The sequence below is a fragment of the Girardinichthys multiradiatus genome, chromosome 1 (genome assembly GCF_021462225.1).
Source record: "Girardinichthys multiradiatus isolate DD_20200921_A chromosome 1, DD_fGirMul_XY1, whole genome shotgun sequence".
Lineage (NCBI taxonomy): Eukaryota > Metazoa > Chordata > Actinopteri > Cyprinodontiformes > Goodeidae > Girardinichthys > Girardinichthys multiradiatus.
The window spans coordinates 22599272-22651637 of NC_061794.1; the positions used below are offsets into that span (position 1 = coordinate 22599272).

At 38.6% G+C, this 52366-nt stretch overlaps 4 protein-coding genes across 5 annotated transcripts; 2 read left to right on the top strand and 2 right to left on the bottom strand.

Moving 5' to 3' along the window:
• The first annotated feature begins 1456 nt into the window (after positions 1 to 1456).
• Positions 1457 to 13208, top strand: atp5pb (ATP synthase peripheral stalk-membrane subunit b). Its single transcript, XM_047362740.1, has 7 exons — positions 1457 to 1625; positions 2287 to 2323; positions 5235 to 5380; positions 7865 to 8028; positions 9964 to 10089; positions 10664 to 10843; positions 12957 to 13208. The coding sequence occupies exons 1-7, from the start codon at positions 1466 to 1468 to the stop codon at positions 13032 to 13034; spliced, it is 891 nt and encodes a 296-aa protein (XP_047218696.1). The 5' UTR covers positions 1457 to 1465; the 3' UTR covers positions 13035 to 13208.
• A 212-nt stretch (positions 13209 to 13420) lies between these two features.
• On the top strand, positions 13421 to 32189 carry eps8l3b (EPS8-like 3b). Of its 2 annotated transcripts, none has more exons than XM_047362722.1 (20): positions 13421 to 13632; positions 15806 to 15926; positions 16677 to 16789; positions 16881 to 16945; positions 17034 to 17192; positions 19899 to 20048; positions 20181 to 20266; positions 20363 to 20472; positions 22043 to 22152; positions 22301 to 22427; positions 22508 to 22587; positions 22695 to 22769; positions 22858 to 23003; positions 25160 to 25367; positions 25624 to 25661; positions 25785 to 25878; positions 26395 to 26511; positions 26599 to 26687; positions 26790 to 26922; positions 31798 to 32189. In XM_047362722.1, exons 2-20 carry the CDS (start codon positions 15883 to 15885, stop codon positions 31837 to 31839), a joined length of 1986 nt encoding a protein of 661 aa, XP_047218678.1. In that variant the 5' UTR covers positions 13421 to 13632; positions 15806 to 15882; the 3' UTR covers positions 31840 to 32189. The 2 variants fall into 2 exon arrangements, with proteins under 2 accessions (XP_047218678.1, XP_047218688.1); XM_047362732.1 differs by having other exon boundaries at positions 13421 to 13595.
• Positions 32179 to 39254, bottom strand: LOC124866800 (glutathione S-transferase Mu 3-like). Its single transcript, XM_047362750.1, has 8 exons — positions 39097 to 39254; positions 36658 to 36733; positions 36493 to 36557; positions 36326 to 36407; positions 36125 to 36222; positions 35952 to 36047; positions 32848 to 32958; positions 32179 to 32637 (listed from the first exon to the last, which is right to left on the bottom strand). Exons 1-8 carry the CDS (start codon positions 39130 to 39132, stop codon positions 32542 to 32544), a joined length of 660 nt encoding a protein of 219 aa, XP_047218706.1. The 5' UTR covers positions 39133 to 39254; the 3' UTR covers positions 32179 to 32541.
• Positions 39255 to 42762: 3508 nt separating this feature from the next.
• LOC124884942 (glutathione S-transferase Mu 1-like) lies at positions 42763 to 46990 on the bottom strand. The gene is made up of 8 exons (XM_047393043.1): positions 46824 to 46990; positions 45407 to 45482; positions 45263 to 45327; positions 45079 to 45160; positions 44832 to 44929; positions 44645 to 44740; positions 43407 to 43517; positions 42763 to 43123 (listed from the first exon to the last, which is right to left on the bottom strand). Exons 1-8 carry the CDS (start codon positions 46857 to 46859, stop codon positions 43025 to 43027), a joined length of 663 nt encoding a protein of 220 aa, XP_047248999.1. The 5' UTR covers positions 46860 to 46990; the 3' UTR covers positions 42763 to 43024.
• Positions 46991 to 52366: the final 5376 nt, after the last annotated feature.

Sequence of the window (52366 nt, forward strand, 5' to 3'; positions counted from 1 at the left end):
GGACGAACCACATCCAACAGGATTAACTGTGGATGCAAGAGGAAGCTGTCTGAAAGGGATGTTCGGGTGCTAACCCAGATTGTATCCAAAAAACAAAACCACGGCTGCCCAAATCACGGCAGAATTAAATGTGCACCTCAACTCTCCTGTTTCCACCAGAACTGTCCGTCGGGAGCTCCACAGGGTCAATATACACGGCCGGGCTGCTATAGCCAAACCTTTGGTCACTCATGCCAATGCCAAACGTCGGTTTCAATGGTGCAAGGAGCACAAATCTTGGGCTGTGGACAATGTGAAACATGTATTGTTCCACCTTTACTGTTTCCCCCACATCCGGGAGAGTTACGGTGTGGAGAAGCCCCAAAGAAGCGTACCACCCAGACTGTTGCATGCCCAGAGTGAAGCATGGGGGTGGATCAGTGATGGTTTGGGCTGCCATATCATGGCATTCCCTTGGCCCAATACTTGTGCTAGATGGGCGCGTCACTGCCAAGGACTACCGAACCATTCTTGAGGACCATGTGCATCCAATGGTTCAAACATTGTATCCTGAAGGCGGTGCCGTGTATCAGGATGACAATGCACCAATACACACAGCAAGACTGGTGAAAGATTGGTTTGATGAACATGAAAGTGAAGTTGAACATCTCCCATGGCCTGCACAGTCACCAGATCTAAATATTATTGAGCCACTTTGGGGTGTTTTGGAGGAGCAAGTCAGGAAACGTTTTCTTCCACCAGTATCACGTAGTGACCTGGCCACTATCCTGCAAGAAGAATGGCTTAAAATCCCTCTGACCACTGTGCAGGACTTGTATATGTCATTCCCAAGACGAACTGACGCTGTATTGGCCGCAAAAGGAGGCCCTACACCATACTAATAAATTATTGTGGTCTAAAACCAGGTGTTTCAGTTTCATTGTCCAACCCCTGTACATACCCACAGGGCTACAAGTGGAGGTCATACAGGGATTGTAAATCTTAAACATGTTTTCTTTTTTAAAATTAATGAGATGGAGAATCCCTGAAAACTAATGAAAATATAACTTAGAAAATAGTTGTGAATGCAACCAATGTTTTTTATTTTGACTATGTTAAATGTTGTGATTATTATAGGTTGATAAATGTTTTTCTTAAACTGAAAATAATAAATGTTTTTGCAAGGGATCCATCAGAATTGACCGAAAGTGCATGAAATTTTTATAAGTAAACTAGTGTCTGCTCTTTAGCAGCTATTCGTGTGTGTCTTGTTTATTTACTCTTACTGCTTATGTTGTGTTATAAAACACTTTGGTAATGGCCTATTTTGTCAAATGTTGTCATTCATAGCACTTACATAGAATTGTTCCCATCACTGCCGTTTAATACTAAGTAGACCTCAATATTTCTGCATCTGGACGCTTAAAGCTGTATATGTGCGTGCAGCGCCATCTGGTGGTTGATGAGTTTAGCACGTTTAGGAAACATGAACAAGAGCTGTTCTGTAATCTCGCGATCTTTCCCGAGTCTCCGTCATCCTTGTGGCTTTGCAGAAGGGCACAGAGAGGCCGAAACAAGGTGCCCGGCGAAGTACAAATCGGCACTTCATTCTTCAAACATGCTATCCAGACTTGTTTTTCTTTCAGGTCTGTGTTGAGCAACTTTTGTCATATTGCGGTACTAAATGGTTATTTTTGAGGAGAGTCTCCGCTTAGAGTAATTAAATTTTAAAATGACTGAATGTGAAGGGTAAACTGTAGGCCGCGCACTCAATGATACATGCTATTGCTAACTGGCTAATGATGAAGCTAATAACATTTGTGGGTTTGAAGTTCTTGCTAATAATTCAGCGAATACTTGCTTGTTTAACTAGATGCAATCTAACACTGCAGAGATATTAGTCATTACTTTGGTTTCTTTTTATTTGACTAACCTGAAGCTACATTAGCTAGCGGTAACTGCACGCCTGCTAATGTCAGTGTTTTTTAAGGATTTTAGACCCTAAAACTTGTTATGAAGCTATTCTTCTATCTGTCCACAACCTGTTAATGTGATATTTAGCAAATATTTTCTGACGTTGTCGTATCTTGTGTTAAAAGCCCAAAGATGGTTTATATTTGTGTAATTTTGCCCTTTAATTCAATATTTTAAATTGGCATCGGGTAGGTTGAGGTGAAATCGTGCAGTTGTGAAAACTGATTTAAACAACAGTTTGTTGTACAATAATGCAATTATGACGTTGTTAATATAATGTAAAGCTAACATTATTTTAACCTTGGACTAATTTGTCGTTTTCCCTGTTTGCAGCCGGCTCTCTGAAAGGCAGTGGCCCCATTGGAGCTGGGTTTGTATCTTAATATTTCTTCCTATGTTTTTCCCGTTTTTATCTTCCTCTATATCATGCTGGTCCCACAGCAGAGGAGCGTCAGATCCAGCAAGTTTGCTGCATGTTACGTTACAGTCAGAACTCTGACTTTTTATATTGTGGACACATTTTAAAGTTGTTTTTTGGGGTGTTGTCCTCTTCCAACTGTTGTGAACTGGGTATGGCATGGAGTTGCAAGAACCTGCAACAGTCTTCCTCCCTCACTCACGATCATTTCCACTTTATTCAAATCTTATATTTTGCCATGTCCAAAGCCCAGCCCATTAAGCTGTCTCCACCATGCTTGAAAGATGGTTAAAAGGCCTCACTTAATTTGTTCTGCATCTCACAAATGTTCTTCCGTTTGACCTGAAAACCTGAGTCTTGGGCCTGTCTGTCAGCAGCGCCTGGTTCCAGTCTTCCAGAATCCATTTTGTGCTCTCTTATCTCAGTCCTTTATTTTACTGGTACGTCTAAAATGCCTTTTCTCTGGCTATTTTTATGTGAAGTCCAACATCATGAACTCACCTCTTCAGTGTTGATGCTAAAACTGGTGTTTGAAAAATTATTATTATTATTTTTTTTGCTAGAGCTGTGAGTGTGTCCTTTTGGACAGTTCTTTCACCCCTCTTCCCTGTCCTTTTTAAAGCCAGTTTGTGCTGTACTCTAAATGGAGTATTCTTTTTAGCATGGTGAGAGATATTTAATGTTAAATAACCTTATTTTCTTATAGGCAACTCTCCTAAGGACTTTCTTTCTTCTTTTCCCATTTTGTGCCTTGTATGAACAAACAGCTGAAGATGCTTCAGATACAAAACTAACCTAAATAATGCTCCCCTGTATGTGAAATTAATATTCAAGCCTGCAGAACAAACAAAGGTTTTCAGATCATTTAACCTGATAAAATGATCAAGCTAAATTAACAGCCACAGCAGGAGATTGATGCAGTGGATGGACAGTTTTACTTGATAAAATAGTTTGTAATATGCAAAAAAAAAAATTTCTTTTAAGAAAATGATTTGCCAGGGATCCCAAACATTGGAGTGGCAGTGTCCATGCATTGCAAAAGAGGAGAGGCCTCTTGAAATCAGTGCTTCAGTAATCTGCGCTAAAACAAAATGAGAAACATTTTGCAACCTCGATAGTTTCATGCCATCTCTCTGTGGATGCACAAACAAAACAGTGTAGGTGTCTGTTGAATACAAGCGGAGATGAGATGAATCGGGTTAAACGCGTACTGATTCATCTACTGATGATAAATCCAGCAGAAACTTCTCATTTAGTTGTAATTTGTCTAAAAACAGACTAGTAACTGAGTCCAAATTAGATCTGCATCATTATGGACAAAAAATTATTTTGGTCATATTAAAACACCAATATTTAACAGAAGTAGTCACGGTATATTAGTAAGTATTTTGCATTTAATGCATTTTAGAACAGAATAGAAGTGCAGTTGCAAAGCAGAATGCAGTAAAATGTCAGATTTTTATTTTCTGATCATTTGTAATTCAAATCAGAATTGAAATACAAGTAAAAGTACCGTATTTTCCGCACTATAAGGCGCACCGGATTATAAGGCGCATAGAATAGAAGCTACTGCAGTCAAACGTTTGACTGGGGTTGCGTTATGCATCCACTAGATGGAGCTGTGCTAAAGACAATGTCAACAAAACAGTCAGTCAAACTTTATTAATACACTACAAACCAGCGTTCTGATAACTCCATTCACTCTCATGGTAAGGTCTCCTCTACATAGAAATCTATTGAATAGAGCCAACCGCACGTTAGGAATGCATTGGAGTCTATGAAGTTGAAGTTGAAATCAAACGTTAGTTAAAACGTGAAAGGGAACTTTTCCCTGATTCAGTAAACACGTAAAAGAAACAGTTTGATGCACTAAATCAAACGTTAGTACTGTTAACCTTTCCTGTTTCTGTCCCCTGACCGTAGTCTGATGACACAGGGGAGACGCTTTCTCCAGGGCCGAAGTTACTAGTTTCCTCTGGGTTAACTCCCTCACTCATACGTTGCTGAGTTGAGCATGAAGAAACAGCATCAAAACACTGAGTTGTTGACGAGATTCGGGGTTCTTTTTAATGACTTTGCAGCACGTAAAAACACAGGGCTTACAGACTCATACACCGCTGCTCCGGTCGCCGTCTCTACCCACCCCACACGCACAATAATACCGACGTCACTCCTTCACTCTTGATTCTCAGCTACGGCAGCACACAGCGCCACCTCTGTCCGGAGGAGTAATGTCAACATCTTCCATACACACACACGAAACATACACCCCACACACTGAGCTTCTAATCACATATAGTTCAGGCAATTCCTGCAACAGTACATTCAAACGTTATACACACACAAGTGGTGTTGGACTAGGAATAAGCACAGTACAGATGTTTACCGCTATTACTTCGGCGACGCCCCTGACTACGGTAGCCGTAATGCTGCAAGCGGTGCGGCTTTGTAGTTTACCAGTCGTACTGAAACATTTTGACAGAGCGCCGTGTACAACCAGTATGGATCAACCAATTAACCAATTGATCCATATATAAGGCGCTCCGGATTACAAGGCGCACTGTCATTTTTTGAAAAAATTCAAGGTTTTTAAGTGCGCCTTATAGTGTGGAAAATACGGTAACTGTACAACTGAATCCCATTTTTAGAATATTATTTCATTGTTTTCAAAAAACACCTAAATCTGTTATTGTAACAGCAGTTATGAAAACCAGGAAAGGTCAGAGAAAGAGAAGTCAGCAGGAGCATGATCAGAAGCAGCCTGCTGCCCTTTCTGTAATAACATATAATGTTATGTAATAGTTATTAAAAATATTAAGCACATAATGTCTGTCGTAGTTACTAATCTTTCTGTTCCTTCCAGTCTGGTCCAGGCGTCTCGTTCCCTCCAAACATCCTCCCAGAGTCTGGCCCCCGTACCCCCGTTGCCAGAGAAGGGAGGTAAAGTCCGCTATGGCCTCATCCCAGAGGAGCTTTTCCAGCTCTTGTATCCCAAAACTGGGGTTACAGGTGGGTATTTGTATTACGCTTTCAGGTTTTTGTTTTTTTTACTCATTTCATCTCCTTCTCTGGTCAAAACCATAGAGTCCTGAACTCAGCTGCCTGGGTCATCACCAAAACCCCCTTCTACAATCACATCTCTCCTGTCCTGAAGCTGCTTCACTTGCTCCCGGTCAAATCTTGTATTATTTTCAAAATTCTTCTTCTCACTTTCAAGCCCATCCACAATCTCACCTCTCTGTTGTGATTATTAATCTGAGAATATTATTTAATATCAATATTTTAATATTTTATAAAATAATATTTCGGTCTGTTAAGGGTTGTCCTGTAAATACCAGCCCAGTAAGGCGATGGTATTAGGACAAAATAGAAAGATGTGAGACGAGCTCTGACATTATTGATCAGCATAAACTCTGCACATATATGGAATGAATTCACACAATTTCTTAAAATACAAGAATTTATTAACAAAAATAAGTCAACTCAAAGTCAAACATATTTCAATCAACAAACTCTTTACTATGCTAAAATAATCCAACTAAACTACCAAGCAGAACTAAAGAATAACGAAGACTAATGAGTTATGTACAATATAAACAAGTTGATTAAAGATGATTGAAAACCATGACCAAAGGAGTGATGCAACATTACCATACAATGTTTATGTTTGAGAACCAAGGATTATCTTGAAGAATCTGGAAATGAAGTTAAGTTTTGGAACTAACTTAGGAAATAATCAGCAACCTTTAGACAAACATTCATACTGCAAGATCAGATAAAATATTATTTTAATAAAATAATGTTTTAAATAATGATCTGCTGAATAAAACCAACCTTCTGGATGACTAATTCTCAACGGTGTCTCATTAGCTGCCTTTATTAAAATAATATTCAAAGAAATATTATTAAGGGTATATTTTGGAAAAGAGCCAAATCTTTCTGGAGAAATGGGGCTTAATGGTGTTTACTTAGTTATCAACTCTAGCAAATGATGTTAGGGACACATTATTTATTGGATTGAAAACTAAACCTTTCTGGGTAAATATTATTTAGTAGCAAGCACGTGTCCTTACCTATTAGCAGTTGAAGCTAACAAAAGAAGCTGATAGCTTAGCACCAGATTCAAACACATACCTTTAAAATACCAGGGTCAATAAAAGGGTTAAAATGCATATACGGACGGCGCGTTATGATCAATCTTCTGTTTAAAATCACCCTTCAAGTAAAGTTTGTCTTAACTTTAAAAACACACAAACACAGAACACTTGCTAGCACCAAGATAGCTGAGTTCAACCCAAACAAAACCAAACTTCATAAAAAGAAAAACGTTTAGATCATTTCAATCTAAATCTTTCTATTATCGTTCTGCCCAAAACACTTAACCTCATGAACTGTGGTGAGGAATGTTGTCCAAGCGACGATGAAGTTTGAAGAAGGTATCCCCAGTGAACAATGGTTAGCTTCCCGCTAACCTCCAGCTGTGGATGAAAAACTGCTCGTTGTGTCCGCCAACCACGCTGCACGTTAACACGGTGATGCGGCCTCTGCTGTCTTCCTTCCAGACTGGGAGACCGCTCCGCTTGGCTTCATAGAGACCGCGCGTCTCTGTAGGGAACTTTTCTGGGACAATTTGCTTCTGCAGGCCTCAGAGAAAAAGTAAGCAACTCTTACACCTTAATTTCCCCGTTCATGAATGAAAATACCGGATACACAGACAGTATTTCATTCGTACTTATCTTTGCATATGATCGATGATCGTATGACATCCTTGGATCCAGTTGAAGAGTTTATGTCTGTTTGACAGCAAAGAGACATCAGCGTGCTTGTCTCCCCTATCTGGTCCCTTTCGAAGGCCGTGTGGAAGAGGGCGGATGTAGCAACAGCTGTGCTTTTATTTGGGTAGTGGCGTCACAGGAAGTCCGCAGTTATCCCGTTTCCTGGCTGTGCCGGAAGAAGGTTAATGCACTTTATTTTGAAAAGTTCCAGAAAAGTCTGTACCGGAGCTTAATGTTTTATCCGTGGCTGTGGGTCCCAACACCTCCATATCTGTCTGACCTCCTACACGTTTCCATCCCCTCCCGCTCCAGCAGATCAGCCCCCTCCCTCCTTCCCTCTGTACCATCTGCTCGCCTCACCACCATGGCGTGCAGTGCTTTCAGTAGCTCTGCCCCTCGACTTTGGGAACTCTTTGACCCCCGACCTACGAACGGTCGCCCCTCTGTCATTGCTCAAAACTGGTTTGAAACCCATCTTTTTAGCTTAGCCCATCTTTCTTAACTCTACTCACTTGTATTTTCTTTTTTTTTTTTTTTTTTCCTTTATTAATGTTTGATTTTATTGACTGTTGGCCCATTTTTGTAAAGTGTTGAGTGTCCTAAAAGGCACATATTTAAAAAAAAAAAAGCGTTATTTTTATTATTATTATAAACGTTTCACAAACCAAGTTTGTGTTACTAGTTCAGTTAATTAACTAATGTTTTCTTCTTTCACCAGGACCATACATGCTAGGCACTGGGCTTCTCGTCTACCTGCTTTCCAAGGAGATCTATGTCATCAACCATGAGACCTTTGCTGCTGCCTCCATTGGTGCCGTTATCATTTATGGTGTCAAGAAATTCGGTCCAAGCGTTGCAGCATTTGCCGACAAACTAAATGAGGTGCGTACATATTTGGCTTTTGGTCAATAAATAATTCCATATTTGCCTATAATGTTGATGCAGAGGCTTGTGAGCATCTGGTGTTTGTGGTTTCAGTGGGCAGTCTGCTCTATTTAACATGGTCTATGTTTTTTCCCAGTTGGTCTGTATTTGGTTAGTCAGTAAAGCTAAATACACTGCTCAAAAAACTAAAGGGAACACTCAAATAACACATCCTAGATCTGAATGAATGAAATATTCTCATTGAATACTTTGTTCTGTACAAAGTTGAATGTGCTGACAACAAAATTACACAAAAATCATCCGATCATCTTGTGAAAAGAGGGATGGTTAAAGATCCCTTTATAATGAAATACCACCCACACCATTACTGACCCACTGCCAAACCGGTCATGCTGAAAGATGTTGCAGGCAGCAGATCGCTCTCCACGGTGTCTCCAGACTCTGTCACGTCTGTCACATGTGCTCAGTGTGAACCTGCTTTCATCTGTGAAGAGCACAGGGCACCAGTGGTGAATCCTGGTTTTCTCTGGCAAATGCCAAGCGTCCTGCATGGTGTTGGGCTGTGAGCACAACCCCTATTTGTGGACGTCGGGCCCTCATACCATCCTCATGGAGTCGGTTTCTAAACGTTTTTGCAGACACATGCACATTTGTGGCCTGCTGGAGGTCATTTTGCAGGGCTCTGGCAGTGCTCCTCCTGTTCCTTGTTGCACAAAGGTGGAGGTAGCGGTCCTGCTGCTGGGTTGTTGCCCTCCTACGGCCTCCTCCACGTCTCCTGGTGTACTGGCCTGTCTCATGGTAGCGCCTCCAGGCTCTGGACACTACGCTGACAGACACAGCAAACCTTCTTGCCACAGCTCGCATTGATGTGCCATCCTGGATGAGCTGCACTACCTGAGCCACTTGTGTGGGTTGTAGAGTCCGTCTCATGCTACCACGAGTGTGAAAGCACCACCAACATTCAAAAGTGACCAAAACATCATCCAGAAAGCATAGGTAGTAAGAAGTGGTCTGTGGTCCCCACCTGCAGAACCACTCCTTTATTGAGTATCTTGCTAATTGCCAAAGATTTTCCCCTGTTGTCTTTTCCATTTGAACAACAGCTGTGAAATTAATTGTCAATCAGTGTTGCTTCCTAAGTGGACAGTTTGATTTCACAGAAGTTTGATTCACTTGGAGTTATATTATGTTGTTTAAGTGTTCCCTTTATTTTTTTGAGCAGTGTATATACTACAAGACTTTCAGATTTCTCAGAAGACTCGGAGGAAACTGTAAAGGATTGGTTACTGTCTAAATCCTTAAAACCAGAGAGGCGGGTAGATTCAAAGGGTTAACTGGGATGCCCTTGCTTTGGGGGTGTCTGATTCAACAAGACTAAAATAAACATGATTTAAAAGATCTTATTCTGTCTTGTTTCATCATGAAACCGCTGCAGGATGTGTCTCAGATATATTCTGCAGCGGTGTAATGTTGCTGTGCACAATAGTAATACTGCAAAGAATTGTTTGGAATGCAGTATTTGTTGCCAATTATTTTTTAAAGTGTCTTTAATTCATTTCTAGCTTGTCGGGTACATATCCAACCTGTTGGATGGAGTTTCCTTTCATTAGTACCCACACCTGGCTTAGATGCTGGTGCACAACAGGTTAAAGGTCACAGAGTGTTTGAAGTCTTGCAAGAACAAAGAGAGGCGAGAGGAAACTGTGGATTTATCGCAATTGATATCATCATTGTATTAACTAACAATTATTTGTAGTGTGCTTTGCCCAGTTGTTAACAAGCATCCATTCTTTCATCTCTAGGTCATCTATTACCATATAAATGATGCTTAATATTTAATATTTGTTTCTCGTTGGCAACAGCTCTGTTTTAGTATTTTTCGTCAAGCCTTTATGAGCTCGACAATCATTTCTCTGGTTCTGCTCCTCTCAGGAAAAAGTATCCAAGGCCCAGGAGGTGAAGGACCTCGCCATGTCGAGCCTGGCTCAGGCTGTTGAGGATGAGAAGAAGGAACAGTGGAGAGTTGAGGGAAGATCGATGCTGTTTGACGCCAAGAGGGTAGGCGCCACTGACTTTTGACCTGTGGATCGTGAGATTGTCACACTTTTACAGGAACTTTGGGTCGTATCTGGGATTTATGGAGAGCTACAAGAATTTTAAAGAGATTTTACTGACCTGGTAACAAATGAAACCTCTAAGAACACATTAAATGAATTCATAATATGCATCTAGATAGTGAGGACACATTTCTATATCGTACCGCGAGCTTCACTGCAGTGTTAAGTTAAGCTTTTTAAAAGTATTAACTTTAATGTCAGAGAATAGACTGTGGACAGGCTAATCAGGTCCTACTTGTTCCAGGTATCCCAAATTCAACCTGTGGGCAGTTTGTTACACAAAACTTTATTAGGAAAAATAAATAAATAAATGCACAATTTGTTTTCTGTTTTTTATGACCTTACATTTTTATGTAATCCTAACTGAAAGGACTCCTGTGTTTGTCAGGGAAGATGATTGTTTTAGCTCCAGATGAATGTTTGAGGGTGGGGTTTGTAACGCCACAATTTTAACAGACAAATCTCTTTATCCTGAATTATAAATGTATCTAAATTTTGATTTTCCTGCTTCTCAGAACAACGTGGCCATGCTACTGGAGACCAACTACAGAGAGAGGCTACACATGGTGACCAACGAGGTAAAGAGGCGCTTGGATTATCAGATTGCCCTTCAGAACCTGCACCGCCGCATGGAGCAGGAACACATGATCAACTGGGTGGAGAAGAGCGTCATCGGCAGCATCACTCCTCAGCAGGTCAGTCCTTTTTTTATCTAAGGGCTGGAGCTGGATGACAACCTGGAGCGTTGCTGTTGTGAAAAGAGACCCCCTCCCGTAGCCTCATTGGAAAAGTATTCTGTGCAATAAAGATAAGTGCCTTTTTATGGCTGAGTTGCTCTAGTGTTGTTTTTTTTACTGTATTGACTGGGATACAAGATAACTGGGATTGAAATGTAATCCAGTGTATCTCCCTTTGTTTCATTTTTGATGAAATAATATTTTGAAATTTGTTTTGAAATATTCCAACTGGTTATTATGTGTTAACGACACATTTTACATTCTGTCCTTATTTATGTAACTGAGACGAGCCTAAATTGCAAAAAGAGTTCTGCCGTTATAGGAGCTCAGTGAGTGGCAGACTAATGATTTACTGAATCTTTCATAAGGATCAGTTAATGTGAGAATATCTCTAAAAATGTCAGGTTTGTTTTCTACAGAAAAAGTAAAGAATTGATAATCATTCTTCAACATTAAATACATTCAGAAAAGTTTTTGTTTCAACACTTTTTTCCTCATTTTATAAACTAAAAGATTAAAATCTGAGACATGACCAGTGAAGCGTCTATAAATAGATGATTATGTCCTTTTTATCTTTAATTTCATGCCTCACACTTGAATTTCTGTCCAACTCACTGATCATTTTGGTTTTTTAAATCAAGCCAGTATATTTATGTAGCACAATAGGACCTTATAGATTAAGAATGGGATGTCATCAAAATATATGTAAAAGTAGACGGAGAAATACTTTTGGCAACATAGTGTAGTATAACACACAATTAGAATAAAAAGAAATCCTTTAAATCCTTGAATGCAGAACACAGGAAGGAAAGCCGCAGAGAAATGTACTCTTAATGAAATTTCCTGTTTTATATTTTTCATGAATCTTCCTGGACTGTAGGACAATTATTTCTGTGTTACATAAGCAGTGGTGACCGTCGAGGACTGGACTCTTTGCTGAACGTTATTACTCCAAGTGTATACTTAATAAACATTAATAAACTGATAGTAAATATAGTTTTTATTTTCCTCTGATAACAGTAGACATCAGAACTGACCCATCATGAAGAAGGTTGAAACTTCATATTAACAGAAAACAATTGGCTTTTACAAAAACAGATTAAAAAAATTATAATGGCGTACTGCTAGGGAACCGTGTTAGGGTGAATATGTTGCAACTGAATTCAGGAAACAATCCATATGGAAGCTAGTTTTTCAAAATAAAAGCATTTTGTTTTTTTTGATTTGTGGGATAAATTAACACTATATGCATGTTTCTATTTACAGTTTTTATGCAGGCCAGATGAGGATCTAGAAATGTTCAGGAGGCCACAATGCTGGACCTGTTGTTCCAGAACTTGGTCTGGTTTAGATAAAAAACAAAGCATTAAGTTTTCTTTGTTTATCGTTACAAACAAATTAATAACGGATTACAAGCTTTGCTTTAAATAATCAGTATTTTAGTAAAGAAAACTCCAATCCAGGTTTTATATAATTTTATATTAAAACAAATCTGATCCTGGTTGACCCAGTCTAGCAGTTTTATAAAGCTGAAAACCAATTTATGCGTTCTGTTATGATGATTTGTGAAACATGCCGATCGATAAAGATAAATGTGCTTTGCTCACATGGACAGAATATTCTAGAAACTTCTGAAAAAGAAATCATGAAATTTAAGTCTGGAAATAAATTAATTTTTTCAAATGGAAGGTTTTTAGAAACCCTGTTGTGGAAATGGCAGGAACCTAAGACCTGGATCTCAACATCAACAGACCTCATTCAGCATGTTCAGGTTTATAGCAGAGCAGTGAAGAAGAGACTCAACCAGCATGTTTGTTGGGAAAGATTGCCTTCTCTCCAAGAAAGACATGCACAACTATAAAACCATTAGTTTTAGTTTTTCATTTTTGTTTGAAGCTGCGCTTCCATCTGGACAGATGGAAAACATGATGTCCTCATTTCCTAAATTTTATGATGGTGTCTTCTCTGCCATCTGGCCATCAGGTCTGCTAACCTGACACTGGACCTCTATTCTTGCAGGTTTCTTATCCGTACTAGTTCTCATCTTCTGTTTTTTTTTTTTTTCCCCCAGGAAAAGGAGAGCATCGCCAAGTGCATCGCAGACTTAAAGGCGCTGGCCAAGACCACCCAGGCCAAAGCTACGTTGTAAACCTCCCTGATCCTGAAGACTACTCGGACCCTCAGCTCATAGTTCCAAGACGAGACGTTGTTTCTTTACAGAATTAACTGTTTCTCTTCAACAGTTGTCTCTGTCAACATTATGGGTGTGTACAGTATTTACACGTCAACAGATGGTAAAATAAATAACTCTTATTCAACCAAACCCTTCTTGTTTCTTTTTTTCCAATATTCTGATTGAACTTTGTCCTGTTTGCTATTATAAAACATTCTTGAGCTGCATTATTGCATAAATGGAGAACTTGGCAAGCCTTTATATCTGAAGACCGCTATATAAAGCTGCGCCTACCCTTTGGAACCATAATGAGTCACAGCGTATCTGCCCTTAAGATGACAAGTCAGGCTGCCGCTCTCAATCTGTCACTCCTGTAAGAACATTGCACTTTGATCCTTGAGCATTTAGGCGGAAGTCATGAAAAATGTTCTGACTTCCCTGATCGTCTTAAGATGTTTTCTGCCATGAGACGAGTCGGAGGAATAGAATTTTGAAAAGAACGGAGCGATGACTCCAGAGCGGAGCTGATAGTCAAAGGTGAGGACTGGATGGAGAAAGTCTGCCAAGTTTTACAGTAAGTAGGTGTAATAGGGGGACGAGTATAACCTTTACTGGTGGCACTATTGCTTCCTGTTACTGAGATTGAAAATGTGTTTGCTTTTGCATTATCAGGAAAAGTCATTTTGTATCTTACATTAGGTCCAGGGGCTATGTGTTGAATTGATAGTTAGGATACTGGGCTTGATTTAGTTTTTTTTTTTTTTGGTCAAATGTTCTGATAAAAAGCTCTAAATTTACATTTTTGCCTTAAGGCAAAAACCTTGGCTCAAAACAATCTCAAAGCAAACCCACTGCTGTTGGTCTTTGCAGTCATGGGATAAAGTCTTGAGCATAGTTTGATCATTATTCAACCTTTTTGTTAATTTAAACCCTGAATTTATCACAGATCCTGTAACTTATTAACTTGGCATTGCCCTTTTAGTGTCAACCACCTCTGGATTTCATTTTCATGCTGCCTTTTAGCTTAACATGGTCATTATTGGACAATAATGTTCTGTTCTAGCAGAAGTAGAAAGTAAACACTGGTAGATCTTTGCTAAAGAGGCTCATGTTGGCAAATATAAAAAGGGTCTTTATTTAAACTACAGCAGCGTTTTAAAATGAGAAACATCAAACCGCTGATTTAACTACAGTAAATATCAAAATCAGAAGCTGTTGTATTTTTATGAATGTGGAAATTGACTGAGCATGCCAACTACAAACATTTATCTGTTTCAAACCATAGATGAGTGTAGATTATGAAAATAGTTTTGCAGCAATAAAACTTGTGTAATTTAAAGAAATGACAAATCCACAAAAATCCTTAATCCTTCAAAAAACAACGTTAAGCGAATTATCAAGTCAAAGTGTAAAATAGCTTTGAAATAACACCTCAATCTGATATGTAAAAAAGATACAAAGATAAACAGGTTTGCATAGCAGTTCGCAAAGCTTAGGAAGATAAAAGCAGTAATGCAAAACTAATCACACCTGTAAAACCACCGTGCAAAAAAAATTCAACCTTTGAAAAAACCAGAACAAAACAAATTCAGATCAATAATCTCTTTCAAGAATGTCCTGGAAAAGACAGACCTACAGCTTAAAACTGGACAAATCACCACAATCAAACCCTAATGAACACATACATAATTAGCGTTTTTATATAAATCAAAAAAGGGATGCATCTACAGCCAGATGATTCTACTTTTAATGAGAAAACTTTTAAAAATGTTGCAGGAGACCGTATCAGGTCTGCTGACAGAAAGACCTGAACCTTTGGTATAAACTGCGAAAGAACATCCTGGGACTGAAGGCTGTAATCTTCTGAATGTTTTACCTCAATATAGATCTGGAGATATGAGGGCAGCTGGTCCACAATACAGCTCAGACTGAAATTATTCATACCACTCGCAGATTTACATTTAAAGTGATCTTTTATTTTAACTAAGTTTTTCTCTGACTGAAAGGAATATTACAAGCGGTCCAGTCAGTGAATCTGATAAAGAATCTGTGGAGGGAGCTAAAGGTAAGTGTGATGGCAAGGAGGCCTTCCAACCTCAGACTTTTCCATTATAAGAAGAGCATAAATACTTTTTGACATTTATTAAAATAAAAAAAACAAACAAAAAAATTTTAATCCTAAATTTGGTACACATATTTTTGGGTTTAACTGTAGTCTTGTATATTAAAAATATACCTATGCTTCAGTCTGCAAGTGGATAAGTCAGACCATCCAACACAGGCATTCAACAATCGATGGTTTGTAAGCCTTTTACAAATTGGCAATGAATCTAAAAGCTCTTTCACAAAAGGTAAACAAGGCATGTTTTCTTTGAGACGATGCAAATAATATGTATTAAAATCACAGTATTATAATCTAGTAGAGACAGAAATGTAGCAGCAACAAAAGACAAGGTGGATAAAAAAAAACAGTGAACTTTTTCGCCAACATTTGAATCTAAGATATGAACATAAGAGTTGTCAAATAGAATTGCAGTTATTAAAAAAAAAAAAAAACAATACTGTCAAAAATAGTGATCTAGAGGATAGTTGGGGGGGAGGGCTTCAGACTGACCCCTGAAGGATACCGTTTGCTAAAGTAAGTGGTAAAACCAGCTACCTGTACCCATGGGGGATCATGTGGCCAATTACAATTTGTTCTCTAGAGCCTGAGAAGTTTTAATCTGAGCATTTTGTTGTCCTGACAGAGATCCTTTTTACGCTGGTTGGAGTCAATTCCCAGTTAGCCCTGCCATCCTGAAATCTGAGCCACAGTAGATCCATAATGCTTAGAAACGGCCCACAACGACCTTTCTCCTACTCCCCAAGGTATGTTTAACTAGCAGTCATGTTTGAATTCACTAAGGCCCTCTTATAAGCTTTCCAACACTTAAGTCCTCACCCTTGCTAAGAGATGCCAGTTATTCTCAACCAATATTTATTCAGGCTTGATGAAAATCTGACATGTTCTTTGGACTTTGGATGTCCAGTCTTGACCACTTTCAGAGAAATGTTTTTGTTTGTTAAGCCACTTTTGTCAGACCTAGGCATCATTCAGATATATAAGGGCTCCTTGTTTTTTAGTTTGCAGTCTGTCACACAGAAATTTATTGTCTCAATTTGTTCAGCTTAATCTACAAAATGAAAAACGTGTTACACAGCAGATGCTTGATGGAAAAAACTAAGCTCTGTGTCTGGTGTTTGCTGGATTTATCTCCATTTCTTAAGGATATGACTTTGAGACACTGTTAATTGGCTGTAAATGGTGTATTAGGGTTGGAAACATGTCTTTCCTTCACATTCCTACTCTCCTCAGATTTTATCCAACTGCAGAGTATGTTGTAAGGGTAACGTACAAGAACTAGACAGAAAATAAGTGAAAAAGTCCAAATAGAACAATGCAAACTTTGGTAAAGATAGCTTAGTTGAAAAATGTCTGGCTCCTTGGAAGTAAAATAAAGAAACTATCAGTGCTTGTTTGTATGTTACGATATTGAATATTAATACGATTTTTTTAATTGGCATGTTATGCTGATTTCAAAACATTATTTCATTTTTTTGTGTCTACTTCCTGTTAAGGGGTTTCTCTCCGGATGACTTCCCTCAGAGGCGAGCTTTTCAACAAGATGAGCCCAAAGAATCGCTGCTGCATAGAAACAGCATGTCGAGACCCAGTGGAAGATTCATATACAGTATGTCCAGAAATAAACACACACATCCTCTTTAAATGTGTACAATGATGTTCTTGGTAAAAACATTATATTTAGGCATTATTTTCATCAGTGCAGAGAAAGGAATATACCGAGTCGCTTAACAGAAATCCAGAGAGCTTTCAAGTCAGAGCGGAGGTAGGAAATCTGCTCCTGCGTTGGGACATGCTCCTTAGCACAGTCTTAGTCCTAACTCCTCTTTATAAAACTCCTCTCCTCTCCACAGCATCTGTTCACCTGTGAGCTGGATGGTCACGATGTGAAGACAGAAGACGACTGTGTGGCTAAGCTCAAGCGGCTGGATGGCAAAGGTCGACTGTGGCCTCAAGAGATGATCTTAGAGATAAAGGGAGCCTATCTTCTGCTCTGTGACATTGAGACCAAGGTTGGTAGTGATCGGCAGATTAATAATAAATTAAATACTTTGGAAAACAGAAATGGATGAATGTTTTAGAAGTAAAAGTGACTCTTGAGACATGGCCTAAATGCGACTGTTCCACAGTTATTAGCTTTCAGTAAGACCTTTAAAAAAAATCAATAGTCTGATAAGATTAAGACTCTTCTGTACATTGACTTGGTAAAACGTTTGACTGGAAATTTATTTAAAAAAAACATAGGCAGGGTTTGGTTCAGAAAGAAGGTGGAGGCACACTACTGACTCACTACTGAGTCAAGACTGTGAAGCTACAGAATCTGGAATTAAGAGTCTGATCTAAAGGAACAGCAAAGCAATTGTAGAGTCGTAGATGATGTTTTAATTTTTGTTGGCACAGTCCTGGGAAAAACAAAGTAGACAAACGGTAATCCCACCAGTTTAAAGAAGTAAAGTTAGAAGCCAGTTGCTGCTAATCAGATTAACTAATCAGCACCAAGTTTGACCAGTTCTATTACAGCAGGACTTTTGTGAGTTTGCTGGGGAAATAAATCAGCAAATACCTTAGAAAACCAGTTGTTGCTGCCTGTGTGTTAAGGGTTATACGGCTATTTCCAAACAATCCGAGGTTCATCATTCTACCTTGAGAAGGATTGTTCATACGTGGTTTACATTTAAGACAGTTGCCACTATTCTCAGAAGTGGATCTCCCAACAATTTTACCCAAAATCCGACAAAATGTCGCCAACCATATGAAAATCTGAAAACAACAGAAAGTGTTATACTGTTTAGTGAAAAATGGAAACAGCTACAAACATATAACAAAGACCAGATGACAATACAACTTTTCCATGGAGACAGAACCCACATACAAGACAAAATAAAAACAAATAAATGTAATTCATGTTTCTGATGAAGGATTTTGCACAAAGGACGCATCTGTAGGGGACCCAAAATGGGTCTAGTCTAGAACGCAGTGCAACTGAATCTAATTAATCTGGTGGAAGCATTTGGAAGTTGTTTGTATCTTCAGCTCAGACAGTTTTTCAATTAAGACAAGGTAAATATAAACAATAACCAATCAAGTTAGCATTTGGTTGTTTTAAGAAAAATGTTGTAAGAATTGTATAGTTACAAAGGAAGTTGTTTATATTTTTCCAATTAGAAGCAAAAAGGTCCTGGGTTCAAATCGTGAGCAGGGCCTTTCTGTGTGTGTGGAGTTTGCATGTTTTCCTTGTGCATGTGTTGGTTTTTTGTAATTGAGGTTTCACCCCCAGTGCAGAAACATGCATGTTAGGCTAAATGGTCACTCTAAATTGTCCTTACATGTAAATATGTATGGACGGCCATGTGTCTGTGTTGCCTTGTAATGCATTGGCGACCTGTTGGGTGTGCCTCGCTCCTCGAACATTGACCTCTGTAGATAGGCAGCAGCCCTCCAAAGAACCTGCAAGGAATAAGAGTGTGAAGAAAATTATTGAATACTCTTGAAAGCTGTGTTTTAATCACAACAACAATAAAGATATATGGTACACAGTTAATAAGAAATGATCGAGTTGTCTACTTTACCTCAAGCAAAACAAGGCCAGAGAAATATTAAGGGTCAAAAAAGATTTTAAACCTAAACATTTTAGATACAAGATCATAAAGTCTGTATTGATAAGGTTTGATAGAATAAAGTTAAGTTTGGCTTTTTATTACCATAGCCACAATGCTGTAAGGTTAGTTTGAAGTTTAGCAAAGAACATGGCTTTGTTAAGTGTCAACAAACTAACTGTCTAGGCTTAGTGGCATACCCTGATTTAATGGAACATAATTTTATTTTCTCTGTTTTTAATTTGTTTTAAGGGATGGAGTTGGAAATTTTACAAAGATGTACACATAGTCATTGCAGCAACATTATCAAGAGCTAGAGAGGACAAAAATAGATTCAAATTTAATGGGGAGAGCTCAAGGTAGAGCCACTGCTTCTCCTCATTGAAAGGAGTTAGCTGAGGTGGTTCTGGCATTTAATTAGCAGGTCTCCTGAGCGCCTCCCTTTGGAAGGTTTCTCGGGCACGTCCCACTGGGAGGAGACCCTGGTTACACCCAGAACTTGCCCTAAGAGCGCCTCATGGTCCCCTAGAATGAGCTGGAGGATGTCGCCCGGGGAGCAGGATATCTGGGATTTCCTCCTGGACTTCCCCTTTTTGTTGTTTTCGCAAATTAAGGTTTCCTAAATCTCTAATTGCCAAATGCAGTCTGTTCTTCTTTAAAAAAAAAAACAATTAAAGAAATCTTTTTAATTTAGAAGCAAACAATAAAATGTTCAGATACCAAATTCAGCATCATCCGCCTCCTATGGTGTAAAGCCATAGCGCTGACTCTGTGCACACTAAATGAGGGAGCTCATTATCATTGACAGGACATGCACATAAACAAAAGGCAATGCTTTTACTATGAAGCTCGTCTTGTGGGGTTCCTCTGTGTGACGCCCTGGGCAAAAAGCCATATCGCCCACAGATAAAATTGCCACTTTTTCACCTTGTTCAGTTAAGCTGTCTGTTTACTGTGTCTTAATATTCAATCCAATATTTCTGAAACTGTTTGATAAGCAAAATATGATAGTTTTAAAAGTTCATAAAAACATTTTTCCTCCCATTTTCTAACAAATGATTTTTGACAAGGCTCTGTATACACCAGTTGATTAATTTGTAGCGACTCATTCGGATCATATAGGCAGAGTTGGATTCAATGCCTCTGATGAGCATCATGGAAACCCGTGCAGTGCTGGACAGCTGCGCCTACGACTCTCTGCTGACAGTAACTGTGCAGGACCCCAGCAAGCGTGTCCCCCAGGTCTTCATGTTCCAGTGTGAGGAGACTGGGGTGAGGTTTGCATTTCACAACAACCCTTTACTTTGAGCTTCTGGACACTCGAAAGAAAAACAAAAAATATGCTGCCATTATCTGTACATTCTGTTGGGGTATGATTAAAGCCAGGTCTTGTTGTTTTATCAGGCAGAGAACATTAAAGCTGATCTGGACAAGGCACTGCAGAGAGGCGGCAATGACATGAACCCACGCAGAGTGACACCTGACATCAGGTACATGGCTCAAAAATATGAATTACAAAGGTAGAAGACAAGCAGTGACATCTTTGTGTTAATGTTGTTAAGAAATAATCTTGAAAATATCCTTAGTCGGCAGAACTCAGGAAGCTTCCGGCAGAATGGGCTCCGTCCTATGCAGCAGGAGAGGAACCTGCCCCCCCCGGACTATGTGGCCCCACAGTGGAACAACCAACAGCCAGGTACGCTCAAAGCAAGTGGGTAAAATAATGTACCGGTATATACAGTGCCCTGCAGAAGGATTCATAGCCCTTGAATTTTTAAACACTTAGTTTTTGTGACATGTATTTGAATTAAACCCCTCTATTTAGATTCCCCTAAATAAAGTCCAGTCCAACGAGTTGCTTTCAGGAGTCATAATATTAAATATAGTAAATGTTTTGTTTTTAAAGAACATCAGAGAACAAAAAGCCACACGGAGAAACACAGCAAGCCGATCATGGGTAAAGTTGTGGAGAGGTTTGAAGCATTTTTGGCTTATAAGACAATGTCACAAGCTTTGATCTCACAGAGCACTGTTAAAAGAAAGCATTATCTAGAAAAGCAACCAAGAGGCCCATGGTAACAGTGGATGAGCTGCAGAGATCCACGGCTCAGGTTAGAGAAGCGGTTAACCATTAGTCATACATTACACAAATCAGGCATTTACAGAAAAAACAGCAAGAAGGAATCTGTTATGGACTGAAAACCAGAAAAAGTCCTCTTTGAAATTTGACACAAACCATGTTGGGGACACCATAACCTTGTGGAAGAAGGTTTGCTGGTCAGATAAGACCAAGTTAATATTTTGGGTTAACAGGAAACTGCTTTGTGAGGCAGAAAGCTCACCACATCCCCCTGAACTCTGAAACATGGTGATGGCTGCATCATGCTGTGGACATGCTTTTCATTGGCAGGGAAACTGGGAGATGATAGAAAGATGGATGGAGCCAAATACAGAATAATCCTGAAAGAAAAGCTTTTAAAGGCTGCAAAAAAGTTCAGACTTGGGGTAGAGGTTCACCAAACCTAAACATAAAGCCAGAGATACAATGACATGGGCTAGATTAAAGCATTGTCTTTACATTAGAATGTCCCAGTCAAAGTCCATACCTAAGTTGAATTAACAATCTATGGCAAGACTTGAAAAAAAAAAAGGATCTATACAGATCCTTTCCATCCAGTCTTGAACTGTTTTGGAAAGAAACATGGGCAACAATATTTAGCGTCTAAATGTTTGAAACTGCTGCCCGTAGACTGCTGGAGATCTGCACCAGCCCCCCAGTGACACACTATGGAATAAGCGTATAGAAGATGAAGGAATGAATGTTTGGCACTTGTAGAGACAGACCCTAACAGACTGCCAGCTGTAACTGCAGTGAAAGTGGGTTCAACAGAGTAATGAGTCCAGAGGCCTGAATACATAAATATGGCACATTTTTCAGATTTTTATTTGTACACCATTTTAGAAAACAGCTTTTTCCTTTAATTTCATACTTATCTGGTACATAGTGTTGGTTTAAGACATAAAATCCCAGTGAAGTACATTGAAGGTTGTTATTATAACATGATAATATGTGAAAGGGTTCACGGTCTAATAAATACTTTAGGTCAGAACTGTAAGTCAACAATAAGGAGAAACTCTAATCAAATTACCTTATCTATATTTTTTTCAAATCTCCTCTAAGAAATGTTTTAGGTCATTACATACCAAGCAACAAACTCAAATGACTGTCACTGTTCTCTTTAATTTTTCACTTTATTTCCATTTAGATTTTATGCCTGACCCACGTCCCTATTCTCCCGAAGAAGAAATGTCAAATTATTCAGATCTTCATGATTCAGAAATGCCCTTTCAGGGCGCAGAGATAGACAGGAGCACGGTGAGTGCTGCAACAACTCTCCTCACATGCATCACTTTGTTCAAAATTATCACTATAAATTCTGAAGTTGTCTCTGTGTTCCCAAGGCAAAGATTACCTAGCTTTGTGCTTCTGTTGCTTCAATTTATGTTTTTATTCCTTTCCTCAGGAAATTTTTAACCACGTTTTAAATGATGTGGAGATCTTCGTGGACAGAGTAGTACAAGCTGCAAATACATCTCCGGCGAATGAAGGCAAGAACAAGAAGAAGGCCTCTAAGAAGAAAAAACAAAAAGGTAACATTTCTCAGAGATCAGGTGCTGATCAGAAGATGCTTGGACTTAGACAGGTTTATGATGTGACTGTGTTTCTGCAGCACCATCAATGACCAATCTGCCACACTGGGATGATTATAGCTCATATCTTCAAAAAGTTAAATATGGATTCAATCTGCTGGTAAATACTAGTTCGTTCCCTACATTTCGCAGATGATTCAGAAAGAGATTGGCTGAGCAGTAATCTGTAACTGCAGTTGAAAAACAAAACTTTTCTCAACATTACAGGGCCAGCTGAATGGATTTCTGACCAACCCCAGCGCTGATGAGTATGTGCATTTCCTCTTCACCTGTCTGGGCAATGTAAGCTCTTAACACTCCATTTATTTCCACTGTTTGGCTCATATTTCTCTGTCTCAGTTGTGACAGTACTTGTTTAATTTTTCCACAGACAGTTCCTCTATATCCCCTTGATCTGCCTCAGACAATCATCTCTCCCCTGCTGACTCTGGAGGCAGTGAAGCTGCTCAATGACACGGTGGTCCCAGATGAGAAACGCTTATGGGGGACTCTGGGAGATTGCTGGGCCATCCCCAGGTAGACCAGCTTTTACAGGGATCTGGTTCTTTTTAATTTCAGAAAGCCCGTAAAAGCTCCCCAGATAAAACCCACTCACGCAAGTTCTTGACCTGCCACGCCCAGCACTTGGGCGTAGGCATCCAGCACCATATAAACACAGGTCAGAGTTTTAGTTGATTCTCTAACATGAGGAAAAATGGCAGAAAGGCGTGTTATAGCATGAGTCACTACTGGAAAAATAAAACTAATCAATAATATCAGTGGATTTGTTGTTTTAGGTCATTGAACTAGAGGTCTCTCCTATCAACAGCTTCTTTTAGGCTCTTATGTTAGAAAATTCATATCTAATTTAAGTGAATGTAGTAAAAACATTCATTCATGATCCTTGATCTCTTTTATAGTTTCTGGTGTTACAAACACAAGTTTCTATGTATTTTATTTTGGTTTTATGTGATAGACCAATACAAAGCAGCACATTATTATAAAGTTCAAGGAAAAAAAGGTGTTTTTTTTTGTAGTATCTTATTTTGCTGAGGTTACATCTGCAAGTCTTTGTCAGTTTGCAAATCTACAAACTTTTTAGCCATAATTCTTTGTAAAGAAGCTCATGCACAGTTAGATTAGGAGACCCTCTGTGAACATAAATCTTGTAACAAAATGTTACAAATTCTAAATCAAATTTATGTCTGGACTTTGACTGGACTACTGTAACACATGATGAATATACTGCATTGCTCTGGCTATACGTCTAAGGTTGTTGCCCTGCTGGAAGGTGGACCTCTGCCCCTGTCTCAGATTTGTTGCAGCTTCTAACAGGTTTTCCTCCAGGATTGTCCTGAATTTAGCTCTGTCTAGCTTTCCTGTCTGTGCTTAAGAAAAGCATCTCACAGCATGATGCTGCCACCCACATGTTTCACCTTGGGGTTAGTGTGTTTAGCGTGATGTTTGGTGTTGATTGTCTGCTACACATAAATTGCTGTGAAAAATATTTCACCCTTTAGATCTTTTCTGGTTTTGCTTTTTTGTCACACTTAAAATATTTTAGATAATCAATCAAATTTTACTATGACACAAAAATAACATGAGTGAATAGAAAAGTACTCAGGTCAAAAAAGTTACTCAAACTGACCTGTTAAAATATAACTACCCTGTAAATGTAATAACTAGTGATACCATCCTTGCCCAGAACTACTGCCATCAAGTTTTTGCAGTAGCTGGCAAGAGTTTTTTGACTTCGCTGTGGAGGAATTTTTGTCATTTTGTTCAGTCTCGTTCCTATTGTTGAATCACGAGTACTGCCCTTAAATGAGGCAGGTGAGGCCTGCAGAGCTCTATTAAATGTTGTTCTGGGTTTAAAAAAACCCAGAACAACATGGGTTCTGGATGAGTCCTTGATTTGTTCTCTCCATTTGTGGACCAAGGATCTCACTGGGATACACGGGAGTCCCAAAGCCTTACAAATGGCTTAGTTACCCTGTCTAGACACATAGATCTCAGTGCCTTTGTTTAAGCTCTCATCTGTTCTTGAATTTCTTTAGATCAAGAGATGATGCCTTTATGTTTGAGATCTTTTAGCCAACTTCATGTTGTCAGACAGGTTCTAGTCCAGTGATTTCTTGATTCTACAGGTCTAGCTGTAATCTGGCGTGGGTGTCTCAAGTGAAATTGAATTGGATAGGTTTTTTTCCCTAATAAATCATATAATTTAAAAATAGTTTTTTGTATTTACTTCGGTTATCTTAGTCTATTAATTCAATTTGTTTAATCTGAAATAAATGTCACAAAAAACAAAAGTAAAAACAGTTGAAATCTGTGTGGGGGCAAATACCTTTTCCACAGCATTGTGGTAGTTTGCATGTAGGCAAAAAGGCTTTATTTTTGGTCATGTCAGAGTACAACAAATTTGTCTATTAAACCCTTGAAATACCAATATTTATCTATAAACATAAATATAAGCTATCCAGCTTCTAGCTTTGCCTTTTTTAGCATCAACAGTAACCATGTCAAATAATTTCTTAAACTTTCTTGAGAAAGGCTCGCCTGACAAAAAAGACAAATCCATTCAAAAAAATACATCGTTTTACTTTTCTGCAGGAATGCTGACACATCTGGAAACAAAAAAACAGTTTGATTTTCTTGAACTAATTTGAAGCTACCCTTCTTCTTGCTCCCAGGTCTGCCTGGCCGGATGATGATGTCAGACCTTACATCCCTGTGTTTTATGACGGCTGGCAGCCTCCTGCACCCGTTCACCAACCTCCTGAACTTCCTCGGAACCGTCCGTTGAACAGAAGCCAGCGATTTCCACCTGGCGGACCTGGAGGAGAAATGAGCCACGGCCAGAATCACTCACCCAGGGCTGTGCTTCGGCAGGCTGACGAGGTTGAATATGTTGTGCTTTAGAAGACGTTATTCACCTGTTAACACAACACATTAAGTTCTGTATGTACCTGTATATGACAGATAAGAGTGCAAACCTTTAAGTTGACAGTAGTTGAAATTATTACCTCTAAAAAAAATTAGCTTTGACAATCAGCATCTGTTATCCTGCTGTTCTACAAAGCACCAGGTAAACATGTTTCGTCTGAGGAAACAGTCGATATGGTTCTTATCATGATGTACCTTGTGCCTTTTACAGCCCGTGTCTAATGGTCGAATGAGCTCACCCCATCAACAGTGAGTTTTATCAACAACATCTGCAGGGTCGCACGCAGCTAACATTTCCTCATTTCTCTCATTGAGTTCTTCTCAATTATTATGTAATACTTGAACAAAATGTGTTGTCTGTCCCGGTTCCAGCCCGAGCGAGCCACCGCTCTACATGCGTGTCATGTACAGCTTTTCGGCAAGGAACAACCAGGAGCTGACCGTCATGCAGGGAGAGGTGGTTCGGGTAAGAAGACTAACTTGATGAAAAAGTATACCTAGCGAGAGAATTTGTATTCACCTCTCAAGAGGCCATTTGTGGAGGAGCTGTAGAGATCAACAGCTTAGGTGGGAGGATATGTCGACAGTGCGGTCTGACTAATTTGGTAGAGTAGCAAGAGGAAAGCCATTGTTGAGAAAAAAACACCATTACTTTGTGAATAATGCATAATTTTCCTCATCATTTTCTTCCATAAATCCCCAGTGTTGTCTCAAAGTCTCTTGGATCTGGAACATTTTTAGTCCCATCATCTAATTAAGCAAATTGTTAAAAAACACTTCCCTGAGAGTTCGAACAAGTTTGGCCTTGTTGGAACTGCAAAGAACCAAAATCCAGACTTAATAATCTTTAATCTTCAAAAGTCAGTTCAATTAAATTTCTCTGTTTAATCAAGCTTGTTTTTTATTCTTGCAGAGAATCACAGCAATAAGGATATCAGGGTATTTTTTTTAAAGTTTCAGGATCTGTTTTCCTCCTTCACAGGTGGTTCAGAAATTAAAGCCATGGTGGCTTGTTCAAAACTCCCATAACGAGGAAGGCAGCGTTCCTCCAAACATTTTGGAGCCAGTTGAGAGAGACGGCTCCATGGCAGAGCAGCGGGTGAGCCAAGAGGACTGTGGTGCTATTGATATACAAAACTAACAGATTTCACATGTAAGAGCTCATTCTCTTCACTCTGCTTCCCAGTGGGACTCACGTGGCCCCATTACTCTCGACTTCAACTCCAGTCCTGCAGAAGTGAAGGCATGGCTTGAGTACAAAGGTTTCTTGAGACTGTGAGGACTAGTCTTTAACTTTAAGATGTTTATTCTGTAAATAAGGAATGCTTTACAAAGAATACATGGGCAATGATGGGTTCTCCAACTTCTCTTGGACAGCACAATCTCCTCCCTTGGTGTCTTGACTGGAAGACAGCTTCTGGAAATGTCCAAAGAGAATCTCAGGACTGTGTGCCCAGAGGAAGCTGGAAAAGTTTTCTTCCAGCTTCAATCTGTTAAGTCATCACTTGCAGTAAGTAATGTTCCCTCATTTAAAGATGCAGCGACTGCAGTTTTGTACCATGTTACCAATGTTTAAGCTGCCAATGTTGATTTTAGCTCATTCTAATAATTCAGGGAAAATTAACAGCATTGCAGTTTTAATGTAATCTTAACATTGGGGTGCATTGATAAGTAAAATCCAACTCATTCTTCTGTTTTGATTGGTCAGTTTGAGTTCAAATCTGTACATATAAAAGGCAGATGCAGAGGGTAACTGAGCTCTACAGTTCTGTGTTGTATTTGTAATCAGATGAACAGCTGCACAAAACCCAAACAAAATAATCATTTCTACTAAAGCACATTCTTAATTTCTCATGAAACTTTAATTGTTTCCCCACTAAAAGCAATGTATCCTATTAAAGGTCAGACTTTGTTTTACTGTTCAGTAAGATTATGCTGCAGCAATAGATATGTTTTACTGAGGATGCCAAATTCTCAATTCAATTCAATTCAGTTATTTATATAGCGCAACACATGTTGTCTCAAGGCACTTCACAACAGTCAGGTACATACTGGTCCTTCTCAAAATATTAGCATATTGTGATGAAGTTCATTATTTTCCATAATGTCATGATGAAAATTTAACATTCATATATTTTAGATTCATTGCACACTAACTGAAATATTTCAGGTCTTTTATTGTCTTAATACAGATGATTTTGGCATACAGCTCATGAAAACCCAAAATTCCTATCTCACAAAATTAGCATATCATTAAAAGGGTCTCTAAACGAGCTATGAACCTAATCATCTGAATCAACGAGTTAACTCTAAACACCTGCAAAAGATTCCTGAGGCCTTTAAAACTCCCAGCCTGGTTCATCACTCAAAACCCCAATTATGGGTAAGACTGCCGACCTGACTGCTGTCCAGAAGGCCACTATTGACACCCTCAAGCAAGAGGGTAAGACACAGAAAGAAATTTCTGAACGAATAGGCTGTTCCCAGAGTGCTGTATCAAGGCACCTCAGTGGGAAGTCTGTGGGAAGGAAAAAGTGTGGCAGAAAACGCTGCACAACGAGAAGAGGTGACCGGACCCTGAGGAAGATTGTGGAGAAGGGCCGATTCCAGACCTTGGGGGACCTGCGGAAGCAGTGGACTGAGTCTGGAGTAGAAACATCCAGAGCCACCGTGCACAGGTGTGTGCAGGAAATGGGCTACAGGTGCCGCATTCCCCAGACCTGGGCTACAGAGAAGAAGCACTGGACTGTTGCTCAGTGGTCCAAAGTACTTTTTTCAGATGAAAGCAAATTCTGCATGTCATTCGGAAATCAAGGTGCCAGAGTCTGGAGGAAGACTGGGGAGAAGGAAATGCCAAAATGCCAGAAGTCCAGTGTCAAGTACCCACAGTCAGTGATGGTCTGGGGTGCCGTGTCAGCTGCTGGTGTTGGTCCACTGTGTTTTATCAAGGGCAGGGTCAATGCAGCTAGCTATCAGGAGATTTTGGAGCACTTCATGCTTCCATCTGCTGAAAAGCTTTATGGAGATGAAGATTTCATTTTTCAGCACGACCTGGCACCTGCTCACAGTGCCAAAACCACTGGTAAATGGTTTACTGACCATGGTATCACTGTGCTCAATTGGCCTGCCAACTCTCCTGACCTGAACCCCATAGAGAATCTGTGGGATATTGTGAAGAGAACGTTGAGAGACTCAAGACCCAACATTCTGGATGAGCTAAAGGCCGCTATCAAAGCATCCTTGGCCTCCATAAGACCTCAGCAGTGCCACAGGCTGATTGCCTCCATGCCACGCCGCATTGAAGCAGTCATTTCTGCAAAAGGATTCCCGACCAAGTATTGAGTGCATAACTGTACATGATTATTTGAAGGTTGACGTTTTTTGTATTAAAAACACTTTTCTTTTATTGGTCGGATGAAATATGCTAATTTTGTGAGATAGGAATTTTGGGTTTTCATGAGCTGTATGCCAAAATCATCCGTATTAATACAATAAAAGACCTGAAATATTTCAGTTAGTGTGCAATGAATCTAAAATATATGAATGTTAAATTTTTATCATGACATTATGGCAAATAATTAACTTTATCACAATATGCTAACATTCCAATTAGTCCTAACAATTGACCATTGCAGTCAGATTCAGTTATTTATTCAAATTGGATAAAACATTTTTCTGTCTAAGGAAACCCAGCAGTTTGCATCCAGTCAGTGACTTGCAGCATTCCCTCCTCCTGGATGAGCATGTAGAGACTATGGACAGTGACTGGCGTTGACTTTGCAGCAATCCCTCATACTGAGCATGCATGTAGCGACAGTGGAGAGGAAAAACTCCCTTTTAACAGGAAGAAACCTCCAGCAGAACCAGGCTCAGTGTGAGCGGCCATCTGCCACGACCGACTGGGGGTTTTAGAGAACAGAGCAGAGACACAAAGAGAACAAAGAAGCACTGATCCAGGAGTACTTTCTATGGGAAGGATAAGTAAATGTTAATGGATGTAGCTCCTTTAGTCGTTTCACCTAGAAAGAAAGAACAGATAAACTCTGAGCCAGTTTTCAAGGTTAGAGTCTGAAAAAGAGCACATAGAGTTAATTACAGTAAAGCTCAGTCAATCGCCATGTCTAGGAGAGAGAAAGGGTTAAACACTGAAAGACAGGGCCATGTGGATCATCGGTAGAGGGTGAGCATTAAGTTGTTGCCAGCAGAAGCTTGGATGATGCCCCCCTCCAGAAAGGTGTCACAGGTAGACACAGAGTCAGGCCAGGTGTTGCTTCTAGGAAGAGAAAAGAGAGAGTACATAAAGTTAAAAACTGAAATAACAGCAAATAATGCAAAATTGGAGAGTAGTGTGAGAATGTAGCGAAGAGGGTGAAAGTGGTCATTGTGTCCTCCAGCAGCCTAAGCCTATAGCAGCATAACTACACAGAGATAGCTCAGGATAACCTAAGCCACTCTAACTATAAGCTTTATCAAAAAGGAAAGTTTTAAGCCTAGCCTTAAAAGTAGACAGGGTGTCTGCCTCACGGAATAAAACTGGGAGCTGGTTCCACAAGAGAGGAGCCTGATAACTAAAGGATCTGCCTCCCATTCTACTTTTAGAGACTCTAGGAACCACCAGTAAACCTGCAGTCTGAGAACGAAGTGCTCTGTTAGGAACACATGGAACAATCAGATCTCTGATGTATGATGGAGCTGGATCATTAAGGGCTTTATATTTGAGGAGGAGAATTTTAAATTCTATTCTGGATTTAACAGGGAGCCAATGAAGGGAAGCTAAAATAGGAGAAATATGATCTCTCTTTTTAATTTTCATCAGAACTCTTGCTGCAGCATTTTGAATCACCTCAAGGCTTTTAACTGCATTTTGTGGACATCCTGATAGTAAAGAATTACAATAGTCCAGCCTTGAAGTAACAAATGCATGGACTAGTTTTTCAGCGTCATTCCTGGATAGGATATTTCTAATTTTGGCAATGTTCCGGAGGTGAAAGAAGGAAATCCTTGAAACCTGTTTAATATGGGATTTAAATGACATGTCCTGGTCAAAAATAACACCAAGGTTTTTTACTTTATTACTGGAGGTCAATTTAATGCCATCCAGGTTAAGTGATTGACTAAGCAGTTTCTTTTTTAAAGACTCCGGTCCAAAGACGACAACTTCTGTCTTGTCTAAATTTCGAAGCAAAAAGTCATCCAAGTTTTTATATCTTCAAGACATGCTTGTAGTCTATCGAACTGGTTGGGCTCATCAGGATTTATGGATATGTAAAGCTGAGTATCATCAGCGTAACAGTGAAAATATATCCCATGCTGCCTGATAATTTGACCTATTGGAAGCATATATATAGTAAAGAGAATTGGCCCAACTACTGAACCCTGTGGTACTCCACAATTAACCCTGGAGTTTAAAGATGATTTATCATTTACATGAACAAACTGGAATCTGTCAGACAAATAAGATTTAAACCAGCCTAGCGCTGTTCCCCTGATCCCTACAGCATATTCTAGCCTTTTTAAGAGAATATTATGGTCAACTGTATCAAATGCAGCACTGAGATCTAACAGAACCAGTACAGACACAAGTCCATTATCTGAGGCCATAAGAATATCATTAGTGACTTTCAGCAGAGCTGTTTCAGTGCTATGATGAGCTCTGAAGCCTGACTGAAACTCTTCAAACAGGTCATTGCTGTTTAAATGCTCACATATTTGATTAGCAACTATTTTCTCAAGAATTTTAGATAAGAATGGAAGATTGGATATAGGTCTGTAATGTTTCAGGTCATCTCGATCAAGCGAAGGTTTCTTAAGTAAAGGTTTAATTACAGCTAACTTAAAAGCTTGTGGTACATATCCATTTACTAAAGATAGATTAATCATATCTAAAATGGGGCTGGTAATCAGAGGGAACACTTCCTTAAATAATTTGGTTGGGATTGGGTCTAACATACAAGTTGAAGGTTTAGATGAAGCTAATATTTCTGATAACTCAGGAAGCTTCACAGGATCAAAACAGTCCAAACACAAATCCAGGTTCTACAGTTACTTTGGCTAGCACTGTAGTTTATTTATAACAGGGCCGTCTGACATGAATAAGCTAAACTTTACACATGAAAATATCCCTGCAGCTGCTATGGTCTCAAATACTTAGTTTTAAAATAAACTAGATTTTACACATTTAAGGAGCAGCCAAGACAGTACAAGGAAAGCTTTATTAACTAGTAGGGAGTAAATCTGGTTGACCAACTACTGCTTCCTCTGACTTTAGTTATCACAATGAGCTACCTTTAAGCAATTTGTACAACCCCCTATTTCCATCAGATTACATCTCGGCATGTATAAAACATCTGTCAATCAGTAATGCTTCCTTTTTTTTGTCCTGCAGCTCTCCAGTGAGCCGTCACAAATGTACAACGGCCGCTACTGACAGCAGCTGTGATACTAAAACATCTCGATTCAATGGTAGTTCTAGTCCCAGCATCATCTAATTCAGTATGTTTATTTTCCAGAAAGATTGGTCTGATTTTTTGTATAGCATATAAAATAGTAATCAGTCATTTGAAGTAGTAATTCTACATGTTAATTACTAACCTTTGTATTAAGCCAATCCGCACTATTGCCTCTAATTATATCTTGAGTCAACCACACATATATAAATATATAAAGTGTAATACTTTCTGCTGCAATAAGTTATTGTGTTTTTCTTGATGAATGATTATCACATGTGATTTATTGTAGAAAGTTTGATGTTAAAAATAAAAACAAATTGAAATGAAATTGTTTATTCTGTCAATAACACATGGGTTACAAAACTAAGTGCTTTGACTGAAATTAAAGTTTTCACTTGCACATTTTCATAAACAACAGTATAAAGTTGCTTTTTTAATCCAAACTATTACAAAACAACGGGTCATAGACTGCTGGAGATAGGCACCAGCTTCTCCGTGACCCACTATGAAATAAGCGGTAGAAAATGACTGACTGATCTTTGGAAAGACTGATTAAAGGACACAAAACCTTAATGAACTACAAACAAAGATGGTAAATTTACTCCTGAATTAAAGTTTCTCCAGTAAGTTGCACTTGGGGAAAGCACTTTGTATTTCTAAGGCAAAGGCAAGTTTAGTCTTCACTCCTTCTTGTTTCCCCATTTGGCCATCCTGTTGTTGACAGGAGTCTTCATGAATCTGTCGGACTTCATGTAGGCAGCAATTTTCTCCAGAGCCTACAATGATGGGATAAGTGATAAGTCAAGGGGAGAAGAAAGGAGCTCCTCTGGCTCTGATAAGTGTTAAAATCATTTCAGCACAAAGCAATCAGATATTTGACCACATATTTACTCATGTCCCAAAGATGGTATCACACAAACCAAAAAGAGTAGGAGCATCTATGCACTTTTTGCAATTGTTAGCATCAGATAGTAGAGTGTTCTCACCTCAAAACGATCCATAAGATCTCTGAGGTTCTTGTAGTCATCCAAGCATGTAGGAAGAAACATCCTGTGTTGATCTAGAAGCTCATACATGATGAAGTCCACAAAGGTGATCTATTGGGAGCGGAAATCATTAACAGTATTTAAATGCATCTCTAAAAGTAAACTCAGGCATTCAGTAATATACAGAAATTGAATTCATAATAAATATGCAGCAACTGATTTATCAAACCCGGGTTCAACAAACCCAGGGTTTCTTGGAGCTCTTCGTCTCAACTTCCCCCACACATAATGTGTAGTGCAAAAGTCTTCAACTGTGTGACAGCGTTTGTGATTCTGGTTAAGTGCAAAGTCAGCAAGATGTAAATTAACTTATGAATATATTGCTGCCAAATAATTGCAGCTGGAATGGATATTGCACTTCTGATTGTCAGGGTTCATATATCCAGAAATGGACCCAAACAGGTTGCTGCAGAACAAAAAAAAGTGCTAAAAATAACAATTTGTATATATTTGTTTTCTTTTAAATCTTAAATCCTTTAATCTGCTTCACAAATAATCACATTTATAAAAGTTATTGTTTTTTCATATCATTCCCTACATTGTGTAAAGAAAAAAATAAATAATCAACTATGAGGTGTAGAGCTGAACGTTTAGGGAGTATGTGGTTTATCCAGACTAAATTACTGTCTTGTGGTAATATACTCTATTTCTCTAAAACAAAATAAAGCAATTTAGACCCCCTAACATTAGTTATGTTGCCAACTAGTAGTTAAATATGCAATTTTAAAATAAAAAAAATTCTAATTTCAACTACGATTTTCAGAGATGAACAGAACGTTAGTGAGAGCAAACAAAACATTTTGTTGAACATTTTTCTATAAAAAGGCATATGATCTTGATCATACGTTTCTAAAATATGATGAGATATTAAAAGGTATTCCCAAAAAAAACCCAAAAAACTAAATGTTTGTCCAATGTTGTTCATCTTCTGTCTCTGAAACTCTTTTACTTACAGGTCCTTCTCAAAATATTAGCATATTGTGATAAAGTTAATTATTTTCCATAATGTCATGATGAAAATTTAACATACATATATTTTAGATTCATTGCACACTAACTGAAATATTTCAGGTCTTTTATTGTCTTAATACGGATGATTTTGGCATACAGCTCATGAAAACCCAAAATTCCTATCTCACAAAATTAGCATATCATTAAAGGGTCTCTAAACGAGCTATGAACCTAATAATCTGAATCAACGAGTTAACTCTAAACACCTGCAAAAGATTCCTGAGGCCTTTAAAACTCCCAGCCTGGTTCATCACTCAAAACCCCAATCATGGGTAAGACTGCCGACCTGACTGCTGTCCAGAAGGCCACTATTGACACCCTCAAGCAAGAGGGTAAGACACAGAAAGACATTTCTGAACGAATAGGCTGTTCCCAGAGTGCTGTATCAAGGCACCTCAGTGGGAAGTCTGTGGGAAGGAAAAAGTGTGGCAGAAAACGCTGCACAACGAGAAGAGGTGACTGGACCCTGAGGAAGATTGTGGAGAAGGGCCGATTCCAGACATTGGGGGACCTGCGGAAGCAGTGGACTGAGTCTGGAGTAGAAACATCCAGAGCCACCGTGCACAGGCGTGTGCAGGAAATGGGCTACAGGTGCCGCATTCCCCAGGTCAAGCCACTTTTGAACCAGAAACAGCGGCAGAAGCGCCTGACCTGGGCTACCGAGAAGCAGCACTGGACTGTTGCTCAGTGGTCCAAAGTACTTTTTTCGGATGAAAGCAAATTCTGCATGTCATTCAGAAATCAAGGTGCCAGAGTCTGGAGGAAGACTGGGGAGAAGGAAATGCCAAAATGCCAGAAGTCCAGTGTCAAGTACCCACAGTCAGTGATGGTCTGGGGTGCCGTGTCAGCTGCTGGTGTTGGTCCACTGTGTTTTATCAAGGGCAGGGTCAATGCAGCTAGCTATCAGGAGATTTTGGAGCACTTCATGCTTCCATCTGCTGAAAAGCTTTATGGAGATGAAGATTTCATTTTTCAGCACGACCTGGCACCTGCTCACAGTGCCAAAACCACTGGTAAATGGTTTACTGACCATGGTATCACTGTGCTCAATTGGCCTGCCAACTCTCCTGACCTGAACCCCATAGAGAATCTGTGGGATATTGTGAAGAGAACGTTGAGAGACTCAAGACCCAACACTCTGGATGAGCTAAAGGCCGCTATCGAAGCATCCTGTGCCTCCATAAGACCTCAGTGCCACAGGCTGATTGCCTCCATGCCACGCCGCATTGAAGCAGTCATTTCTGCAAAAGGATTCCCGACCAAGTATTGAGTGCATAACTGTACATGATTATTTGAAGGTTGACGTTTTTTGTATTAAAAACACTTTTCTTTTATTGGTCGGATGAAATATGCTAATTTTGTGAGATAGGAATTTTGGGTTTTCATGAGCTGTATGCCAAAATCATCCATATTAAGAAAATAAAAGACCTGAAATATTTCAGTTAGTGTGCAATGAATCTAAAATAAATGAATGTTAAATTTTCATCATGACATTATGGAAAATAATGAACTTTATCACAATATGCTAATATTTTGAGAAGGACCTGTATGTGAGAAAGCCTGTACCGCCTCCTGCTGGTCTCATTGTGCAACATCTGAAATCAATCTCAAAGCAAACAAACCAGATGCATTTATTCTGTCACTTCAAATTCCTCAAAAGGTAAGATTCACACTGTTTAGATATGAGTTTTTTTCCAGTGCATGTTTCAAATCTGCTTACATCAATAATTTGGTCAAATATGCAACTGGGTCATCAACAGAGAACATGCTTAAAAATATTAGCCTGTAACTAATGAGCTGTGAGGTGGCCACAAAGCAGTGACAAGTAGATGCAAAGTTAATGAATTACTGGTGGATCAAACAGAATATAGATTTTATTTATTATCAATATAAGATCCATCATTCAGCAACTCCTGGATCCAAAAATAAGCAGATGACATTTTCAACGACTTTATCATAATATGATTAGTCAGAGGTGTGGTATTTACAGCTGCTGAGAAACATACAATAACCAATATAATGAGATGACTTACCTTATCACCAGCAAACCACTTCCTGTCTCCCAGGAAGTCAGAGAACTGCTTCAGCACACCTGGCAGTGACTTGAGGTACCCGGGCTTTTTGTTCTCCTGATTTCAGGCAGGGGAGGGTTGCTTTAGTGGACACTCAGGTGTAATGTGAATACACTTTTAAGTCATCTTCTTACCATGTCAAGGTAGCACAGCATTACAAAGCCATTTCTAAAGTCCATGGCCTGGTTCTCCATCACGTCCAACCTGATCTTTTCATCCTCAGTCTCTCCGCCTGTTATCACCCCAAAGTCCACAGAGATAACATTTGCAAGTACAAAACTGTTAAATTTGGGAGAAATGTTGATGTGTTGTTTATGACAGATCCCAGTACTTACACATATTGTGCTTTCGGGCGATGTATCTCATAATGGCATTGCTCTGCGTTATCTTCCTGTCTCCATCCACCAGGTAGGGCAGCTATGGTGTGGGTTAATCACAAAACCTTCAGCAACAAATCACTTAAACCTGCTTTATGGTAGAAGTAAAGCAAAAGATTGCTTACATTGGCGAAGTCAATTCCAAGCTTTTCTTTCTCACCAAACCAGCAGCTTTTGTCATAGTCTGGAGCTATGAGAGAGAAATATGTCCAGTTGTGCAATTGATTAAAATCTTTTGGTTATATACTGACTTTTAAAAAAAAAATCTGTTAGCTGAAATAATGCATCACCTTCACCACAGACGTAAAACTTGTCCTTGTAGTTGGTGCCGGTGTACTCCAGGAGGAGGCGGATGGGCTGGGCAAGCTGTACACATTCAGAAATTAGGGAGACACTTTTTCCATTGTCAATATCTACATTTAATTTACTGTAATTTTCACTGATGGTTGATATTTTAATCCTTACAAATATTGGCCCAAAATATTTATTGGCTAGACAATATACAGGCCTTCCTCTGGAAATAACCGTTTCTTACTTTTTATGGTTATCAAATGTGTCACAATGGCAAAGCTAGAAAGATGGAGTACAGCATCTGAGTAGGTTTTAATCACATTAAACCAGTAGCTTGTGAAAAAGAAACCCAGTTCTATATGCTGTAATTTTATTAGCTTGCCAATCAGTGTCTTCAAGAAACCCTTTTTAACACACACTTCTCCACTAAAACCCTACATTAGCAGAGCTAATTTAGCTAAGATGAACATAATTACTCAATTTCCCAACCCAACATTATTAAAAGGGAAAAAAGTAAAACATTTGTGTCATTTTAGTGCTTGTTTAATGGTGTAAATAATAGTTTACAAGATGCCATGATGTTCTGGTTTAGGTCATACAGGTCATAGCCATACAATTGATTAAAGGTTGTTGAAGCAGAGACACACCAGTGTTGGGACCCCAGCCATAGGTACAACATGAAAGGCCAGTAAGAACCTTTCTGGAACTTTCAAAATAAAGTCGCATTAACCTACCCCTAGCAGAGCCAGGAACAGGGAATAACAGCGGACTTCCCGTGACGTCACTGTCAATAAAAACCCCGCTTTTGCAACAAACAGGCCTCTTCCCGCCCCGGACAACTTTTCCTCAACATGGTTCACGTAAGAGGTTGTGTTTTGGGCAGAGAGTAGTTTAGAACGAACTAATCTAAACATTTTTCGTTTTATGACGTTTGGTTGTGTTGAAACTGTTTGTGTTCTGTGTGTTTTTTTTTTTTTTTAAGTTAAGACAAACTTTATTTAAAGGGTGATATAAAACACAGAAGATCGGCCGTAACGCGCCGTCACCGTTTATGCCTTTTAACCCTTTTATTAATGGTATTTTAAAGGTCTGTTTGATTCTGATGATAAGCTATAATCTTCTTTTGTTAGCCCCAACTGCTAACAGCTAAGAACACGTGCTTGCCTACTAAAGATAATTTACCCAAAAAGGTCTGTTTCAATCTAGGAAATATTTCCCTAAATATTATTTTTCTAAACTTGATAACTAAGTAAACACCATTAAGACACATTTCTCTAGAAAAATGTGGTTCTTATTTAAAATAATATTTCCTTAAATATTATTTTACTATATCCTTAATATTTCTTTAAATATAATTTTAATAAATAAAGGCAGCCAATTAAACACCGTTGAGAATTGGTCATCCAGAAGGTTGGTTTTATTCAGCAAATCATTCTTTAAAATATTATTTTATTAAAATAATGTTTTATCTAATCTTGCATTATGAATGCTGGTTTAAAGGTATACCAGTTATTGTTGGTTCCAAGACTAATTTAACTTAATTTCCAGATTCTTCAAGATAATCCTTGTTTAACGGGATGCTCCTGTTGGTTTTACGGCCCCACGCAGCAGCTTAATTCGCCTATACCTTGGGCCGGCTCTGGAGGCACCTATGACTGTCCAGGGTTGTTCAACATTTACAGATTTAATGTTTTAATGGAGCAGAATAGCTACAGCAGCATGTTTGCATATGGTTATTCTTCCTATGAGATGCATGTGGCAGGATTAAATAATTTCTACAGTTACTCTTACATGTATTTGAGAAAAATAAAATCACTATAGTAAATATTCTATTACTTGAGTTCAGTATTTGTGTACCTTCCCCGCCCCCTCTCTGCACATACCACAGATTAGGAACCTCTAGGTTCTAGACCAAACCTTTAATCTTGATAAGGGTACCAGCATGTTGAAGTCGAAGCCAACAATATGCCTGAACTTGAACCAGGTGTTTGAGGTGAGTTGGCTGCCCATAAATCACACACCAAACTGCCCGATTTTCATAACAAGCGAGTAAAATGTCTAATATTTGAATCCGCGGGCATTCCTCGCCCACAGTCTGCAGAACACTCAAATAAATAACCCAGGGGAAAGGCAGATCACGGTCCAATTAATTCAAACCATAAAACCGTTACTAGCGTCACCGATAAGGGTCTAACGCGCGCGCGCAGATGACGGGTGCCGTTACACAACATTTTCGCTGCTAGCTAACACCTCGAAACACCTCATTAAAACACACCGTTGTGTGCAGCTCAACTCTGACTCAGTTTTTTTTTATGTGATGTAGAAGGTGAACAGAAAGCTGACGGGCTCTGGTGACTGTCCACCAGTCTGCCATTAATAACAGCTTGAAGAGCTGCAAGCTGGTTAGTCAAACAACGACCCAAAATGACTCAACTTACCCCGCGAATGTCCCAGTAAGCGAGAACCATGGACATTTTGATTCACTTTTCGATAGCTTGCGTGGTTTGGAAGAGGAAACTGCAGGAGCAAACAAAGCACTGGATTATGTGTGAGTGTGTGAAGGAAGACGCAAAGGAGGGGAGGTGTTTTATAGGCTGAGACACACAGAAGGAGGAGAGGAAGGTGGGTGGGGTGAGTCTCCACCGGTTCGGTCATTGTTGCTCTGAACCTGTTCTGTGGGTTTATTGGAGGAGGCTGCACAAATCTAAGCAGATATCCTTCTTAACCCCACCACCCTACGTGAAATAAATTTGTATCATCGAGAGGTTTGAACTAATCTCATGCGAAGCCGCAAGTCTGGAACTTTCGATGGCAGCCGTCTTGAAAAACAGGTACTGTAAAATGACCCTTTGTGCAGGGATTACGTAGATTCCTATGAAAACAAAAAGTTGTGTCGCAACATGTACTGACATTTTGGAACGGTTTCTGTTGAAGAATAAAGAAAAGTAAACATCAGCCAACCAAGCCCGTTCTGCACACGAAGGCTTAAAACTATTAAACATTCATTACAGTTTTGCTTCTGCAAATATAAACTTCTATAATATGACTTTTTTGTTTATATTTCTTAGAAAATAACATGCACGGACGTTTTTTCACATTTAAAAGGCTTCTATTAAAAATTCTATACATATTTAATGATGCTAAAATACTCACTGGCCACTGTATTAGGTGCACTATGTGTTTGACCTTTTTTTTTTAACCTTCTTAGCTATTTTAATTCTTAATGTGACATGGACCATTATCCTGCTGGAAGTAGCCATGAGAAGATGAACATGCTCAACGATGACATGTTGACTGAGGCATTTAAATAATGATCAGTTGGTACTGAAGTCCCCAAAGTTTGCCAAGAAAATAACCCCATCCCCCCCAAACATTCACACCATTACACCAGCACAAACCACTGATACAAGGCAGGATGGATCTGTCTTAAATTGTTTATGAGAAATTCTGAGCCTGCCATCTGAATGTTGCAGTGAAACTCAAGAGTCATCAGACCAGGCAACATTTTTCCAAGCTGTTGTCCGATGTTGCTATGTGTGTTGTTGACTAAGTTTCCCATCCTAAACTGACAGAAGTGGCATTCTCTGTGGTCTCCTGCTGCTGAAGATAATGTGCTTCAAGGTTTTATATGTTCTGTGTTAAAAGATGATTTTCTGCATGCCTTGGAGGTTATTTGAGCTACTGTTGCTTTTCTATGATCTTCAGCTGTCTGACCATTCTCTTGTGACCTCTGACATTAACAAGGCTGAATAGTTTCTTCTTTTCCAGAAAAATCTCTGTAAGACCAAGAGATGGCTGTGCCAGAAAATCTAATTAAATCAGCAGTTTCTGAAATACTCAGACAAGTCTGTCTGGCATCAGCAACCATGCCCTGTTCAAAGTCCACAAACTCCCCTTTTTCCCTTTCTGATGCTCAGTTTGAACATCAGCAAGTCATCTTCAACCCATCTAGATGTATAAATGCTTTGAGTTTCTGACATGTGATTGGTTGATTCAGAATTTGTGTAAACAAGCAAATGATCGAGTGTATCTAATAAAGTGGTTGGTGTTTCTCTTTACTAAAATCCCGATTCTGTTTAAGCACATGAGCTGAGAAAATTGCTACTAGCGTAAATTAAAGACAACATCTATCCTGTTATACTGGCCACACTTATACTCGATAGAGTAAAAAAGTTAGAAGTTGCAGAATGTAGTAAGGTGTGGGTTCGTTTCACTATTGTACCTGCAAAACCCAAAGTTGAACTCTACTTGCCTGCAGAAAGCTCCTCCACAATAACAACAGAACTGAGGTGCAGTAACAAGTCAGCATTAGTTTTGATGGTTAGTATGTGAGCCTTTAGGTTATATTTTTAGGATTGGGGCAATGGGCAAAAATGATACATTGTGTTGCTGACAGTCTGAACTCCATTCTCATGCAGAAACATGAGCCTACAGCGGTCACCAAGATCTTCCCATTGGGGGTAAGTGATCTGTTAAATATTTATCAAACCTGTAAAGCAGAAGTGATTTACTTGTGCAAAGTAATATTCAATAATAAGCTGTTTTATTTAAACCATGCTTAGATTATGACACACACAATATTTGTTTTTATATATTTTTACAGTTTTACATTCAAAAAGCTGCTCTAAATATTTTTTTTATATTTTGCTTGTCAAAAAGATAATATATCTAAACTCTAATTGAGGTTCACAGTATGGTATGTATTTTTTTTCTTCAACTTTGAAAAAGCAGATATCTATTTGGTCTAAAATTCTTTGAACTTCCCTTCTAGCTGACTTTGACCTACATTAGTATACGCTGAACTGAATCCTCTCACACCGAACAACATGGTCTTTGTTTTGCACCTTTGGATCACTCATTTACACACTCCCACAAAACCCCTTGTGAATATCAAGCGCTGGCTAAAAAAAAAAAAGAGAGAAGCCCTTATTTCTTTCTTTACACCATTTTCAGTAAGCAGCTTTTAAACAACTGAGAAAAGCCCTGCTTCATGAAAATACATTAGGTATAAAAGTACAAAAACAAAAAGAGAAAGATTATGACAACAGATCTAAAGTAATTCAATTCAATTCAGTTTATTTATATAGCGCCAATTCACAACAGCACTTCACAACAGTCAGGTTCATACATTCCAATTAGTCCTAACAATTGAACAGTGCAGTCAGATTCAGTTATTTATTCAAATTGGATAAAACATGTTTCTGTCTAAGGAAACCCAGCAGTTTGCATCTAGTCAGAGATTTGCAGCATTCCCTCCTCCCGGATGAGGATGTAGAGACAGTGGACAGTCACTGGCGTTGACTTTGCAGCAATCCCTCATACTGAGCATGCATGTAGCGACAGTGGAGAGGAAAAACTCCCTTTTAACAGGAAGAAACCTCCAGCAGAACCAGGCTCAGTGTGAGCGGCCATCTGCCACGACCGACTGGGGGTTTGAGAGAAGTAGGACACTAAATAGGGCTTTACAAGTAGATGTCTTTCAAATCCTTAAACCTTAGTTTTATTTTCAATTTGGCACTAGATCAACTGTGCAAGAAGTTGAAAACTGACAGAACAGATCACTGTGTATTATTTGGTTCATTTTTACTCAGAAAGGTATGTAATAGAGGTGCACCATTCATTCAACCTGCAATTAGAATCAAACAAATTTCCATTGAGCAGCTCTGACCAACCTTTAGCAGATCAAATAATGAGAAATCAGATTTTACTTTCCCCCATATATATTAAATATATTAACTCTAAGACATTTCAAATGAATTCAGTCATTAAGGGAAAATGCTATCCAAACCAATCTAGCCCTATGTAAAAACGTAAGTGACCCCTAAAGATAATAACAAGTTGAGCCACCCTTAGTAGCAACAACTAACATTAAGAGTTTGCAAGGTTATACTACAGTATCTGAATTTGAGTCATTCAGAGGTGGCTTTGTTACTGTGCTGTGTATCATTGTCTTGCTGCAGAACAAAGTGTGATAGGCTTATGGTCCTGCACTGATGGATAGACATTCTCCAGTATATTAATTTAGTCACTACTCATTGATGTACTTTATAAAATGTAATGATAAGACTGAATCTCAAACAGAAAGAAGCCAAGTCAGATAAAAATTCAGAGTAGATACATTCATTTTAATCAGTCAAAAGACATGCTAACGTAAAGAAGGGTTTTCTCAACATTGGTACAAGTGTTTTGTCTCCAAAATTCAGTAATGAAAGTTATTACAGTAAATATGTTGGTCCATCGGTTGATGAGAACAAACATGTGGACTTTTCCTGAGTTGCAAATTAATTTCCGTTGAATCAAACTTTACTTATTAATCCCTGAACTCTGCATCATCTCCTCCAGGAATAACGTTGTTGTTCTTCACTTCTACTTCACTTTCTTGAATGACCATTGGGCCATGCGGTTGTTGATAGGTTCCTTGATGTATCTGTTTGACTTTATATATGCAGCAACCCTGTCCAGAGCCTAAAACAAAATACAAAACAAACAAACATCACTTTTTGGTAAGGTGCATTAAAGCCTGAGTTGATGACTTGCATGATGTCGTATTTGCTCAAATTGTAAACTTTCTCTTATAATACTACAGGAAAGCTGGAAAGAAGACATTTATAAAAACAACCAATAATCCCTTTCTTAAGTGTAGCTATGGGTTGTCACCGAAAAAACTATCTCTGGGGACAGCTAACACAGAGGAAGTAAACGGTGGTGGACAGTACAGCGTAGACATTAGACGGCAGAGTGTACTTACCTCAAAACGGTCCAAAAATGCTTTGAGGTTCTTGAAGTTATCCAAGCAGGGAGGATGAAACATTCTCTGCATATCCAGCATCTCGTACATGATGAAGTCCACATAGGTGATCTGGTTTAAAAATAAATAAATAAATAAATAAATATATAACATATTTGAAACATTACTCAGCAGCTAAGGTTAAAGTTGATACAGTAGATTGTGTAAATAAATCTAATGTTACTATTTTGATGCAACCTCTATTTGCACAATGGACAAATGTATGGTTAACATAAGAGATCAATGCCTAGGTTTGTCCACGGAGTCAAAAGTAGTAATATTTTGATGAATCTAGGACTGCACAAATTTAAGAAAAATTACATTGTGATATTATAGTAGAATATTACTATGCGAGTTTCTATGACAGTTAACCCTAATTTTTCTGGGTACACTCTCTTTTCTATCACCACAATGTTTACACGACTTTCCCTGAGCTTTCTGTTCTTGGCCACTAATATCTATACTGGTTTAGGGTTACAGAGGATAGTGAAAGTCCATCCAAGTGTCCAAATATGTTACTGGAAAGCAGACTTTCTGTGATGAAAATTTGTGATTCAGTATATTGTACAGCTCTAGATTCATCCAATGCATGGATGGTAGGAGGGCTCTACAACCAACGACTATTTAGCTAATCAATCAATATGTCGACAATTTATCAATTCATCAATTAATAATCGGATAGCAAAAGGTGCTTAATAGCAAGTTGAAGCTAAAACTGCCACTTGAGGAGATCTGGATTGAGCATATTTACAGACAAACAAGGTTTTTCATCTTAAATGCAAAATATATTTTTGTACAATTTTGGCCTAATTGTTGCTCTGACTGGGTTGTTCTTTCAGCAAATGGCATGTTTTAGAGTCTGTATACCCCAGTTAACAATTATTTGATAACTAAATTAGTTGACGATTATTTCAACAATGATTAATCACGATTATTCCGATGAATTGTTTCAGCTCTAGATGGTTGTGAATTGTAATAGATCCCAGAAGGTAAATCTTTATGTGTTTTATGTGAAAACTGTTTAACTTGTTCTGGATCTGTGAAGATTTTGGTAACTGTTTCAGCATATCAGCTTTATAATACCAGAATTCAGGATTACATATTTTTATAAAAATAATAAAAACTAATAAAACCATTGAAAAAATTTATGTAGTTTTATTAATTACTGTTAACCCTTTAATGTTTATAAGATAAGTTACCTTGTCACCAGCAAACCACTTCCTGTGTCCCAGGAAATCAGAGAACAGCTTCAGTGAATCTGGCAGTGCCTTCAAGTAATCTGGCTTTAGGCCTTCCTGATTTCAGAGATGTAAGACTGGTGTTAGGGGAGATTAAGACTAATTAAGTAAGCCTGAATATTGTGCAGTTACATAGTAATATACATACAAGGTCACCGTAGCACATCCTCACAAAGCTGGCTCTAAGGTCTAAGCACTGCTGCTCCAGCATGTCCACTCTGATCTTCTCCTCCTCAGTCTCTCCACCTGTTTAAGAATCAAAGTTTTCAGAACCAAGAAGCAATGCCTACAATTTTGAAAATTAAAAATAGGTTTTTAAGAAAAAACACTGCATTACAATACGAGTTATATATGTCTTTTAAACAAAATGCTTGTATGGGACAAGTAATACTCACACAAGTTGTGCTTTCGGGCGATGTATCTCAGGATCGCCATGCTCTGTGTCACCTTCTTGTCTCCATCAATCAGGTAGGGCAGCTTTGGTGAAATGTAAATAATATCCACATTATAAAAACAACAACAAAAACACTTAAACCTGCCTCAGAATATAAGTTAACTAAACAAGCAAAACTCTCTTACATTAGGGAAGTCTAATCCAAGCTTGAATTTTTCATTAAACCAGCAGCTTTTGTCAAAGCCCGGGGCTATCAGAGAAAAATAGGAGTTCAGTTACCGAAATAAACTGAATATGTAGGTGTGTTTGCTGAAATGGCTATAATTTACCATCACCAACGACATAAAACTTCTCCTTGTAGTCTGACTTGGTGTACTCCAACATAAGGCGGATGTGTCCGGCAAACTGCAGACGTTAAGAGGTGGAAGAGAAGTGAGTTTAAGGTTGTACAAGCTCAGAGATTTTCACATAAATGCAATCAGAGGACGTACTTACACACACACACACAATCAGTTAACTATGACACGGCCAATAACCAAAGATACACAAACCAAACTCAGGCTTTATATCTCCTTTGAAATACTTCCTTTTACTTGAGGGTGCTAAGATCTTCTGACTTCTTAGTTATGTTCAAGCTTTATTCTTCAAAATTTATTTATTATTATTAACACATTTATTTTCATCAACATAATGTAACAATGACCCTGTGTCTAAATGTGGGTTATCTGCAAGTTTGTTACAAATAAGCGTTTGTTGCAGCTTTGCAAAAATGAATCACAGAATCAAGAGGTCTTTGCACATAGTGCCAATGGTAATGCCTTCCACTTCAGATTTACAGTTATTTTCCTCTACAACTAACTGTTTCAGAGCCAAATCAAAGGCATGTGGATTCTGAGGCAATACTGGGTCCTCTTTGAAAATGGATGATTGGAGCTAAGCTGCTTCTGTTTAGTCAGCGTGAATTATCAAAAGAAAACACCAGCGGCTTCGCAGGGGCATCTTTTCTGTGGTAAATATTGCTGCACGAAAAAGACATGGGTGAGTTTACAAGAGATAAACAATTATAACAAACTATAACAAATAATTTACTCTTTATTAGTAGTAGTAGGGTGGTGCCATTTGGCAGAATGAAACACATTCACTGTCCCCTTTTTGATCCATATGATTGATGCTGTCAATGCAGGCTGTAAACAAAAAATAGTACCCGCGGAACCTCCCAGCTGTCATTGGATGAAATCCAGAGCAAAAGCCTGGTCAATCATAAGCCTGTGGAGCACCACCGTTGCTATTGTGTTATCTGATTATGTGCTGAAGTGTTAAATAGCACTTTAAAAACTTGGTGTGGACTGTTTGGCTATAAAAAAACATCTTTTACTTAAGGTTTCTGTTAAGGCAGTTGGTGTAAAACAGTTGGTGACATCTTCTGGTTAAGGAAGTGAAAGCAGCCATTTCAAATGTTTACAGAGACAGGTCATAAAGACTGTATTTGCTCTGATTACTACTCTGCACAATGGTCATTTCCTTATATAAATATAACATTATAAGGTTTAAAAACATTACTTCCAAACAGAATTATTTAAATGTTTCAGCTGCTCAAAAACAAAATGCCTGACATAAGTTGCATTTTAAATTTGTGGGAGTTGAGTAGTTAAAGGTCGTTTGGATGTTGGCCGTTATCCACAGCTAAAGAGCTCCAAACGCATGAAGGTTTAGCAATTCTTTCTAAGTAAAACAGATGTCACTTACCCCGCGAACATCCCAGTAAGCCAGTAACATGGTCATCTTGATTCTCCTTGTTTTGAGTGAGTGCGTCTCAGAGAAAAGTGGGTGGTGATTCTGCCGCTGCAAAAAGATTAATCGGCAGTGAAGTGGGGAAGAGAAAAGTCTTTTATATCCTGTGATCCAACAGGAGGAAGAGGTGGGTGGGGTAACAAGCGAAGGCAGCTGTGCATGTACACAGTAAGAGTGATTGAGTTAAGAAAAAGTGCTGACTCACGGCTATTCACTGGCCGCACAAGAAACACATGCATGAAAGCAAAATGATTCTTTATTAATGATCTCTTGTTTCAGTTTAAGATCAAAATGATCTTTTGGCATTTTTTAATCAGCTGCTTTTGAGGTCTGAAATATGCATGGATGGTTTAACTAAATTGACATAACTTAAAGAGCAGTGAAGGCCAGCAAACATGGTTGGCAGGACTCTGATTGTACAGGGGCTCCTTATCAAAATATCATAATATGACTGAAAATGACAAATATTTTCATTAATTTCTACCTTTTTTAAACTTTATTGAGTATTAACCTGGAGAGTTTGAGTGAAAGAGGGAGAATCAAGGTCGCAGTGGTTAGTAACCCACGTCAGATTTGATATGAATCAAGCAAGCTCACAATTACTTAGCATAATTCTTTACTTATAAAAAAGATAAGAACATTTTATGGCCATTCCAGCAGCTTTTAAAATTGTGCTGAGTCACAGTTTGCTGGCCTAATCTTATCTTAGGTAGGCTGAACATCTTCATATTCATGAACATATTCAGTTCAATTTTTAAATTATGAAAGGCTTTGAGCAACACAGTGACCAGTTCAACTATGGTCTGTAATTTTATTTTGTCTGGGTGATTTATTTATTTTTTCATTCTTTCATGCTTGCTATCTCCCATGAATAAAATATGTTATGCAGTTCTTTATTCAGAATAATGAAATGTTTTGTAAAAATTGGTTGAATATATCAATATGTGTGGTTACAACCATCACTCTAATAGAGTAGGTGACAGGGTCTGTACAACACAACACATCTTCTAATGGCTCCCTCCTCATCTTTCCAAGAATCTTAAAGCTAATAGCCAGAATTGTTTTGTAAAAACTCACTTAAGATATAGTTGTTACCTATACAAACAACATGTCATAGTTTCTTATTCTATTTATTTTTTTGTAAATCACTGCTTAAGTATAAATCTGCCCTTCTAAAAACAAGCTTTCATGCAGACAAGCCTCTGGTGACATCACATAAGGCAGCTGATCGTAATATTTTTTTAGAGCTTGCTCATTTGTATTTTCTTGATTTTTTTGTCTGTTATTTTAGGAAAGGACAGGAGAGACTACAATGATGGACTAACTAGCTGACACAGAACCAAGAATCTATGCCCAATCATATTAACTAAAGCCGAATCACCTTGGTTACAATTTGGTTGCATTATTGTTTTCCATAACCTTTCAGCAAAATGTTATTTTGTTTACTTACATCCCTTTAACACTTGAGGTAGTCACAAACATTTAAAAACTAAAGAAGAGGGAATACAGGACTGAGGAGCGGCAGCGGCTCAAGTCTGCAAGTGTGCTTTGAGCAGAGACACTGGGGGACTTTCCAATGTCCATCTGATCTGAGAAATAGGCTGATCAGCAGATTCTCATGCAGAAAACATGTTGCACAATGATTTTGCTTATATTCAAAGCACTGAATGCATTAGAATAATCCTGCATTTGTATGATGACATAGAGCTCAACTCTGTGGGGAAATCTCCCACAGAAATCCAACAACATTTTACACAAATTACTCAGGAGAATGCTACAAGTTGTAGGCCACATCCTTTGGTTCCATAATCCCTGTTGCCTGATCTCGGTCGATCGACTTGCATGAAAAGCCAAAGTGATGAAACTCATTTTAACACGTGTGCTGAATCAGCTGTTGTGTCTTTTATGACTAAAATAATGTGTTCGTCATTTTTAACACAACAAATTTATTAAAATTCATCACATTAGTCGTTTCACCTAGAATGAAAGAACAGATAAACTCTGAGCCAGTTTTCAAGGTTAGAGTTTGAAAGAGAGCAAATAGAGTTAGTCACAGTAGAAGCTCAGTCAATTGCCATGTCTAGGAGAGAGAAAGGGTTAAACGCTGAAAGACAGGGCCATGTGGGTCATCGGTAGAGGGTGAGCATTAAGTTGTTGCCAGCAGAAGCTTGGATGATTCCCCTCTCCAGAAAGGTGTCACAGGTAGACACAGAGTCAGGCCAGGTGTAGCTTCTAGGAAGAGAAAAGAGAGAACAAGGTTAAAAGCTGAAATAACAGCAAATAATGCAAAATTGGAGAGTAGTGTGAGAATGTAGCAAAGAGAGTTAAAGTGGTCATTATGTCCTCCAGCAGCCTAAACCTACAGCAGCATAACTACACAGATAGTTTCAGTTCAGATTATTTAGTTAAGCGGCGCTTATTTACAACAATGTCGTCTCAAGGAACCTCACAAAGGGTCCCACTGATGGTCATTGTAATACTAAAAACCACAAGGACTGGGATACCTCTCTCTGTCAGACTGATTATAACCATTGGAAAAGAGAAGGGGTCATACAGGTAGCAGAAATGGAGGGTGTGTTTGCACCTCAACCATAACTGAGCCGGTTTAGGCTAAACCTGACTCCCCCTTACTCCAACCAACAGGGAGGGAGGAAGGCTCCCTCCCTGATAAACTAAGCCACTCTAACTGTAAGCTTTATCAAAAAGGAAAGTTTTAAGCCTAGCCTTAAAAGTAGACAGGGTGTCTGCCTCACGAACCAAAACTGGGAGCTGGTTCCACAGGAGAGGAGCTCAATAACTAAAGGATCTGCCTCCCATTCTACTTTTAGAGACTCTAGGAACCACCAGCAAACTTGCAGTCTGAGAACAAAGTGCTCTGTTAGGAACGTATGGAACAATCAGATCTCTGATGTATGATGGAGCTAGATCATTAAGGGCTTTATATGTGAGGAAGATAATTTTAAAATCTATTCTGGATTTAACAGGGAGCCAATGAAGGGAAGCTAAAGTAGGAGAAATATGATCTCTCTTTTTAACTTTCATCAGAACTCTTGCTGCAGCATTTTGAATCAGCTGAAGGCTTTTAACTGCATTTTGTGGACATTCTGGTAGTAAAGAATTACAATAGTCCAGCCTTGAAGTAACAAATGCATGGACTAGTTTTTCAGTGTCACTCTTGGACAGGATATTTCTAATTTTGGCAATGTTCCGGAGGTGAAAGAAGGAAATCCTAGAAACCTGTTTAATATGGGATTTGAATGACATGTCCTGGTCAAAAATAACACCAAGGTTTTTTACTTTATTTCCGGAGGTCAATTTAATGCCATCCAGTTTAAGTGATTGACTAAGCAGTTTCTTTTTTAAAGACTCCGGTCCAAAGACGACAACTTTTGTCTTGTCTGAATTTAGAAGCAAAATATTTTAAGTCATCCAAGTTTTTATATCTTCAAGACATGCTTGTAGTCTATCTAACTGTTTGGGCTCATCAGGATTTATGGATAAGTAAAGCTGAGTATCATCAGCGTAACAGTGAAAATATATACCATGCTGCCTGATAATTTGACCTATTGGAAGCATATATATAGTAAAGAGAATTGGCCCAAGTACTGAACCCTGTGGTACTCCACAATTAACCCTGGAGTTTAAAGATGATTTATCATTTACATGAACAAACTGGAATCTGTCAGACAGATAAGATTTAAACCAGCCTAGCGCTGTTCCCCTGATCCCAACAAATGTGCAAAATATCTAACACCTGCAATGTGTTAAAACTTTTGTTACATATTTTGATACACTTTGTGTTAAAATTAACACAAAATATGTTTTTCATTGGACATCTTTTCTTTGTGGAAGTTTTTCACAAATCTCTTCTAAGAGGGTGACGGTTGCCTCATGGAGCTTTGATTTTAACAAGTTTATTAATGCCCGCTTATCTACTTGATTCTTGTGGCTTTTGTGATATTATCAACCCTGAATCACACAAAGCAGCACCGATAATTTGTGAAATCCAGTTTTCAAAATCCACACTTCGTTACCTAGATGTTTTTAATTTTCATTGTACTTTTGTTAGTGAAAACAAACAAACTACCTTCAAAATTAAACCATAAAGGGTAAGAACATCAGATTTCTGTAAAAACTAAAATTATTTTTCTAAATCTATCTGTGCTACTGGCTAAGACACAGAACTACATTTAAATAAAATTTTAGCAGAACAAAGCAACTGTTTGTGAATATTCTCTTTTAGATTTCCAGGTTTATTTATTTGGGCAAATGTTTTTGGGTCTAAATCACTGACAAAGAAATAAAAAGGTTTTACAAACCACATCAAGAGTTTGAAAATATGCATCTGTCTGTGCCGTCCACTTATCAACAGGTACAGGTACAGGAGCTATGAACAGGTACAGGGCAACAAAGAGAAGCTTACTTAGCTCTTTCTAATCACTGCCTGCTCAATATTTGCCCAGTTCCTTGAATTGAATTTACAGACAAGGAAGAGACATTACCAACTAATTATTCACATTCGAATAACTTTTGTTTTCTCAATAAAGACAGCAGCTACATTTATAAAAGAGAAGAACACTCCAACATAAGTAATATTTATTTAGACACAAATGGCAATAATATTCCAGATAGGACTGATACAATTTTCAGGAAGGACACATTTGTTTGGATTTTAAACAGCCCTAAACCCTCCTGATGACACCAGGATCCATAAGGCAGGAGTTTTAAAACAACTTTCAACTTGGTCAAGCTTATAAATAATTTATTTGTATATCTGCCCCTTCTTTTTTGTGTGCAAGGGGTATAAACTGAACACTATATTCACATGTGTTTCTGTAAAGAACACATGGTGATGAACATAGGTCAAACCATCAGCAGATACAGAGTCATAAAGCTAGTAAAATATTTTACTACAAAAGTGTAGTATCACTGTAACCTAGAAACATATACTGACGTGCCCTCATGCAACATTATGAATCGCTGTTAAGAAATATGACAAAACATAGCAGGTAACTCAGGATGGAGATTTTGCATTTTTGGTAACACGGTCCAGGGACAACAACCATGCACAGACACCTAAAGATGGTTTAGTGTTACTATTTAATCTAACATGCACATTTTTGGACAAGAGTTTTCAGAGAGTACTCCACAAGGACAACATGCAAACTACATAGAAAAATCTAGGCCAAGATTTGTATTGGCAACCTTTAATTAGGCTTCACACTGCCTCCGGGGCAGCCTCTTAAACATAATTTCTCATTAAATGTATGTCAAGACGCAGATCAAATTTGTTTCCCAGAATCCCATTATCACTATCTACAGCTTTTTTGAATGTAGAGAAAAATAATATGGTCACCTTTGCCTGCTGAAAGACCAAAACCCACCTACCAAAATTGTAGTTTGTGAACTATCAGGGGATTTTAAAACACTTAGCCCATCTTTGAATAGATGGTATTCTGTTTTTATTGGCATCCCGCAGTTTCACGGGTATCCACACT

Excerpts from the sequence above, each read along its gene's own strand:
- eps8l3b (XM_047362722.1), top strand. The coding sequence starts at position 15,883 with ATGCTTAGAAACGGCCCACAACGACCTTTCTCCTACTCCCCAAG. Across the intron at positions 22,153-22,300 it reads CAGAGATAGACAGGAGCACG|GAAATTTTTAACCACGTTTT; the intron begins GTGAGTGCTGCA and ends TCCTTTCCTCAG. Across the intron at positions 25,662-25,784 it reads ATGAGCTCACCCCATCAACA|CCCGAGCGAGCCACCGCTCT; the intron begins GTGAGTTTTATC and ends TCCCGGTTCCAG.
- LOC124884942 (XM_047393043.1), bottom strand. The coding sequence starts at position 46,859 with ATGACCATGTTACTGGCTTACTGGGATGTTCGCGGG. Across the intron at positions 45,161-45,262 it reads TTGGATTAGACTTCCCTAAT|CTGCCCTACCTGATTGATGG; the intron begins GTAAGAGAGTTT and ends ATTTCACCAAAG. Across the intron at positions 44,930-45,078 it reads CGCCCGAAAGCACAACTTGT|GTGGAGAGACTGAGGAGGAG; the intron begins GTGAGTATTACT and ends ATTCTTAAACAG.
- atp5pb (XM_047362740.1), top strand. The coding sequence starts at position 1,466 with ATGAACAAGAGCTGTTCTGTAATCTCGCGATCTTTCCCGAGTCTCCGT. Across the intron at positions 1,626-2,286 it reads CAGACTTGTTTTTCTTTCAG|CCGGCTCTCTGAAAGGCAGT; the intron begins GTCTGTGTTGAG and ends CCCTGTTTGCAG. Across the intron at positions 10,844-12,956 it reads GCAGCATCACTCCTCAGCAG|GAAAAGGAGAGCATCGCCAA; the intron begins GTCAGTCCTTTT and ends TTTTTCCCCCAG.
- LOC124866800 (XM_047362750.1), bottom strand. The coding sequence starts at position 39,132 with ATGTCCATGGTTCTCGCTTACTGGGACATTCGCGGG. Across the intron at positions 36,734-39,096 it reads CTTACTGGGACATTCGCGGG|CTTGCCCAGCCCATCCGCCT; the intron begins GTAAGTTGAGTC and ends GAATGTGTACAG. Across the intron at positions 36,223-36,325 it reads CGCCCGAAAGCACAATATGT|GCGGAGAGACTGAGGATGAA; the intron begins GTAAGTACTGGG and ends GGGTGATAACAG.